We start from the raw sequence: 72,089 nt of genomic DNA, 5'->3' as shown, positions 1-72,089 counted from the left end.
TAGATTTTAAATGATTTTTTTAGGTTGTAAATGGAAATTACAAACTATTTAATTTTTGGATTTTGGAACTTTTATAAACTGTTAGATGAATGTTTGAATGCTTAAATTGTGAAGGCGTGTTAACTTGTATGTTTGATTGTTTGACTAACAGGTAAATATAGTTGGAAGAGCTCGCTAGACATTGAGGTAAGTCCCAAATTGTTTAAGTATGTTTGAAATAGTCTGATGCTTGATATGCATGAGAGATAAGCTTTGACTTGTTGCATAAAATTGTTAAAGCCTGCGAACTATCTAATTGATGAATGAATGAGTAGGCAAAAACATGCTAGGGGTTGGAAGTGTAAGGGCTTCGTAAAATGGTAAAAGGGTGTAATATAGAAACATTAAATAAGTTGTAAAGTAAAAATGAAATATGCGAGGGATAGAGTTCGCCAGTATAGGGTTCACATGAGATGGTTTGTCGATAGACTGTATGCGAGACAATCTACCAATTATATGTTCAATGGAATGTTTGTTAAAGAGGGGTTCACATGTTTTCTTCCTAGTGGGTGTTCGCAAAGTAGACTTCTAAAGGGTTCACCAAATGCCATCTACGAAGTGGCAGGGGAGAAGCTAGAGTTCGCAAGGTGCGAACCTTGTCAACCTCTGAGCCTAAAAATGTTAGACTTTAGGAGCTTGCAGGAACTAAATTGTTTTATGTTACGTGTATTTCACTTTTTCTGTTGCATTATGTGTGGGTTGACTCTACAAAGAGTTGAGCAAAATCGATTGTTGCATGCGAAGTATGTCTATGAAAATATTATACGTCTGAAGGATGTCTGTTTAATATGTGATAATTTTAATTAGAGAAGTATGATTTTAAGAATTTTTTTATATAATGATTAATTAATTGTGAGGTGTGATTGATTGGTTGGTGTGTTTGGGGATTGTTGATTAGAAAGTCACTTCGATAGCTAATGTGACGTTTGAAATTTGGGTTGAATTGTCTCGACCAAGTTTAAGGTGCCACATTCTCCCCTTGAAAATTTACAACCAATATCCCACTAAAATAGTCTCATGAAAAGGCTTTACAAATATCCTAATAGAGTCTAAAATAAATCTAAGATCTTCAAGATAAGTCTTAGTCCTGATTCAATCTCCATATTTTATTAGATTTGATTACTTGATCCGATCTTATTGAATCTTCAAGGATTTTTTCTTCACAAGATGAATCTTCAAATATGAGCCATGACACGTCCACAAGATAATTTAAGTCACTACCCAATTGATTGGTAGAAAATATTTCCAACTCCAAGTAAGGCAAGTTATATTAACTATCGATGTGCTAGTGGAATGGCCACTTTCATTAGCACATCAACAACCAGTTAAAAAATATTTGCCTTAACAATAAAACCTCTATCAAGGTTGAGCATGCCTTCTATATTTAGAACATGAATCCATCTTGATCTGCCCAAATCTCATCAAATAAATTATGTTTAATATAAGGATACAAAAGATAAAAAAAATTGCTCATATCTTCGTGGATTGCATATCTCAATATATAATCAATTGTCCTTAGTTTAAGGATACAAAAGATCATAATGTCAACTCCCCACATAAGAATCCTTGAAAAATAATCTTGTTTGATTCAATCTATTCTCCAATGATAAACACAAGATTGGCTGCACAAGATCCTTAAAAAGGTGCAAGTACATCATAAAAATATCTTGGTCAAACATGCCAACAAATAAGACAAGAAGATTGGCTGCACATGATTCTTAAAAAGGTGCAAGCAAATAACCAAAATATCTTGGTCAAACATGCCAACAAATAAGACAAGTTATGTGCTTGGCATAGTGACAGTAAAAGTGGCCACTTTCCTGAGCACATATACTATCACTTCAAAAACTCGGGTCAAAAAATTTCAACATGTGTGTATGCCATAGATGGGTATTGTCATGTTCTTCCTAGTTTCATACGATTCTTTCTGGTTCTTCATTTGTTGTGTTTTCTATTGATTCAATTATATGTTGTAGTTATTAGGCATATATATGTACTTATGAGTGTATTTATAATTGTATTAGTGAAACACTAAAAAAAGATATTCTTACACTTTGGAAGTGTAACACCCCAAACTCGGCCACAGACGTTATGGCCGAATCTGAAGTGCCACATTGGAGTTGAAAACCCACGTTCCGTTTTAGTGTTTTAAAAACCATATATTTTGTTGAGTTAACAAAGTGTATGGAAGCTGGGCACCAGGTAGGTATTCGAGACAGAGGAGGTGAGCCATGAAGGCTGCTTAAGTACTAAGCTCCTTGATTGGATCCAATCCTAGACATGCCCACAACCATAGCCACACTTTGTTATATCGAGTTTAAATTTGTTTAAGTGGACGTCTTTGATAAATCGATTAATCGTGGCGTTGAGCTATTTTGAAAACAAGTATCATTTTGAAAACACGTCCTAAGTCTAGCCCATTTGAATAATTATCAACCAGGTTTAAAGTTATTAAAATTAAAATAATCCCAAAAAGAAATAAAAGGAAAGTTAAAATGGCCTTATTACAACCCAAAAATAAATAATAATTAAAGAATATTTAATGAAAACCAACGCTTATTTAAAAGTCCAAAGGCGATCACCGTGGCTACTCTGAATCCCCTCCGGCCCAAGTCCCCACATCAAGGCTCACCTGCAAGGTTAAGGAAAGGGGGTGAGTTTGGAAACTCAGTGTGCAACAAGCTCCTTTCAGAGCCCAAAACAAACACCCTGTTGGGCCTAAGCCCAAATCCAATCTCAACATGTACTGGGCTATAGCCTTTTTCATACTTCATATTTCATAACACTGGGCCGAAGCCTTTTCATATTTCATATTACTGGGCCGAAGCCTTTACTGTAAACGGTATGGCCCATAGGCCATTTCAATATCACATATCATGTCAATGAGAGAATGCAAGCCCATTTGGGGAGACTACTCAACCCATCATCCGCTACTCCCCACCCGTACCAACCAACACACCATGTGAGGATTAACTCGACCCACCCCGCCATAACTCTCCACTGGCAGCATAGCTGCTTTATCATATAACTGGAGGCCTAGCCTCTTTTAATAACTGGGGCAAAGCCCTTTTAATAACTGGGGCATAAGCCCTTTTAATAACTGGGGCATAAGCCCTTTATCATAACTGGGGCATAAGCCCTTTACACTTCCTCCATCCATATAAAAACCCAACCCAATGCATTTCTGAATACATCATGTGCATATCATACATATCATGTGCATATCATACATGTCATGTGCATATCATACATACCATGTTTATCAAAATCCCATGTATTAAATTCATATTTAAACCCTAGGGGTATAATGGTCATTTTTACCTAGGGCAAAACGGTCATTTTCATATTATAAGGGTAATTCTGTAATTTTACCGAAAATTAGGGTTTCCATGTTCATTAACGGTTACTAACAATTCATGTGTGCAAACAGTGAGTCTGGCCTATTTTTAGCGAAATTGAGTTATTGGGCCTAAAACCCTTAGTGGGCCCTACTTAGCCGATTTCGTCATCTAGGCCCATTTAGCCTATATTCCATGACGGTTTTATCAGTCTCGATGGACAATTTAACCAGTTTTCATATTCTACCAATTTTACCCCAAATGGGCCCGAAAGCCCAATGGGCCCCACTACGGCCCCTCGAGGCCTAACTTACCGAGAATGCCAAAAATCACATTCTCACCTTTTCCATTGTTCCCGATCATCATCTCATCGATTCTAACTAACTAGTGGGCGTTCGCTTGCTCACAAGTCCTCAAAATGCTAGAATTTCGACATTTCGGCTTTTCGGCATTTATCGCTTTAAGCTATGAAAAAGGGTTCGTTACACACCTGTTTGGCAATATTCCTCGACGAGATCTCCTACACAATTTCTCCTATATTCCACCGTTAATAAATCAGCTTCCATTAATTGACCCAAAACAAGAACCATCTTATATTAGTACTTACACATTCGGCCACCATCCAAAATGGCCTTAAGAACCTTACCTTGCCGATATTGATTGACTAAATCTAGCCACTCCGGAGATCCAAACTGATTCAAGTTGACACTACGCCTTGCTGCTCCTCCACTATAGAAATCATAAAAATATTAAAAGAAAAACCCCAAAAACCTATACCCATATTCGGCCACCTCCCTAAATTATAGGGTTTCGACTTTTGCCATCAGTTACTCTAGGAGTCATTCAGAGTTTGAGCACTTACCACAGTCTTTCTTCTCTTGAACCTGTACGCCTAAAAGGTAAAGGAATTGAACGCCAACAATTGAAAAGGAAAGAAAAGGTTGCTGGTCTCAAAGAATCAGCACCCCCTATCTTCACTGATTTCGGCTTTTGCGATATTTCGGCAGAAGTAGAGATAAGGGAAAGAAACAATGGTGAATGGAGGGAAATAGTGGGCTAGTTTGAAAGAAGGAGAAGGAAGAAAAGATGGAAGAAGAGATGGTAGATTCGGCTACAAAAGAAAAAGAGAGAAAAAGACTAATCCTCCAGGGAGAAAACGGCACAAAAATACCTAAGTGCCGAAAATCCCTAACTAAACCTCTCTGCCGAAATTCCCCCCTCCAATCTCCCTTATTCGGCCAACTATATCTTCATATCAAATCCCTAAAATCTCTCCCCTTATCCCTCCTTAATCCATGCATTTGACTGATTCAAATTCTCCTCTAAAGAGTTCCATTCAGCTACAACTCTTGTATGCACAAAGCATAAAAATTAGCATTATTTTTGCCATCACAGGGAATCGATCCCAGGTCTTCCCCTATGCTCCACACGCCACCTTTTCAGGAGCTTAGTGGCGTCACCCTTGCCACTTTACTAACGCTCTTTTTTTGATACATTTTACCCACAACTTTATATAAGGGCACCTAGCAGAACCCCTAACTCCTAAGTCCAAAATTTAAAAATTCCCTCCGGGTTTTGGCCATCTAATGGGCCTTCCATAAGCCCATTTACATACCCAAATTATGAATTCCATAATTACATACCAAATTTTAAAAACTTACTTAAAATATCAAGAATCGCGAATAACTCGAAAATCAGGATGTTACAGGAAGTGTTGTTGTGAATGTAATTTTTCATTTATTTCAACTACTCTTTTTTATTTATTAGAATTAAGTTGGCATTCCGTAATTCAAAATTGTTTACAATAGGTTAACGAGATCTAAGGGAGGAAACTAGTTAAATTCAAGGCTTTAACCACCCATTCAATTGCAATACTACAATTACAATGAATAAAAGATGAGTTCATATAAAAAGATAATTATGTCCAAATGTTGTGGATGATAGAATCATTCTCCCATTAGCTTCCATTCGTACGTTTTAATGCATTAACAATCCCAAGGTTGTAAGATTCAATGATAATCTTGGACCATCCATTTATTTTAATGAGCATACTCCTAATTGAATTGCTTATACCTCTATGACTAAGATGTTAGATGTTGAGATCTTCAAGTTATTACCATCAACCATTTGTTCATGGTTTCTAACCATTATAGCAATTCTCACTTCTCTAGTTTAGCTATTAAAGTTGCATTATAGTTAATCTTCAGAAAAGATGGGGTGGAGGAGACTAGGGTCTAAAGGTCTTAGCTCAGTTCTTGTTTTGCTAAAAGGGAAACTGTAGGCTATTATATTCATTGAAACTATCATTCACTTAAAACCATACTTGGATTGGTTCAATATTATTTCTGTTAATAATATTTTCATTTGATGCCTTTAATATTTCCCTAGAACCAAGCTTAAATGATGAACTTTGTTGTCATCATTTATCACATGAATAATGTGGGCCCACAAATCGGGACCAGAGCCAAAGCTAATAGGGGATGAGACATACCCAAATTTTGAATAACGACGTATCAATCAGATAAGGAAATAGCATGTGCTTAATAGATTCAACTATTGTATTATATCTATGGAATTTATCACTGTATGATCTATGACTACTCAAAAAGTTTTGTTTTGATGCTGAAATAAATTGGTTTGTAACAATTTAAGACAGTTTCATTCTATCTTATGCTGGAATAAAGAACAGAATAAAGAAACTTATGAACAAAGTAAGTGAAATGCGAACCAACTAAAAAAAATGTGTAAGCAGTCTTTGTTAACGCAATTTGGAAACAACGATCCTACATCTACCGAGCCTTGCTTAAAAAGTGATCTTATTCAATAATCCAATCAAATCAACTATTGTCTAAAGCCCAGACTATCGTTTACAAGAATGGATATTTGTAGCCCCAACAATTACTCAAATTATTACAAATCATTTTCCCCAACATTCCTCACTTACAAGCAATTCTATTACTCCAATAACACCTAAATAGAGTGCCAAATAAGCCAAATAGAAGTAGCACTAACAAGGAATAAGACACTTAAAGATCATCATACAATACCACCAAAAGGTTGTTAATATATAGGCCAATTTCATCAAATCAACAACAACAAGATAAATATTTATCACTTTTTTAAATCACTGACATTATATACACTTAATCTCAAGAGTTACTCCAATCTTCAAGTTGAATAAATGTCTTTATCCAAAGAAATAAGGATAAGCTTGGAAAAACTATAACTCTGTAAATCTTCAACATTCACAACCCTGCTATATAAACATCAGTGAATTAGGCTCCAAAAGTGCCTATGAATTTGTTGGTTTGTTAAAAAAGAACCATGGCCCATTAATTTCAAACATGTCAAACAAAAAAACTTTGATTGGGCCCTTATCATTATTCCAAAACTTGTTCAAACATATCATGTAATACTAAAAGTTTCCAACAATCTCGCCCTTTGGTGTTATGACTAAACAAAATAAGCAAATGCAACAATTCTTCCAAAAAAAATACTCCCTTTTACTTTAAGCATAGTGAACAAAATAGCAACAACAATACCACCATTTTTTAGAAAAACAAAATTGGAATTTGTTTATTAACCCAATAACAATAACAATGATTCAAGAAATAAAATAAGTTCTCCTAAACAAGAATCAAAATAAAAACAACTAGACAGGGTAGAAAAAGAAACTAAACTAAGAAAAATAACCAACCAACAATAATTAATAACAACAACCATCAACAAGCATAAACAACCAAACATCAAGCATTTGCATCTCTAACCCCTTTTTTTCCAAAATGCCAAGCACCTTTCTTCCTATCACCAAGATTTTTTTTCCAAATCCCAAACCAAATTAACCAATCTTGCCTTGCAAGCATTTACAGCAAAACTCTAATGAGCAACTGCTTCTTTCTCTATAGAAACAAAATATGGTACAAGAGCAATCAACACAAGATCATTCACTTAACTTTTCCTTGAATATCTTAATTGTGATCTTGAAATCTTGTGAATCTTCAATCAGTACATCATCTTTAACTTGAAGTTGAGTCACTGTAAAACAAAGTTAATATATCAAAGGAGAGAATGGAAGAAACTACAATATAAACGAATATAATTGCCAAAGATTAACTAAATTTTCATCCCCACCTTATACATCGAACAAGAGATTTATGAAAAGGTGACTTATGAGGCCTAAAAATAAGAAAATGGGGTGAATTGGTATTTTAAAAATCTTTACAAAATTTTCTAAAATAAAATGAAAGAAGGAGAAAAGCTTGCAGAAGCTATTTGTAGTGGTTCAACCACCATTGTCTACCTCTACTACCTTAGCTTTCCACCATTAAGATTTCCCAATTCACTACTAAATTGATACCTTCCAAAGAGAGTAAATAACATTTACAACATTATATTTTTAACAAGGCTTAGATAAAACATTTCCCCTAGTTTTTATGGTTAAACTAGATCCCTTCTGAGTCAACTAAAACTCTCATAATTTAAAATTGGTGATAAGAAAGTGAGAGACCTCTACAAGGTGTGTGTTTACAAAAATTAAGCTCTTAAAGAAATGAAATGAAAGTAATAGAAGATCAAACAATAAGTTGCTAGAGATTATTTGCAAGAGAAATAAAATAATGAATATTTGAAAACCTTTCTCTTGTGCTTGATGCTTGGATATATCTCTTTTAAGTCTTGAAGTGTTCTTGAAGTTTATTTATACCAAGGAACAAGTTTGTGGATGTTTGTGGTTTTTGGGGATGAAATAGAGCCATTGGAAGCATTAATTTTAGGTTGAAAAAGTGTCTATGTAGTCCAAGTCTCAAGACTTGGCAAGATGTCTCAAGACATGGTTGAAGTATAGCTATTATATAGCCATTGTTAGGCTATGTCTCGAGAAAAACAGACATATGTCTTGAGACTTATGGTCCTATGTATAGAGACTTACCTACCAAAGTGCCTTAAAACATTTTAAACACCTTAGAACAATTTCGTAATGACTCAAAAACTTTTGGATAAATTAAAACACATTTAAAACATGTTTTTAAATATATTGCAAGTATTTAAAAATGCTTTGAAAATGTTTGATAAAATTTTCAACCATATTTTCACCAAATGACTTGGGAAATATATATAAGTTTTATCTTAAATTTTGTTACATCAAAAGCTTGGACATCAAAACTAATAATCTCTCCCTTTTGATAACAAAAATTTAACCAGAGCATTAAATTTCAACAAGAGATATGCCAAATAAGCATACATAAAATTCAACAAGAGATATGTCCAAGACTTTATAAAAGTCGTGCATTTAGACAATGTATCAATAAGCATACATGCATGAACATTAATTCACTTGCATAAGAATATAGAACATAAAAGTATGTAAAACTATACAAATACAAATTTCATCTTTTCTTCTCTTTTTTGGTATACCAAAAAGAAATTAAAGCATTTAAAGAATGATACTGATTTTAATGACATTTAGAAAATTAAAGCTTAAGGGCAATAAAGATTGATGCAAGAACACGAGTCATAATATATTAATGTAAAGGTCATGTAAATTGTATTCTCACAAGTAAACAATGAACTTAAGAAATAATGATATGACAAAGGAGCACACTTGAAACCCATTTATAAAGAATATTTTATTGAAAATTCTAAGGACCATACAAATAAGTATTAACTGCATAAAATTTCACCTAACTTCATGCCCAATGAAATATGCCAATTGATACTTAAACAAAGATACCAATTGTTAAAATGAATTGTGAACAACACATGAATTCAGAATTAAAGAATTGCATGCTAAAGATAATTCAATAAAGTCACAAGTAATTCCTATTTCTAGTACCCCTTTACTAGACATATATCTTAATGATTTTCTCCCCTTTTCTAAATACAAAATTTTATTAAACAAAATGAGACATGGAAAGCATAACGATACCAAAAATGTGGATATCAAAAGCTCATAAAAGCTACAATGATACTAATTATGAAGAGCATAATAAGGTGAAAAACATACAAGGAATACATTATTGAAAGAACAAAGCTTATAGACAAGCAATAAGCATTTTACTCAATAAGAGTACTAACCATTACAACCTATAACCATGTTTAACATAAAATGAAAGTTCTCTAAAGCATAAATCGATTCAATAATATAACAATGTAATCATACCATGGATACCATGTAAGTGTGGTGTGACGAAGATGATCTTGACATAATAGCAAAAAACAAATTTCAAATAAAACAAAAAAAATATGTCATGGCAAAGGTATCTAAATGATTATCAAGTTTGTAGCAATATACCAATGCAAAGAGTTTTAAGTCCTAAGTCTTAATCCTAAGACTAAACCTAATTCTAAGTTCTTAACTTAAGTCTAATCCTAAGTTCCAAACTTAAGCTAAGTTCTATGTTCTAATATTAGTTTTATGTCTAATCCTAGACCTAATTTTAAGACTAGTTCCTAAGTTTAATCTAATCGTAAGTCTAGTTCTAAAACTAGTTCTAAAAGTTAATTCTAAGGCTAATTCTAAGCCTATAGGATAATTCTAATCCTACTTATAACCTTAAAAAACTAAATGAATAATTAAAGACAAACACCTTATACACAACTTAAGGTAATAAGGTAATCAGAGGTCAAGAAAAAAGTTTAATGACTTTAATACTTTATAAAATGGCCATCAAATGTTCAAAATAGTAAAAGCATTTGTTATCATATTGAACATTTTCAACAAAGTTTAATAGGTAAGGCAAAGTTGTTCAAATGATCTTATGGCCTTAATTTCAAGAAATTAAAATATATATGTATCTTTAATGCTCATATTTTCTTGAAAAGTCTAATGATTTTTAATAAGGATCATTAAGGTACATAGTATATTTTTTAATTTTATTAGAAAATTCAAGCTAAGATACTCCCCTTAAGTAAATGCATAAGTATGACTTGACCACACACCCTTATATGCTCTTAGGAATTAGAAAAATTTGCCTAGAAACTGTCCAAAGCTAGATGTCTCATGACATTATTGTAAAAATGTAGAAAAATGCAATTTAAACATGTCAAAACTCATATACAAGTATCCCAAATACATATACAAAGTATTCTAACAAGTGTATAGTCTTAAATCTTGTACAAATAATCAAGCATAATAATAAAAACATGCTTGAAAAAAAAATTCACTGAGTGACTTATTTTTATGAGAAAAAATCATTTTAAACCAAAATACTAAGTGATCTAAATATTTCAAATTAGGTATACACTTGGTACAAGGAATATTAGCCACACTTCTCACATATTTCAAAACTACTTGCATACAAATGCACATATATACAACCTATATGAACCTAGATCTCTCTATTGACATCAAATATACTAAAATGTACACTATATACATGGATCAAACAAAGCTTAGCTTTAAATTCTTACAACTCATCTTTTGCTTTGAAAATGACCATTAAGGAAGTCAAAACTTAAACCTTTCAAACAACGTTTAAACAATGGAACAAATTTGTTCAAATGACCAAATTGCCTAATTAACAAGGAAGTATAAAAATCAAATTTTGGAAGCCCAATTTCTTGAATTTGGACTAAAAATGGACAATTTCAAAGCTTTTTAAAACTATTTAGTGAAGTCTTATAACCCATCTAATTTGTGTCTAAATGGTTTCCATGTCCATAAATAATTAAAATCAAATTTTGATAATTTAAGCTTTAAGAGTCCTACAAACTTGCATTCAAAATATTAAAACTAAAACTATAACAAGTTTGTCAAATTTCTGTCACAGCAAGCTCAAAACCAAATTCTCAAAATGTTCTGATCATTTTCTTAAAACTCACGTGTTTAATCAATTTTTTTAAAAAATATATATTTTTTTCAAAAATGATTTTCCAATAACAATTTATTAAGCTTTGTATACTTTTTCTAGGATGTGAACATAGATATGGCATATCCTAAATAGCATGCATCTTAAGGATATCTCTAAGCATGTTTTCATTAATATCATATCATTAACCAATCCAAAAATCATGCTTATGGTAGAATCGTCAAAGATAGGCAACCAGTAACATATTTTCAATAAAATTTAAGCTTACTTGGATTTTGGTGCCCAAATTGTTGTGTTTTACTCTTCAATGCTCCAACACACCTACAAATGACACTTGGATTTTGGTACCCAAGTTGCTTTGTGTCTTTGGAGGTTAGTTACCATGTCTCTAGTTCCTTTTGGAATCCATAATTGTCTAATTCTATATTGAACTCTTTTCTTCATTTGACAGGTATGAGTTGTATGGTCATGGAAATGACAATGTTCACACTTTGCCATTTTTAATGAGTTTTCTAATAAAAAAATCTTTATTCCTTACCCAAGCTTTCAAGTTTCATTTTCAAATCAAGATTTTCTTTTTCAAATGTTGCACATTTAGTTTTTAAAGACTCAAAATCATTTTCACTTTCAAAATAATTTTTTAAAAGAAAATAATTTTCTACTTTAAGTTTGGAAATCATTTTCTTATGTTTGGAATTCATGGTCCCAAATTCCAAAGATAACTCATCAAATGCATCTTTTAACTTACTAAAAGTATAATAATTAAAATAATATGAGTTAGAAGATACCTTTTGCTCTTCAAGGGCCATGAAGCAAAGGTTGCAAAAGCCCTCATCATTAGAATCATCATCACTGGAAGTGTCACATCCATCCAAGTGGTCACCATGACTTACTTCTTTCCCTTTGCTTCTTCCTCAAAAGACAATCATATTTTTTGTGCCCTAACTTCGTGCAAATGTAGCAAATTATTTTCCTTTCTTGAAACCTCTTGCCTTTGTCCATTTTCACGAACCTTTTGAACTTTTTGGCAAGTATGATTACTTCTTCATTATCCTCCTCCTCCTTATCATCATTACTTTCTTCTTGGATGGAGGAATTTAAAGCAACTCCTACTTGTCTTGGTTTTTCTTTTCCATGCTCTAGCTTCATCTCACAGGCAAGAAGTGAACCCATAAACTTATCTAAGGAAAGCTCATCCAAATTTTTGGATTCTTCAATAGTTGTTACTTTATCTTCCCAATATTTTGATAGGTTATTGATCAATTTCTTCACAATTTATTTATTGGAGTAAGCCTTCCCAAGTGCCTTAAACCCATTGACGATGTTGGTGAATTTATCGAACATTTTTTTAATGCTCTCCCAACTTCATCTTAAATAGCATATAATCAACTATGAGTTGTCTGATCTTGGATTCATTGAATTAGCTTGTTCCTTCATAAGTAGTGGTAAGCTAATAACTCTTGAAAAGAGTTATATTTCATGCCTTTAGACCTAGCTAATTGCTTGTATTTGAGTATATTTAGTGACATTTTAGGACATTTTATTAGTATTTTTATCATTTTTGTTAGGAGCTTGGACTGTGTTTACATGCTAGATACTTTTAATTGTATGTAGAAGGGTTGTGGTTAGTGGTTTTGTAGGTGTAGCATGTGGAGAAAGAAATAAAAGAATGAAGGTTTGCAGGGGAAAAAGGTTGGATAGTTTGCCAACATGAATACCATGGTAATTTTAAGAATATGACCGAGTCAACACTCAATGCATACCAATTACAGTCCAACTCTACTTATACTAGAAAAACATGCCTAGAAAAAAGGAGAATATATCATGGGCTGTTGGAGTTACCCTAGGAAGAAAAGTTTATAAAAATCCAAAAGAGGAAGCCCTAAGTATGGAGACCTAGAGGCAACAATAGAGGATGGTAGCTGAGTAGAGACGAATAGAGGAAATCGAAGGCAGTCCCTCTCAGCCACCATATGACATTGTGTTGTTGGATTGTAGATTGGGTTGGCGACAACCATCTTCCTAAGTTTTTTTGTTATTTCTTAATATGTTCTCCTATGAGTTAATCTGATTGAAACGATGTTCAGTGATATTTTAGATTCAAATTTTAATTACCAACCCATGAGTTAAATATTAGAGTGTTGGGATTACATGATGAAACTTTAATTTTCTTTGATAGTTGAAGCTATATTTGATTTAATCTACTATCTCATTCAATTGTTTTTATTTTCGAATTGTATGCGTAAATTCCTTAGACATAGATGAGTGTGTAGAATGCCCCATAAACTGAATCTAATTCAGAAAAGGTTAGGTTAGTTAGACTGAAATTGAATGATACAAATAGGCATTCGATTGAATACTTGCAGTAGACTCTAGATACAGAGCAACGTTTGTATAGAATGAAGACAAAACAGTGCAGGGTACCGTGCTAAGTCTTATAGACATAGGCCAGGTAACTTGAGAACTTGCTCTCGAAAGAAGCAAGTCATTCTAGGTCTCTTCTAAGTAGTAGATTGAGTATAATTTTGCTGAGGTATTATTGAAAGTAAAGATAGATTCTCAGTAATCCCAACCTTTTAAATCAACATCGTAGACGTAGACCTTCTATCCTTTGTCATAGTATCTTTGTCATAGCATTCCTAGTTATTTACTTATTCGCTCGCTTTTTAATCATATAATTATTCTCGTAATTGTCGATGCATTTTTACTCTTGCTTTACCTTAGCAGTTTCCAGTATTAGTCAGTATTCAGTTCACACACATCCTTACTACTTCAATCTGCCACTGTGTAATTAACTAAGTTTTGCCATAACAGTTATCGTAAATAGTTATAATGACTTGACCACTCTTATACCTAATCCAATCCTTGTGGAGAAAATATCACTTATCACTTTATTACTTGATTCGACATGTATACTTGCACAATTCACATATCATACTCACAAGCGACATAAGCTTGTCCCAAATTTTCTTGGCATTTTGACATTGGGCCACTTTATTAGGCCCTAATACACAAAAGTGGGTGTGCAAGGCATCGACATTAAGTTGAGCTTTCTTCTTACTTCTTTCCATTCATCTTCATTCTTGGGCACCATCAAATCTCCACATGTGATTATCCTCTAAACATAATAATCACTTGCTTGAATAAAGAGTTTCATCCTTATCTTCCAATAAGAGTAGCTCTTTCCGTTGAAGAATGGTGACCTTATAGTTGATTGGCCATCACCCAAGCTAATTGAGGTAAAATCTTGTACCATCTTTGAACTTGGTATTTTTCCTTGGATTGCCTCTCCCATTGGTGAAACCTTTGATGGACAACTAGCTTTGATACCAATTGTTAAGCCCAAAAATACCAAGAGGATGTGAATTGATATTTTAAAAATTTCTACAAACTTTTTTAAAACAAAATGAAATAAGGAGAAAAATTTGCATAAGTGATTTATAATGGTTCAGGCCCAATTGTGTACCTTCAATACCTTAGCTTTCCACCACTAAAGATTTTCCAATTCATTATTAGAATTGTTACCTTTCCAAGAGGTATAACCTTTACAACATATATTTATAAAATTGCTTAGATATAACCTTTCCCCTAACTTTTATGGCTAAACCAGAACCCTTCTTAGTTTTTGTGACTTAACTAAAACCCTTCCAATTTATAATTGGTAATATGAAATAGCGTAAACAAAGAGACCTCTAAAATGCGTGTTTATAAAAATTAAGCTATCAAAGAAATGAAATAAGAGTAATAAAATATAGAACAATAACTTGCTAGAGAATATTTACTAGAGAAATGACAGAATGAAGATTTGAATAGTTTCCTCTTGTGTTTAATGCTTGGATATCTCTCTCTTGGGTTTTAAAGTGTTCTAGAAGTGTATTTATACCAAAGAACGAGTTTGTGGATGTTTATGACTACTGGGGATGGAAGCATTAATTTTGGGCTAAAAAAATGTCTCTGCAGTCTAGGTCTCGAGACTTGACAAGTTGTCTTGAGACATGATTGGAAAATAATTGTTATATAGCCATTGGCAAGCTATGTCTTGAGACATATGTAGTCTTTGAAGTAGACTTTTACATTTGAACTTTCATGTCTTGAGACATATGGTCCTAGGGCTCGATACTTGACTACCAAAGTGCCTTAAAAACATTTTAAACACTTTAGAAAACTTTGGTACTAACTCAAAAACATTTGGATAAATTAAAACACATTTTAAAACATGTTTTTGAGTAAATTGCAAGTATTTGAAAATGCTTGATAAAATTTCCGACCATATTTTCACCAAATGAATTAGGAAATATAATATATATATAGTTTATCTTAAATGTTTTTGTATCAAAAGTTTGGGACATCAAAGCTAACATGACTTATGTACAGATGGCAACCAGTTGTGAACAGTAATCTTGTGTAGCACACAAGATTACATAGTCAAACAACATGGAAAATTTTATTAGTAATAGGCTATGATCATAGAACACCACCTGTTATCACATTCACAATCTTATTGTAATCTTTGGTGAACCCTTCTTTAATTCTTAGATTATCCAAGAATTGATTAATTAAATCGAGACTAAAAAATATATTGCCTCTAAATATGACATGTAAATAACTTGATGGCCCCTCAATATCAATCTCCCGTCGTAGGTTGGAATAGAACGCTTGAACAATTTCTTTTTCATACGACTTGACATAAGTGATTGACTTCAATAAATTCGAGACTTCAAAAATATGCATTGACTAATACTTTTCAAAATGAGTAATCAAAATATTTCTTTCATGAACACACTTTTGTTTAGAAACCTTTTCCAATTTTTTTAGCCAAAATATTGATAAAATCTAAAGAGGTTACCTAAACAAAATCTTCATCATCCTTTGATCAAACCTTTCTCCCTTTTTTTTTTTGGTCATGGGCCCGAAGTTTTAAAAATATATTAAATAGTTCACCAAATATAGAACTAATATAGCCAAAAATGTGCCCTAAAAAAACAAATTAGATACAATAGAGTCTAAGAGAATTCCTCAAGTTCTCAAATCTCTTGGCATCTAAAATATTTGTAAAAATGCCAACAATTTGATTTCCAGTATGTAAGTGTATGATGATGATTCACTAAACTAACTAAAATCACGACAAAGGCAAGCGCACCTATCGAATAATAGTATAGCTGGTGAGTCGGTAATATTGCATCCACGAGGACTAAAAGTACTAGTGCTTACTATCTTTCTATTATCTAGCCTATAAATTGAAGGGTTATTTTTAATCTAAAATTAAACTAATTACTAAAGACTCGACAGAGAATGAATTGGGAAAATATTCGAAGAAAACCAATGATAAAGATAATACCCAGGAAAGAATCCACCTAGACTTCACTTATTATTCTGAATCTAAGTTAAATGATTTATTCACTTGCTTTGATCCATAGAAATCCCTAAATAATATTAATATCTCTTCTGAGAGTAAAAATAGCTGACTCTAGGTTGATTAATTGAAATCTCTTTCTAATTAAAACCCCTACTGTCGCATTAACTCGATCTATGGATTCCCCTATTAGATTTGACTCTAATCCTGTAGATTTATGTCGTCCTATTTCTAGGATTGCATGCAACTCTACTCAATTATGCCAGATCTACTCTTAAATGAGGACTTTTGCTCCACTGAAATAAGCACATCAATCATGAATTAATATCCTGAAAACATTAACACTGGAGTAAGTACACATAATTGAGATCAAGAACAAATACTTATCATGTAACTCAGAAAAGTCAAATAAAAATATTCATCATATGTTTCATCTTCCCTAGGTATCTAGGGAATTTATTTTATAATTTGGGAAGAAAACATCTCAAAGCTAGGAAAACAACAATACATGAAGAACCCAAAAAAAAAACTTTTAGAGAAATTGAATGAAGATCTTCAATTTTGAAAGAGATCCTACTTCTGAGTTGATTCTGATGGCGTTCTTCAAGTAATTTCTTTGTTCTACTCTGCATGCCTCCTCAGGTCTTCTTCTAGTGTGCATTTATAGACTTTAGAATGCTCAGAAACCCTAAAAATTGGCCTTTTCTACTTTTTTTTGTAAACATGGAGCGATATCGACAGAGGTTGGCACACGGACGTGTGCTCAGCCCGTGTGGGAATGGCCAGGCCGTGTGGATCTTGAAAGTGGCTCGTTTTGTCTGATTTTGGCCCTTTTTCTGCTCCTTTTGCTCCCCTATGCTCTCCTAAGTATAGAAACATGAAATTAAAGGATTAGAAGCATCAAACTAAATTATATAATAAATCATCCAAAAACGCATCAAGAATGGGATTAAAACATGTTACTTTTATGACTTATCAAATATCCCCACACTTAAGTGTTTGCTTGTCCTCAAGCAAAATCCTCAACTCACAATTAAAATTAAACTTTCTCAATTTATAATTCTCATAAATAATGTTTTATCATAATTCATAAATAATCATACATTGATAATTCAACTAAAAGAGCACTAAAGATTCAAACAATCCAAGTCACACATTTTTAAAGCATGAAAATATAGGTATTTCCCCTTATCTAAGTAATTACCTTTAATTCAAAACCGAAAAGAATTGACATCCTCACTAAGGATTCACTCAAATCACTAAAGGTGTTTAAAGTTCAAAAATAAGCACTCAAAAGTCAAATATGAAAAGTCATTACCATAGGATTGCATGAAAATCAAATCTCCACCACTATAGTCTTTAAAGGGTCGTAATGGTTTTTGGGTTAAAGGTGTGGATAAAGGCTGAAAAAGAGGGTCAGAATCGAGATTGAATTGATAAATTACCTAACTAGCAAAATAAACTAATACTGAATGTCAATTGAAATTATTAATAATAACACGAGCTTCTTCTAAAAATTTGAAATTAACCATTTAAACTCAAATGTCATAGAACTAATAATAATCAAAATAAATATACATTTGTTTTCACTTTTTTTTTGATTTATTGGATAATAAGAGATAATTTAACAACTGAAACAAAACAACATAGTTAGGCAACTGACAAAATCAAATCTCAACCAAAAAGGGAGTCAATAAAATAGGGAAAATTCTCAATGAATCAAAAAGAATGAGTTATGAATTAATATTAAGGGTAGATCAAGAAACGATTTATTAGGCTCAAAGGGGTTCACTAGGGGTTAATTATGAAAGTAGGCTTTTTTGGGATAAGTGGGTTAAAACCTATCTGCCTTTATCATTTCTGTAACACCCGTAACCTGTATCCGTCGCCAGACTAGGGTTAAAGGCATTACTAGACAAATCGAAACATTTTACAAACAATTCAATAACATCATCCACAAAATAGTAAAACCTCATTATAAAGTCCCCTTTATAGGTCATAGACACCTTAATCATGCTTTAGAAAGGGGTCGGAACTAAACCGAGCTCATACAAAATTTTTCAAAATTTAAACATTTTTCAAAGTTGTACATGTCACACGCTCGTGTGAACAGGCCGTGTGCCTCGCACGGTTTTAGACACGCCCGTGTGTCTAGGCCATGTCAAAACAGGGCATACATACTGATTTGTCCACACGGCCACAAGACACACCCATGTGTCAGGCCGTGTGAAAATTAGAGAGGATACTGACTTGGGTGACACGGCCAGTCACACGCTCGTGTGTCTAGCCCGTGATCAAAACTAACTTGGCCACATAGCCTAGCATACGCCCGTGTGTACGACCGTGTGGTCTACCTAGGCTCATTTTGAAATGGCCCTCGAGCAACACGGCCAAGACACACGCCCGTGTCCCTACCCATGTGGGCAAAAATAGGCCATTTGCAAGGCCAAATTGCCACCCCAAAAGGGTCCTCCCTACAAACATCAAAACCACATCATTTTATACCAAATCTCTACCATTCACAAACAAAATATACACCATTTATACCAATTCATTATCAACATATTTCATGCTTGAAACACATACCAAATCATATCATTCCATAAGCCAAATACATACCAAAACATATGATTTATAACCTTAATATCTGTCATTCAATCTCATGCTATAATCTTACCTTTTCTCCAAATAAGCACAATTCAAAAACTTATCAATATGACCAATTTCTTTGGCCATTCATGAACACACCAAACATACCACTATTGCATCACATATCATATACCAAAATCAAACCATAAGTTTAACCATAATTAAGCCATATCACATGGATAAATATACACTTCACCAAACATATTCAACTACCTTTAGCTTATACATGCCATACTTCAATATATACATTTTCAAAAGGTACCAAAATATGGTTCGATAGTGTGGTGACGATCCTCGATGATCCCTGAGCTCTTGATAGCTACGATGTCTATAAAACAATGCAAACACACGCAAAATAAGCTTTCAAAAGCTTAGTAAGCCATATACAAATAAACTTAACAATATAAACATATAAGAATTGTAATATACATATAATCTTTAACCACATGCTATCACAAAACATATAGCTCAAATACATTTCACATATTCTTCATTCATTTGCACATAATATATATTTTCTTATACTTTTGCCACCTATACTCACTTGATCATAAAGATACATATACTTACCTTTCAACATCAAATATGATATACAACTTCAAATGTACCTAAATCGAATACACATTTCATATTATCATTCATTTCTCGAAATGACCATTGAACCGTTCGGAATCATAAGGATACGCAGATAACGAGGAAAGCTCGTACAATGCCAACGTCCCAGACGTGTTCTTACATGTAATCAAATATCGATGCCATTGTCCCAGACAGGGTCTTACACGAAATCAAGTACGATGCAATTGTCCCAGACGTGGTCTTACACGATAACACATATCGGATCCTATGTCATGACATATGTATCCTAACTATTCCTAAGGTTCATACGGGGCTTTTCGGATGTCGAAACTTTATCGATACTTTCTCGGATATCTCATTCTCAACACATATAATCATTCAAAATTTTTCAAAAGTATATAACCAATAATAATTCAATTCAAAATACATTTATTTGTATATCGACTTACCTCGTACGAATTCGAATAAACAAAATCAGCTACTCGACGACTTTCGACTTTCCCCGATCTAATTTTGTTTTCTTTAGTTCTTGATCTATATCAATTCAAATTTAACTTATTCACTTTCACATTCATTCAAATCAATCCAAAAACACATATTTAGGGCACTTTACAAACTAGCCCTCACATTTTCACATTTTGACACTTTAGTCCCTATTTCACAAAATCACAAAATACACATAATTTCTTTATACACATGTCTAGCTGAATTTTCATATAGCTCATACAAGCCCACATATTTCATTTATTTCACATTTTAGTCCCTCAATTTACAAATTTCTCAATTTAATCCAAATTACTCAAATTCATCAAAAATTCAAAGACAAAATATACTAACGCAACACATATCTTTAATTTACTAACATCAAACTTCTTAAAGCTCATAGTTTCATCAATAGCTAAACTCAAAATCATCAACAACATCAGAAATTGAGACATGGGCTTGATAGTATACTAAGCAACGATCATAAAAACATAGAAATTATAAAAAAAGAGCAATTACATACCTTGATCAAGCAAAATGAGTACTGAACCCTTAAACCATATTTTTCTCTTCTTTTTCTCTTAACATTCGGCTATATGGATGATTATAACACCAAATTTTGATTTTTGTTTTATTAATAATACATAAATAATCCATTTACCATTTTACCCTTATTTAATTAACATTTAAACCATTAATATACAAGGTCATTAATGTCCACTCAAGCTTAGAATGGTCAAATATCAACATAAGGACCTTTCATTTACAAAGACATATCAAATAGGCACTTTAACAATTAGAATGCCACTTTTACAATTTTTGCGATTGGGTCCTTTTATCAAATTGAGCACAGAAACGATTAAATTTTCATACGAAACTTTCACATATGCTAATTCACATATCATAAGCACAAAAAATAATATTAAAATATTTTTCTAACTCAGATTTCTGGTCTCGAAATCACTATTTCGACTGGGGTCTAAACCGGACGTTACAATTTCAGTATATCAAATCAAATGCGTGGTCTTGACATGTATAATCGAAGCAAGTTCTAGAATAACCAATCAGTATTGACACATTCATAACCAATAATAAATTGGGCAGGAAAAGTGTATGCTCTAAAGGCTCAAAACCTCACAAAAAATTATGGTTTTTAATATTAATCTTGCAAATCTCAAACTTCAAAATAATACCTCAATTTAGGAAAACAATCTAGCAATTTTTAATTTTGAAAATAGACTCATCATGCTTGGTTCTCTAATGTCTTAAAGTTTAAATAATTAATTCACAATTATCTATGAATTTAATCTAAAACATATGAATAAAAATCATAAATCGATAAGAATTCATTTTAATAGTAACATGAGAAAATTATTTGAACGCAAAACATAATTCAGGGATTTTCTAATAATTATATAAATAACCTCCCCACACTTAATATGTACATTGTCCTCAATGTACAAAACTAGATAATTACAGTAGAAACAAAATATCATAAGAGAGGGAGAGAATTGGAACTGCCCTGAATATTGGATGAAATGCCCAAAATTGTGAAAAGCGGAATTATAGATAAATGTAGATGTAGTGCATGATTCTGAGCAACTAATAAGAAAATAAACACAATGTCGAAGAAGATTGAAGGGTTACTCGATTAGAAACAACCATAATAATTAAGAAAAATATAGCTCAAAATATAAAAATAAAAGGAAGTCTAAAAACATAACAATAAAAAATAAAAACTAAAAATAAAATAAAAAACAATAAAAATAAATGATAAATGGACTCAATGGTCCTCTTCATCAGACGCATCAGCATCGTAAGTCGATGGCGCTAGAGGAGCAATATGAAAATGCTGACAAATCTGCTACGATGTTGCATCAATACTGTCGAACCTCTGAACACAGTACTGACGGAAGTTAGTGAACTCCTCGGTAGATATTCCTTAGAAGCTAGCAACAGAAGGAACAAGTCGGTGACTCGAGTGTGGAGGCTGTGGTGGGTCCTCGTCATAGGAAGGAACATCATCAGTGAAGTCCTCGGGTTCATTCTGAGTGTTAGAATAAAACAATCTATACTGAGGAGGATCTACTCTACGGTGCGTCTAGGACATCGAAGTGTCGAGTGAGGTGAGTCATGTAAGGGCCTAAACAGATAGGGCCCTTCCTGTGGCGGTTAGTCTGATGGCGGAAGGCTAGAGTGATGAAGTATGCGAAATCAAATATATGTCCATGTGCCATGCTCCATAAGAAATAATCGTCATGAGTGCTCACGGCTCTGGTGCTCTCTCTTCAACCTATCAAAGTGTGAGCTAAAAGGGCGTGAATATACCGTAAGGCCGGAGAGAGAGAAGTCGCCTTTGAGGGACTCGAGTTATATGGTGTCTGGCTCCTTATAAGCTCGATCCAACATCATGATGGCGAGTGGTGGATGTGCCTATGAAGTCTATGGAAGTCCTCGACACTCATAAATTCATCTGTGTAGAGTCCCATAGTCACACCGAACTTAGGAATGCTCATGTGGCGTACCAAGCCATCGAGTTGAAAACTAATGGTACCTGGCTCATCATGAATTTTCATAACCTACTGTACCATAAACGTCGAGAAAATCTCCAACTTCAGCTCCATGTAGGTGAGCTCGATAATGGTGAAGAATTGATCCCACGGAGTTATGGTGATTATGGCGGGAACGTCATCAGTGAGGTGAACCTATTATAATGCGACCCAATCGATACAGCGGCATAGTCCGAGCGGTCGTGCTTGAAGGAGCTGATATATATCCTCCTGGTGGCCTGCCGTAAATCGAAGGTAAGGGTGGCGAGCCTCGGCAGATGCGATCAAGGAGGAGGTTGCTCCGAGCCCCTTCTGTATTTTTGAAGCGGGGACAGCGGTCTTAGTCTTACCGTGTGTGTTCATCATGGTATAAAAGGAAATAATCCAACTTAGAAAAGCAATAGAAGAATAAAACAGTAAGGAAAAAATAAACATGTTGATAAATTAGTATAGAATATTGAACTAGCAATTCGCCGGTCAAAATTGAATTTTCATAAATGGAAAATGTACTCTAAAAATAATAAAGGAATAATACCAACGTAGACAAAATTAATGAATTCAACTATGATAAAAACAAATAGGCAAACAATAATAATAAAAAGCAATAAGTCAATAATAACGAAAATCCTAATATTATCGACCATTAATCAAATCCCTAAAAGTTGTTAAAGGAACTATAATAAGTGATTAATTGAACGAATAACAAGAATCAACAAAGAAAAATAAAGAATCAATCATAATTCAAACATGTTCCTAATAATGGTAGATGAATAGTAATAACAAGAAGTAGAGTCATACTAATGAATAAATCTAAAACTAAAAATAGTCAATAAAACATGAAAAAAACTCAAAACAATTAGTAAATCAATAAACTAAGATAAAATGAAATAAAATACTAATAAACTAAAGAAAATAAAGAACATGCGAAACTGACTATAATGGTTGTGTGTACGGCGGTTGGGTGGTCAATTGCGCGACGGTGGGGTGGGGTGGAAATGGTCGGAAGCTCGATGACTTGGGTAAGGGGGAAGAAGAGGGGGGACGTGTGCGCAAGGGGAAGGCAATGAGAGGGTCGGTAGTTTTTGGTGCGAAAAAGGGGAAGGGAAGAAGGGAAGGGTGAGGGGTTGTTTGGTATTGCGTTACGGTAGAGGGACGAGGGAGAGGAGATGGCGAGGGAAGGATGTCCGACATGGTGTGGGCTAGGTTGTTTGGTTGTGGTGGGATATAACGGAGGAGCAGGGATGAGGGAAGGTTGGGTGAGGGATAGTAGGGTTCGGCAAAGAACTAAGGAAAAAATCGAGGGATAGGAGAAGGAATAAAAGTGGAAGGGTGGCTGGTCGGGGTTGGACCGGAATGGGATTGATTGGTGGCTGAATGGTGAGCAAGGGGAGGGAGCAGTTGTGCCTAGGGACTGTTGGGAAAGTTGGGGAAAAAGAAAAAATTGATGAAAAGAAAGGGAATTAGAGTTTGAGGGTTAAAAAGGGACATGGTCGTGTGAGGCCCGAGTTGGGCCACATAGCTCTGTCCCATGCCCGTGTGGTCTCCTTGTTCAGCCTATGTCGATTAAAAAAATGAAAGCCTAGTCTTTACACGGTCGTGTCGCACGACCGTATGTAATCTCCTTCGCTTCTTCCATTCCCATGTGACCTCCCAAACACCCGTATGTGTTAAAAATGCAAGCCTAGTTTTCATATGACCTTGGACACGCTTGTGTATCCAGGCTATGTGCAATTTTGTTTGCTTTTTCCACGCCCGTGTGACCTTTCATAAGTGTGTGTGGCCTTTTACACAGTCGTGTAACTTACTCGTGTAACTCTCTGACTTGTTTTAAATTTGAAAAATTAAGCTCCAGGTTTCACACGGCCCAAGACATGCCCGTGTGTCCAGGCCGTATGGTCTACACGGCCGTGTCACACGTCTGTGTGGAATATTTTAGGCCGTGTCTCTGTCAAATTGTGGAAAATTTTAGTCCCAGGCTCCACATGGCCAAGGATAAGCCCATGTGTCCAGGCCGCGTGGGTTACACGGCCGTGTAACTCACTGTCAATTTTTTCAAAATTTAAAACTAAGTCAAAAGATCCATACGGCCTAGGACACACCCATGTGTCCAGGCCGTGTGGGTTTTAAAAACCATTTTTTTAACTTAATTAATTTTAAAAATATCATGATATAAAATTAGTAAATTAGGAATGTTAACCCTTGGGTTGCCTCCCGAGAAACGCTTATTTAAAGTCTAAGCTCGACTTACCTCGTATTCGTACAGTCACAGTGGTTCGCAGAGTCGAGACCCCTCTTTCTCATTGTCAATTCTTTTATTAAAATAATGTTTAAGTCAAATAATACTTACCTTAAAAGTGCTGAATTCAGAATGATTTACCTCGACTGCACCATATGGGAAGACATTGAGTATTGTAAAAGGAGTCGACTCCATTTGTAATAAGCTCTGAATTAGCAATTTGAGGATATATTTCATCAAGCAGTACCTTGTCCCCAACCTTTATTTGGTGTGTTCCATCCTCATGCTTGTCATGGCGTCGCTTGGGTTTTGTATCGTGTATTCTTGGTTTCTCCTTGACATGTAACCGCCATTCATCTAGGTCATCGATCTGTAGTCTTCATTCCTCATGATTCATTCTATTTTTGTCACATAGACTAGAATGTGGCTCCATCACATTCTTCCTAGAGGTTTCCTATAAAGAAGTTTGAGCCACAATGTTATTCATATTAACAGAACTCATATAATTATTTTGATCACTATTTATCTTAGCAGACTCACGACCTTGGAGTTTAATCATGTTATCACCTATACGAAGAATTAACTTACCTATACCAACATCAATTATGGTTCTAGCAGTTACTAAAAAGGGTTGTCCTAAAATCAAAGGTACGTCACTATCCTCATCAATGTCTAGTACAACAAAATCGACTGGGAATATGAATTTATCAATTTTAACAAGAACGTCTTCAACAATACCCCTAGGAAATCTAATGGTTCTATCTGCCAATTGAATGCTCATCCTAGTTTGTTTAGGTTTCCTAAGACCTAGTTGTTTAAAAATTTTATAGGGCATGAAATTTATACTCGTCCCTAGATAAGCTAAAGCATTATTAACACTTAAACTACCAATTAAGCAAGGAATAGTAAAACTCCTTGGATCTTTCAATTTGTTAGGTAGTTTATTCTGTAAGATAGCTGAGCAAATTGCATTTAGCTCTGCGTGCGATGAATCATCTAACTTCTTCTTGTTTGCTAAGAGCTCCTTTAAAAATTTTACAGAATTTGGCATCTGCGAAAAAGCTTCAAGATACAGTAAGTTAATATGTAACTTTTTCAAAAGTTTAAGGAATTTTTGTTTGTGTGGTATTTTCTTGTCTCATCTGGATATGGTACACGAGGTTTATACTCCTTACTTACTGATTTTTGTTCGTTGTGGCTTACCTCAACCTTACCATTGCTTACCACAGTTTCTTGCCTCGGTTCAGATTCAGATTCAGCTAACCCTCCTTCATGTCGAACAGTAATTGCATGAAGCTGCTCTCTTGGGTTAGTTTCGGTGTTGCTTGGCAAGCTACCTTATGGTCGTTCTGAAATCATTTTTGCCAATTGACCAATTTGATTCTCGAGCCTTTGAATCGATGTTTTTTGATTTTTGAGTGTTGTTTCAGTGTTTTGGAAGTGAGTTTTTGACACCGAAATAAACTTCATCAAAATTTCAAGGTTCGGCTTCTTCTCTTGCGGGTAATGTTGTTGTTGGAAGGCTGGAAGGGATTATGGTCTCTGATTTCCTTGACCACCCCAAGAGAGTTTGGGATGGTTCCTCCAACCTGTATTATAAGTGTTACTATAGGGATTATTCTGAAGTCTAGAATTGTTACCTATATAGTTAACTTGTTCATTCTCTTTACTAGGGTTGTAGGATAAACATTATAGATTGTTCATCCCTCCTCCATTTGTATCGCACTGCATCACCGGGTGTACCTATGTATAACCATATAAACCATCAATCTTTTTATTTAAAAGTTCTACTTGATTCAATAACATGATGACCGCATCAACGTTAAAGACACCGGCTGCTTTTATCGGCTTTTTCCTTATGATTTGCCACTGATAATTATTCAATGACATCCCTCTATAAACTCATAAGCTACTTCAGGTGTTTTATTATTCAAAGTACCACCAGCGGCTGCATCAATCAGTTGCCTTGTAAAGGGTTCAAACCATTGTAAAAAGTTTGAACCTATAGCCATAGAGATAACCCATGGTGAGGGAACCTTCTCAATAAGTTCTTATACCTCTCCCATACATCGTATAGGGTCTATAAATCCATTTGTATGAAGGAAGAGATATCATTCCTCAGCTTGGCTATCTTAACCGGTGGAAAATAATTTAATAAAAACTTTTCGGTCATTTGCTCCCATGTAGTGATAGAACCTCGTGGTAGGGAGTTCAACCACTGTTTAGCTTTATTCCTTAATGAGAAGGGAAACAACCAAAGGGAAATGGAGTCTTTAGAAAAGCCATTTATCTTAAAAATGTCGCAGAATTCTAGGAAATTAGCCAAATGAGTATTTGGGTCTTTGTCCTACAAACCATCAAACTAAACAAACTGTTGAATCATTTAAATAGTGTTAGGTTTCAGTTCAAAATTATTTGCAGCAATAACAAGTCTAACAATACTCGATTCAGCCCCAGTTAAATTGGGCTTGGCATAATCTTACATAGTACAAGGAGCAGGATTTGCTGCAACTACAGGAGGCAGCTGATTATTCTGATTTTCAGCCATCTCATCAGTAATAACAATAACTTCCTTTTGCTCTTCTACTATACTCTGTCGACTCTGCCTTGCTTCTCTACAGTTTCTGCTAGCTGTACTTTCAATCTCACTATCAAATACGAGAGGTCCTGATGGATTTCTTCTAGTCATATACTAAAGGAACCTGCTAAAAGCAAACAAAAAGAATAATTAGTAAACAGAATTAAACTAAAAACAAAAATAAAATGCAATAAAATAAAAATGGCTAAAGTAATAAAAATTAAGTGTTCTTAATATCTTAGTTCCCAGCAATGGCACCAAAAACTTGATGATGATTCACTTAACTAACTAAAATCACGACAAAGGCAAGTGCACCTATCAAATAATAGTATAGCTGGTGAGTCAGGAATATCGTATCCACAAGGACTAAAAGTATTAGTACTTACTATATTTCTATTATCTAGCCTATAAATTGAAGGGTTGTTTTTAATCTAAAATTAAACTAACTACTAAAGACTCGACAGAGAATGAATTGGGAAAATATTCGAAGAAAACCAATGATAAAGACGATACCCAGGAAAGAATCCACCTAGACTTCACTTATTAATCTGAATCTAAGTTAAATGATTTATTCACTTGCCCTTATTTTTAGAAATCCCTAAAATTATATTAATTTATCTTTCGAGAGTAAAAATAACTGACTCTAGTTTGATTAATTGAAATCTCTTTCTAATTAAAACCCCTACTATCGTATTAGCTCGATCTATGGATTCCACTATTAGATTTGCCTCTAATCTGGTAGATTTATGTCATCCTATTTCTAGGATTGCATGCAACTCCACTCAATTATGCCAAATCTACTCTTAAATAGGGACTTTTGCTCCACTGAAATAAGCACATCAATCATGAATTAATATCCTGAAAACATTAATACATGAAGCAAGTACACATAATTGAGATCAAAAACAAATATTTATCATGTAACTCAGAAAAATCAAATAATAATATTCATCATAGGTATCTTCCCTAGTTATCCAAGGAATTTAATTCAAAATTTGGGAACAAAACATTTCAAATTTAGGAAAACAACAAGACATGAAGAACCCAAAAAAACTTCTAGAGAAATTGAATAGAGATCTTCAATCTTGAAGGAGATCTTGCTTTTAAGTTGATTCCGACAGAGTTCGTCAAGTAATTTCTTCGTTTTACTCTGCGTGCCTCCTCAGGTCTTCTTCTAGTGTGCATTTATAGACTTTAGAATGCTTAGAAATCCTAAAAATTGGCTTTTTCTACGTATTTTGGAAACAGGGAGCGATATCGACATAGGCTGGCACATGGGCATGTGGCCAGCCTGTCTGGCTCATACGGGCATGTTCTCAGCCCATGTGGGAATGGCCAGGCCATGTGGATCCTGAAAGTGGCTTTTTTTTTGTCCAATTTTGACCCGTTTTCTACTCCTTTTGGTCCCCTATGCTCTCTCTAAATAAAATTAAAGGATTAGGAGCATCAAATTCACTAAATTATATAATAAATCACCCAAAAATGCATCAAGAATGGGATTAAAACATGTTACTTTTATGACTTATCAGTATAACACTGGATTGCACTAGAATTGTCACAATGTACTATTAGAACATCAGTTGGAACAATGTAATATGATGTCTGTTTCATCCATGATAATTGTGTACAACAACTCCCTGCTACAATATGCTCAGTTTTGGTCGTCGATAAGGATATGAAAACTTTATTTCTTGTTGTGCCAAGAAAACAAACTATTCCCCCTAAAAGAAACACCTGTTAGAATTGTTTTATGACCATTAACGTTTTTACCTAATTCACATCGTTATAGCTAACATAAGCCACATTAGTATCCTTAAAGAATTATAAAACGTAATCAAAAGTACTTTTCACATATTTAATAATTTATTTTGTTGCCTTGAGATGAGACTCATTTGGATGGACTTGATAACGAGCACAAATGGCAACACTTAGGCAAATGTCAAGTTTACTAGAAGTCAAATAAAGAAGACTCTCAACGATGCTTCTACATGTAGAATTGTCAGTAAGAATTCATTGGTGTACTAGCATTTTCGGCTTTTCACTGGAGCTCATAGGTGATCTAGCTTTTTTGGCTTGTTCAAGATTGAACCTTTTCACCATATTCAACACATTTTTTTTAAAATATGAAAATTCCCTCTTCAAGTTGTCTTATTTGCAATCTAAGGAAAGAGGTGAGTTCACCAACCATTTTCATTTCGAACTCAGATTTCATGAGTTAAACTCATCTTTTTTTTTATTTTGAAGTGGAAAAAAATAATGTCATCGACATAGGTTTGAACAACACTAACGCTCCCTTTGTTTTCTTCTCAAATAAGGACTTGTTCACATTTGCTCAGTCATAACTTTGTTACAACTAGAATTAGGACAAACATTCGTACCAAGTCCTTGGAGCTTTTTTGAGTTTGTACAAGGCCTTGGACTATTTATACAAATAATTCGAATAGTAGGGATCATTAAATCCTTTTGGTTTCTCAACATAAACCTCTTCATTAATAAATCCATTTAAGAAAGCACTCTTAACATCCATTTGAAAAATTTTGGCATTAAGATGACGTACAATGATAAGTAATAGTCAAATGGATTCTAACCTGGCTACCAGAGTGAAGGTCTCATTAAAGTCCACACCTTCGAATGGCGTAAAACCTTATGCAACCAACTGAGCCTTATTTCTAATGACATTCTCGTGTTCATCAGTGTTGTCTTTCAAAATGCATTTAGTTCCTATAATACTTCATCCTTGAAGACGAGGAACAAGTGTCCAAACATAATTTAAGATGAATTGTTGCAGCTCTTCTTGCATTGCATTCAACCAATGTTCATCTTGCAATGCTTCCTCAACATTTATAGATTCAAGGGTGGAGACATGCCAATCTAGCTTGATCATTTCTCGAATGTTGATCTTTTTAGCTTTGGTTCTTGCATTAGTAAGGTTGCCAATAATATTCTTAGAAGGATGATTTTTTTTGAATTCTAGCTAAGAATGTAAGCTTTAACTTTGTTTTGACATCCTCTTCTACATTTGTTTCAATTGTCATCCCATCTATTATTTTAATAGAAACTAGAACATGTGCATTATCTTCTTCTAGACAAATTACCTTTGTGGAGGGAGAATCGTCAATGAAAACATTTAATGAGCCAACCATTGAAATTATCGATATAATTGTACTTTTCGTGCATGTAATCTTTTAGACTGATTTGATATCTTTATCATATTAATATAAAAAGTGTATATATTAATATTTATTGAGCAATTGAATTTTTTTTCCTAAAAAATAGTTAAAAATTTTTAATTTACGTTAAATTTGGCATACATGATCTAAATAAATAGAATATGAAGGGGAGGGATCTACTTACATTGATGTAAAACTAAAGTAGTTTACAACCTTATTGTTTATTTTTTGTACGACTAAGAATTTAAGGATTCAACCATTGAATTTATCGATATAATTGTACTTTTCATGCATGTAAATTTTGAAACTGATCCAATATCTCTATCATATTGATCTAAAAAATATATATATTAATATTTTTTGAACGATTGAATTTTTTTACATAAAACAAATAGGTAAAATTTTTTAATTTACATCGAATTTGGTATGCTTGATCTGTATAAAATGAAATATGATATATGACGGTTGGATCGTTAAAATACTAATCATACAAATATATATGAAAGAGTGCAAAACTAAAAATTTAACAAAAATAATTTAACAATCCAACAATTAAATTTATCGATATAATTGTACTTTTCATGCATGTAAAATTTCAAACAAACTGACATCTTATCATACCGATTTAAAAAGTGTAAATATTGATATTTATTGAACGATTGAAATTTGCTTACATAAAAAAATAGCTGAAAAATTTTAATGTACGTCAAGTTTGACATGCATGTCTATGTAAATGGAATATGAAATATTGGAGTTGGATCATTAAAATACTAGTCAGATAAGAATATATAGAAGAGCGTAAAACTAATTCCTCTCCTTTTAAAAATGATATATTAATCAATTAGTTTAAGTCCTATACAATTCAATACTTGTAATGATTGATTCTGATTAAAATCATTGATATAATTATAACTTGAAATAAATATTTCATATAAATTTTAAGAAATAATATATTTTAAAGAGAGGATACTTTTTTTTCTAATGATAAAAACTTAGTCTAATTTAGAAGTAATGCTCTATTTGGGGCCTGAACTTGACAATTGTTCTCACATTGAGGCTTGAATTTCTTTTGTCCAAGTTAATCCCTAAACTTCGCAATTGTTCTCAATTGGGGTTTGAATTTTTTTCTTTGTCCAAGTTAGCCCCTTATATTTCCTTAAAAAAAACTTGGGCAAAAAAAAGTTCAAGCACCAATGTAAAAACAGTTACCTAGTTTAGGCCCTAATGTGAGAACAATAGCCAAGTTCAGGCGTAAATAATGAATTAACCCATTAATTTATGTATATAATAAAGAAGAGGCTAGTTTAATTAATAAGGTTAAATTCTAAGGATAATCCTTACACTTATTGATTTGTGTGAATTTAATCTCTCTACTTTTGTTTATCAAAATCAGTCTATCGATTTTTCAAATTACTCATATTCAGTGCTTCCATTATTTTTTTGTTATCTCTATTTAAAAAGTAGATATAACCACAAATTTAACTCCTAAATTTTACAACCTTTATTAGTTTAGTCCCTAAATTTTTTTAAAAATATTTTATACTTTTACATTTTTTTCTTGGGATAAGTCACATTGTTAGACGTGATGACATGAAATTTTAAGATAAGGTCATGTTGAGAAGGGATTGTATGACACTGTGATACCATATCATCCCTATCTCTTTCCAATAAGAGAATGACAAATAAGATTTTTCCTCTTGATTTTTAGCTTTTTCTTCCTGAAAAAATTCAAATCCAACTAAAAATGCTAAAAAAATCGAGAGGAAAAATCTGATTTGTCGCTCTTCTATTGGAAAGGGATAAGAATGACGTGGAATCACGGTTTCATACAATCCTTTCTCAGGTCATGTTATAATCTAAAAATTTTAAAAAAATAAAATTTGTAAAAATTCTGAAAAGCCAAAATATATAATCTATAAAAAATAAAAAAAATTAAAATTTATAAAAAATATTAGAAACATAAAACATATATAAATATAATAAATATATATATACAGAATTGTTATGAATATCTTATTAAACTGGATGTCCATCATGATCAAGATAAAGTTTTAATGTACTTTAAATTCTAGTAGTTATTAGAATTAGATCTCTACTTGTTTTATTCTTCTTATGCCTATAAATAGAGACTCTGATGAAGCATTGTGATCATCCCTTTTGATCAATAAAGTTCATTCTTTGCTGCTTTCATATTTTCTTTGTTCTTTATTCTCTCCATCTCTCTTTATTTTAGAACACGTTATCAGTACGATGATTCTCTATTTTTTCAAAATCTTTCGAAGTCATCCCACAAATCAATCTTTAGGATGTTGAAAGATTCAATCTCATAATGGATGCTCGAGATAATAGTCAAGGTGATGACAATGATGTTAAAGATCTTCAGGTATATTTTACTATGTTTAATTTATTATATCATATTTATTATAATTGGAAAATAATCATCACAATATGAATGGATAGATTATATTAATAAATAAGAGAACAATGAGAGTTCTGAAGATAACTCTTCAAAAGGGTAAAGATAACTTATGTTATCAATGTGATATGAAATATTATTGGTTACATATGTGGTGTATGCCCAAATATTTTGTCTCTGTTAATATTCTTTTAGGATATGAGAATGTAGTAATGAATTTTACCATTATAGATAGAAAATATTTATCTTATTTGGTACTAAAATAAATAAATATATTCCAATATTTAATAGTACAAAATTAGTTGAAAGCTCCAGAAGAGCTAATATATCAATATCTAAAAAGCACAAAGTTTGTGATGGTTAATGTATTAGTTTTAAAATATATATTTATAATGGATCTCATATTGAGATTGTGAATAAGGAAAAGATTATATTTCATATGAATCAAAAGAGGATTGGGTTATTTATATTTTGAATCGAACTCGGGACCTCTTGCACTCTAAGCGAGAATCATACTTCTAGACCAAATGCCTTATATTTGAATATTTTAACATATTCCCTAAAGCGAATATTAATATAATTGTTTAAAAATTATGTTTATTTATTGACTTAGCGGTATTATAGACTTCATATTGATTTAGACATTTCCAGTAGTAAATGTCACAATAGTATTTATATGTGGATACAAAATAAAAAAATGACAATTAAATTGTCAACTGTCAAAATTTATATTTACATTATTAGCATAATTGAAAAACATGTTAAAGTAAATCAGAAGTTTACTAATACAAATACATTTACTATTTAGCGTGACCAGTTAGAACATCCTGGATCATATATGATGAGAAAATTAATTGAGAATTTATATAGACATTCATTAAAGAACCAAAAGATTCTTTAATTTAAAAAATTCTCATTTATTGTTTGTTTTTAATTTAAAAAAATTCTCATTTTTTGTTTGTTCTCAATGAAAATTGATTCTTAGAAACTCACTAGTTAAAGTTGAGATTTAATGTTTTACATTTTTGAAATGAATATGGGCCCATTTATCTACCATGTGGATGGTTTTTTATATTATATGATTTTAGTAGATGCATCTATAAAATAATCACATACATTATCAACTTGCAACTTGTTGTTTGCGAGATTTCTTGTTTAAATGATTAATTTCAGATTATGCAATTAAAACAATTCATCTTGCTAATGTTAGTGAGTTTATGTCACAAGCTTTCAATGATTATTGCATGTCAATTGGGATAAACGTTGAACATCCTATAACTCATGTTCACACACAAAATAGTTTAGTTGAATCGTTTATCAGACACCTCCAACCAATAGCTAAATCATTATTTATAAGAACAAAACTTTTTATTTTAGCATGAGATTTGCATGTTGTACGCATGAAGCTAATAAATTATAAATATTCCCCATTATAATTGATTTTTGGTTAAGAGCTAAATATTTCCCATCTTATAATTTTTGGATATATGGTACATGTTCCAACTGCTCCACCACAACGCACAAAAATGGTTCATAATAAGATATTGGGAATGTATATTTATATGAGTCTCATTATAATATTTTTGAGCTATTAATTCGAGATTTAATTATGACATGAGTTGTCAGTTTTCCTAACATTAGGGCAAGAGAATAAAAAGTTGAATTAATAAAGTACTTGAAATTTTCAAACTCTAAGATCCTCGTACAAAGCAATGTGAACTAGAAGTTCAACAGATGATTTATTTTATAAATCAACTGCCAGATTCATTAAATCCCACATACTAGCTGAAAATGCTTCAATACGAATTGATGTCCTAATAGGGCAAATTGTTAGTGCAAAAGAAAAGTAATTCATGCCTAAAGCATGGAAGGCCAGTTAGTTCCAAATATAAAAATCCTCGTAAAAGTAAAGGAACAAACGTTCAAGATGGTCATATAATGGAGGCGGGGGTTTTTGAAGAGACCCATGACATAACTAATAAGTAAAACTCCAGAAGAGGTTCAGATACCTGAAACTAAATTTTAAAATAATGAAAATAAGATATCTTGATAAGTTATGTCAATTTGAGAAAACGTGGAATCGAATAATAAAAATGGTCAACAATGATTTTGCATGCAATATTATTATTGAAATAATGAAATAAAAGGAGGATCTTGAATTAATCTATTGAGAAATATAGATATGGAATAAATTGATCAAAATAGAAAGACGCACTCAAGTTCAATTAAATTCGTGGAGTTTTAGACCAGTAGTCCAAATATCTAAAGGTATAAAGCCAGTGAGGGTGCAATTGAAGTAGTTTTGCAAAAACAGAATAAAAATATGAAGTTTTTCACTAAGTCCTGGCATTGATTATGAAAAGATATAATATTCTTTTGTGGTGGATGCAATAACCTTTAGATATATTATTAAATTGAAAATTTATAAAAGATTAAACTTGCGTCTAATGGTTATTGTTACAACCTTTTTTGAATCACTATATAGTAAAGTTTATATTAAAATCCTTGAAGGCTTTAGGATGCTAGAAGCATATTGAAATTCTCAAGAAATTATTCATTTATATGAATTGAAATAATTTGAACATATGTGGTAAATTTGACTTAGTGAATAGTAGTTGAAGGAGGATTATAAAATGATCCAAAATACCTATTTGTATTTTTATAGAAGGGTCATGATTAAATTTTTATATGATTATTGTTGAAACTTCTGAAGAGATCAAAATATATCTCCCAAAAATTTTCCCTCACTCATGATTTTCAAAAGAATGGTAATATAAATGCTTAGCAAATACATTCAAATAGTCATTTGAAAAACTAGTATTCAAGATTGAATACGTAGAATATGAGAATATATGTGATATTTTCATGAGGGGAGGAAATACGCGTTGCACTCTTTTTCCCTTAATCGAGGTTTTGTCCTATTGGGTTTTCCTGGTAAGGTTTTTAATGAAGCATCATATTATGCGTATTATAGATTGTGTACTATTTTTTCTTCATTAGGTTTTTATCCCACAGGGTTTTTCCTAATAAGGTTTTCACGAGGCACATTATCTATCTACCAATGGACATCCAAAGGGGAGTGTTATGAATATCTTATTAAGTGGATATCCATCATGATCAAGATAAAGTTTTAATGTACTTTAAATTTTAATAGTTATTAGAATTAGATCTATACTTGTTTTATACTTCTTATGCCTATATAAATACTTTGTTGAAGCATTGTAATTATTCCTTTTGATCTACAAAGTCCATTGTAACGCCCTAAATTTCTGTAATTTCGGCTTTTGTGATTGTTGAGCATGGAAGTATCGAAACTTTTTTTTTTATTCTTTTTAGTATATATATATGTGGGTTAAGAGGTTATATACTTTAGGGTGTGTTTGGGAGGTCCCAAGTTCAAGTTTTAACTTGGTCCAAATTTTGGTTTTATTTGAGTAAAGCCTGACTTTAGGTCAGTGGGCTTATAAGGGATTGATGGTAAAAACCTAACAGAATGGGCCTGCTGGTCTAGTGGTTAAGAGGTGTGTGTTGGTGTGTTAGAGGTCTGGAGTTTGATTCCCTGTAGTAGAGATGAGATTATTTTTGCTGCAAGTTTCAGTAACGTGTTGGGTTTTATTAAAATTCTGATTGAGGGTTTTAGGAAAAAATTAGGGGTTTTTTATTTCATTTTTTTTGGCAAAATATTTTTCTTTTCCGTTCTTCCTTTTCCAAACCTTAGCTGCCGAACTTCTCTTCTTCTTTTTTTTTCTTTTCCCTTCTTCTCCATTTTTCTTCTCCTTCATTTTCTCCTTTTCAATTAGTAGTCACGTGTTGCTAGTGATTTCATTGGTTCGGTAAGTTTGGTTTTCAATAAAAGTTAAGGGATTTCCTTGGATATTGTTTAAAAGGGATTTTGGTTACTGTTTAGGGAATATTCTTGGGTCTGTGGATCATTAATTGAGCTCTTAACAGTGAGGAATCACCGCTATTCGCTGAAGGTAAATAGATCTCTCGTTTTGGGATTTGCCTATTCTTAATAATCTGACTTAAGAGACTGATTTTGGGCTCTGTATTGTCGATTTTAGGCTTTAGAGTGTTCGTGGTTGGATTAGCAACAAAAACGAACCAGGTGTGTACTCCAATTATGCAGAAAACGAGTTTCAGTGAAAATAAAAAAGTGGCCTGTCGACACCACATGGGCGTGTGGTCTACCCGTGTGCTAGCCTGCGTCACGAGACAGGGGTGTGTCATTGACGAGCCAGGCAGTGCGCGTGCCACACAGGCGCAACGGACATAGGCGTGTGATGGCTTGTAGGCCGTGTGCGAGGAACGGGCTCAGAGAAATGGGTCGTGTGTGCCACACGGGCGTGAGGGCCTATACGAGTGAACCACACAGGAGTTTGGAAATCTGGGCCAGGTCGTGTGATCCATACGGACAAGGCCAATTTGAGTCGTGTGACCTATACGGGCGCGTAGGCCCACACGGGCGTGTGAGCCCCTTTAATCTAAAATATTCTGTAAGGTTGCACGGGTCGCCCAAGTCGACTGTGACCTGTAGAAGGGTCGGTAAGCCTGATCTAGACTTTTAATTCTGTGATGTATGTGTTCGCATGATATACTTAGCATTATTATCTGATCTGTTCTGTAAATAAATGCATGATCTGTTTGTTTGCATTACAGCATGTCATATTTGTATGATTCATTGCATCGGGGTGGGTCTGACGAAGTGAAGGGAGTATTTGAAGGGCTTCATAAGCCCGTTCTCTGGCAGCTAAGCTGCATACTTATGATATATCCTACGATGCGGTACTTTATGGTGTGTAGGGTTGGATGGGTCGATTATACCGCCATATACGGTGTGCAGGGTTGGTGGGTATGATATTTCTGATACCTGATCTGTTATGCATATGATATCTGTATGGCTAAGGCCAAAATATCTGTATTATGTTATCTATTTGTATGCATGCTGTCGTGGGGATGTACACATTGAGTTTACGAAAACTCACCCCTTTTATTTATTTATTTCTTCAGGTAATCCCCAGCAGTAGATGGATCAGTGTGATAGAGGGCTTGATGGTGACCACTGGTAGACATTTACGGATTTTTGAGTAACACTTTATTTTGTCTTCTTTATTTAAATATTTATTTTAGGTTTATTTTGGGAATTTTAATTTGTTAAATTATTGATTTATGAATTAATGATGTTTTAGCTTCTGTGTTAATGAAATGTTTTCACTTAATATCTGGAATAAAGATTTCTCGAATTAAGTAAAGATAACAAATAGGACGACTTTTAACTTGTTAAGGTTTTTCTAAAAAGCACTCAGATGTGACGCCGCCAGATTCGGCCATAGCGTCTAGGGTGGGTTTGGGGGTGTTACATTTAGTGGTACCAGAGCTAAGTTTAAAACTCGGCTATGAATTTTGGGTTCCAAAATTGGTTTTAGAGAAACACTTTCAATTATTTTCAAATACTCTGATTAAGTATGTGGTTCACCGAGTCTCCAACGCCGATCCTGTAAGTTTCTGAAACTTTGTATGAAATTTTTTGAAAGCATGCTTAGAATATACTGAATTCCTGTTTGGAAATACTAATGTTTTCTGTGAAACTACTGTAGATAGTATGCTTATTGAAACACTCTAGGTAGTGTGAATTAAAAATCGTAGTAAACTACGATTTGCGATAACAGACTCTGAGTACTCTAATAACTCTTCTACATAAAATACCCGATAACAACCATTGAAATTGAAAATTGATTTGCATGAAATTCTTTAATACAGATTAACTCGATAATTACGATAAGCACACGTGGTACTCATGAATGGGGTACTAGAGGCCGAGGTAGAGGCAGTAGAGGGATTCGAGTTGAGTCATTTGCATCTAATACGATCCCTAATCTGGACACTAGCGAGACGCCGGTGTCACCTGTTACTGAGACTGGTGCTGAGTCTCAAGACCGTGCAGCTGGAGACGACGCATTGTCCCAGGCCATACTGCGAATTCTGGAGAGGGTCGTTGGGGCTAATGCTGGATTTGGAAGCCGTGGGTCGGTTACGGAATGACTCCAATCCAATGGGGCTGAGGTATTTAAGGGCATCGCTGGAGTTGCTCCTAATGTGGCTGAGTACTGGATGGAAGCCACGAAGCGTATTATGGATAATCTGGATTTTACTGCCGAACAGAAGCTCAATGGGGCTGTTTCGTTGCTTCGCGATGAAGCATATCAGTAGTGGCTGACGGTTAGGGATGGCACTTAGCCTGACAGTCTGACGTGGGATTTGTTTAAGATAGCTTTCCAGAGCAAGTATGTGGGGGCCAGTTATATCGACACTAGGAGGCATGAGTTTCTGAATCTTACTCAGTGAGATCGTTCAGTGGCCGAGTATGAGCGTTGTGTTTATTTTGATGACAACCTTAGGGATAACTTGAGGGTCCTGATAGTTGCGCAGAGGGAGCGTGAGTTTACCGTGTTGGTTGAGAAGGCCAAGATTGCGAAAGAGGTTAAACACGCTGAGTGCCAGAACCGTGACAGAGGGAAGTCTAAGAGGGATCTAGAGTCTTCGAATGCTGGAGTGAGGCCTAGGAAAAAGGCCAGATCTGATGGCCCCCTGAGAATTGGGCCTACTGTTGCACCTCCTGGGGTGGCGATTTGTCAACTTTGTAATAGATGCCATCCGGGCGAGTGTTGGAGGTCTACTGGAGCTTGTCTTAGATGTGGATCATCTGAGCATCGTGTTAAGGACTGTCCATTGAGGACTAATCAAATGCAAGCTCTGGCTACTGAGACTGCATAGCCACCTAGGGGAGTTCAGCAACCACCTAGGGGTCGAGGTCAGACTGGGGGTGGTAACGGTATGGACTGAGGACAGAGAGCACCGAGCGGAGGTACTGGGCTGACTGAGGTGAGGTAGCCTACGCTTATGTATGCTGTATGTCATCGTGAGGATAGAGATGCTCTGGACGTCATCACGGGTATGTTTTTAATCCTTACTGTAACTTATGTTGCACTGATAGACATAGGCTCTACACATACCTACGTTGCATGTTCTGTGTCTGAGACTTTTGAAATACAGTATGAGAGCACTTCTACTGAGATTTTAGTGGTATGTCTGTTGGGGCAGTCTATTAGGGTTAGTAAATTGTTCAAGGACCTTCCGTTGGAAGTCCAAGAGGCGATATTTTTGGCTGATCTGATAGAACTTCCGTTTGGGGAGTTCGACTTGATTTTGGGTATAGACTAGCTGGTGAAGCATCATGTAAGTCCAGATTGTGCTGAAAAGTGGGTGGTTCTAAGGACCGATGAGGATAATGAGATAGTCGTGGTTGGAGAATGACGAAATTATCTGAGTAATGTGATATCTACATTAGTGGCAGTGAAGCTGGTGAGGAAAGGATGTGAGGCGTTTTTGGCCTACATCAATGCTTCGGATTCTGTGGACTTATCAGTTAAGGACATCCGTGCTGTGAAGGACTTTTTAGATTTTTTCAAAGGAATTACCAGGATTGCCTCCGAGCCGTGAGGTAGAATTTGGGATTGATTTGATTCCTGGTACAGCTTCAGTGTCTATCGACCCTTTTCGAATGACACCGAAGGAGCTGGCGAAATTGAAAGCTCAAATTCAGGAGCTGTAGGATCGTGGGTTTATTTGTCCCACTGTGTCTCTGTAGGTATCATCTGTTCTATTCGTAAAGAAGAAGGACGGTACAATGAGGATGTGTATCGACTACCGTCAATTGAACAAGTTTATGATTAAGAATAAGTGCCTACTTCCGAGGATTGACGACCTATTCGATCAGTTCAAAGGGGCTTCAGTGTTTTCTAAAATCGATCTACAATCAGGTTATCATCAGTTGAGGGTAAAGGAGGCGATGTGCATAAAACAGCATTTAAGACTAGTTATGGGCATTACGAGTTTCTAGTCATGCCTTTTGGGTTGACTAATGCACTAGCAGCATTCATGGACTTGATGAACCGTGTGTTTCAGCCCTACTTGGATCAATTTGTGGTGGTGTTCATCGATGATAATTTGGTGTATTCTAAGTCTGAGGACGAGCACGATAAGCATTTAATAGTGGTTCTGCAGATCTTTCGTGAGAAATAGTTGTATGCGAAGTTCAACAAATGTGAGTTCTGCCTTCAGGAAGTGACATTTCTGGGTCATGTAATTTCTACGAAGGGGATTCGAGTGGATCCTCGTAAGATTGAGGCAGTGTTGGATTGGAAACAGCCAAAGAATGTGTCAAAAATTCATAGTGTTTTGGGACTGGCAGGGTATTACTGATATTTTGTAGAGGAGTTTTCGTTGATCGCAGCGTCGTTGACTAAGTTGTTGCGAAAAGGTGTTCCTTTCGTTTGGACTGACGCCCAGTAAGAGAGCTTCGTGAAGCTCAAGACAGTTTTGACTCAGGCTCCAGTTCTGATATAGCCTGAGCCTGGTAGAGACTTCGTGGTTTACAGTGATGTGTCATATGTGGATTTGGGTTGTGTCTTGATGCAAGACGATAAGGTAGTTGCCTATGCGTCTCGACAGCTTAAGACTCACGAGGCTAGTTATCTGACACATAACTTAGAGCTGGCTGCATTGGTCTTTGCATTGAAGATTTGGAGACATTATCTGTATGGAGAGAAGTGTACCATCTACACTGATCACAAGAGGCTCAAGTATCTTCTCACTTAGAAGGATTTAAACCTTAGGCAGCATCAATGGGTTAAGCTGCTCAAAGATTACGACTGCAGTGTTGAGTATCACCCTGGAAAGGCCAATGTGGTGGCTGATGCACTAAACCGTAGGGCTGTGACTGATCTGAGAGTAATGTTCACTCGATTGAGTCTTTATGGCGACGGAAGTCTTCTGGCAAAGCTACAAGTGAAGCCGACATAGGTTGAACAGATTAGAGCTAAGCAGTTAGAGGTATTGAGTCTACTACAGATTTTGGGCTGAATAATGATGGGGTATTGTGCTTCCGAGGTAGGATCTGTGTACCTAATAATGAGGATTTGAGGCTATCGATTATGAGGGAAGCACATAGTAGTCCTTACGTTATGCATCCTGGTTGGAATAGGATGTATCGAGATCTTCGAGAGTTGTACTAGTGGCCAGGGTTGAAGCCTGATGTGACCGATTTCGTTGCTTGTTGTCTGACGTATCAACAGGTTAAAGCCGAGCATCAGTTACCTTCAGGGTTGCTGCAGTCGGTTAAGATACCGATATGGAAATTGGAGCGAGTAACGATGGACTTCGTTAGTGGGTTGCCCCTAACACCCACTAAGAAGGACTCTGTTTGGGTCATTGTGGACCGATTGACCAAGACCGCACATTTCATTCCTATTAGGACAGACTTCTCTCTATAAAAGTTGGCCAAGCTTTACATTTTTGAGATAGTGAGGCTGCATAGGTACCTATCTCGATCATTTCTGATAGGGATCCTCGTTTTACCTCTCGATTCTAGGGAAAGCTTCATAAGGCTTTAGGTTCGAGGCTAGACTTCAGTACCGCTTTCCATCCTCAAACAGATGGTCAGTCAGAGAGGGTGATCCAGATACTAAAGGATATGTTGAGGGGTTGTAATATTGATTTTTGAGACAGTTGGGAAGAGTACTTGCCTCTAGCAAGGTTTGCTTACAACAACAGTTACCAATCTAGTATACAGATGGCACCGTATGAGGCACTTTATGGTCGTAAGTATCACACACCTTTGTGCTGAACTGAGTTGGGTGAGCGACATGTTCTGGGTCTAGAATTGGGTCTAGAACATCTGAAAGCGACTTCTGATAGACAGAAGTCCTATGCTGATCTAAAGAGGAAGGACATCGAGTATTCGGTGGGGGACATGGTTTTCCTTAGAGTCTCTCCATGGAAAAAGGTTCTGAGGTTCGGTCGTAAGGGCAACCTGAGCCCTCGGTTTATTGGGCCGTACTGGATTCTGAAGGGAGTAGGGCCAGTCGCATATCAATTAGAGCTACCTCCAGAGTTAGACCGCATACATGATGTGTTCCATGTCTCGATGTTAAGACGCTACTGGTCTAATCCTAGGCATATTGTGCCCGTGAAGGAGATTCAAATTAGATAGGATCTGATGTTCGAGGAGAAGCCTGTTCAGATTCTAGATTGCGACGTTAAGGTCTTACGTAGGAAGTTTATTCCCTTAGTGAAAATGTTGTGGCGGAATCATAGCACTGAGGAGGCTACTTGGGAGCCAGAGGATTCGATGCGACTACAGTATCCTCACCTTTTCATATCAGGTCAAATTCGAGGATGAATTTTCTTTTAGGGGGTAGAGTTGTAATGCCTCAAATTTCTGTAATTTCGGCTTTTGTGATTGCTGAGCATGGAAGTATTCAAACTTTTGTTTCAATTATTTTTGGTATATATATATGTGGGCTAAGAGGTTATGTGCTTTGAAGTGTGTTTGGGAGGTCCTAAGTTCAAGTTTTAACTTAGGCCAAATTTTGGTTTTATTTGAGTAAAGCTTGACTTTAGGTTAGTGGGCTTATAAGGGATTGATGGTAAAAACCTAACAAAATAGGCTTGCTAGTCTAGTGGTTAAGATTTGTGTGTTGGTGTGTTGGAAGTCTGGAGTTCGATTCCCTATAATAAAGATGGGATTATTTTTGCTGCAAGTTTCAGTAACGTGTTGGGTTTTATTAAAATTTTGAGTTGAGAGTTTTAGGAAAAAATTAGGGGTTTTCTTATTTCCTTTTTTTTTGCAAAATATTTTTCTCTGCTGTTCTTCCTCTTCCAAACCTTAGCTGTCGAACTTCTCTTCTTCTTTTTTTCTTTTCCTTTCTTCTCAATTTTTCTTCTCCTTCGTTTTCTTTTTTCGATTAGTAGTGGCGTGTTGCTAGTGATTTCGTCAGTTTGATAAGTTTGGTTATTAATAAAAGTTAAGGGATTTCCTTAGAAATTGTTTAAGATGGATTTTGGTTACTGTTTAGGAAATATTCTAGGGTCTGTGGATCATTAATCAAGCTCTTAACAGTGAGGAATCACCGTTATTCACTGAAGGTAAGTAGATCTCTCATTTCGGGGTTTGTCTATTATTAAATCTGATTTAAGAGACTGATTTTGGGCTCGGTATTGTCGATTTTAGGCTTTGGAGTGCTCGTGGTTGGATTAGCAGCGAAAACGAACAAGGTGTGTACTCCGATTACGCAGAAAATGAGTTTCAGAAAAAGTCAAAAAGTGGCCTGTCAACACCACACGGGCGTGTGGTCTGCTCGTGTGGTAGCCTGCGTCACGAGACACGGGCGTGTCGCTGATGAGCCAGGCCATGCGTATGCCACACGAGTACGACGGACACAGGCGTGTGATGGCTTGTAAGCCTTGTGCAAGGCACGGGGTCAACAAATAGGCCATATAGGCCACACGAGCGTATGGGCCCACACGGGTGAACCACACGGGCATGTCGGAATCTGGTCTCACACGGGTAAGGCACACAGGCTTGTAAGCCCCTTTAATCTGAAATGTTCTATAAGGTTGCACGGGTCGCCCAAGTCGACTGTGACATGTAGTAGGGTCGATAAGCCTTATCTAGACTCTTAATTTTGTGATGTATGTGTTCGCATGATATACTTAGCATGATTATCTGATATGTTTTGTAAATAAATGTATGATCTGTTTGTCTGCATTACAGCATTCCATATTTGTATGATGCATTGCATCGAGATGGGTCTGACGAATTGAATAGAGTATTTGAAGGGTTTCATAAGCCCGTTATCTGGCAGCTAAGCTGCATACTTATGATATGTGCTGCGATACGGTGCTTTATGGTGTGTAGGGTTGGATGGGTCGATTATATCCCCATATACGGTGTGCAGGGATGGGTGGGTCGATTTTATCCCCACATGGTGTGTTGGTTGGTCGGAGATGGTGTGAAGGGTTGGTGGGCATGATATTTTTTATATCTGATCTGTTATGAATATGATATCTGTATGGCTAAGGCTGAAATATCTATATTATGTTATCTGTTTGTATGCATGTTGTTGTGGGGATGTATATTTTGCAAAAACTCACCCCTTTATTTATTTATCTCTTCAAGTAATCCCCAACAGTAGATGGATTGGTGTGACGGAGGGCTCGATGCTGACCACTTGTAGACATTTACGGATTTTTGAGTAACATTTTATTTTTTCTGCTTTATTTAAATATTTATTTTGGATTTATTTTGGGGATTTTAATTTGTTAAATTATTGATTTATGAATTAATGATGTTTTATCTCCGTGTTAATGAAATTTTTTCACTTAATATTTGGAATAATGATTTCTCGACTTATGTAAAGATAGCAAATTGGACGACTTTTAACTTGTTAAGGTTTTTCTAAAAAGCACTCACATGTGATGCCGTCAGATTTGGCCATAGCATCTAGGCCAGGTTTGGGGGCGTTACATCCATTCTCTGTTGCTTTCATATTTTCTTTGTGTTTTATTCTCTCTATCTTTCTTTATTTTATAATAGAAATAAAATATATCTACTTAGTTTAAAATTTAGTTTAACAGAAAAATCATTTTGAAAAAAATCATAAAACTTTAAAGTATCTTGTTCGAAGAAAACCAATGCTCTAACAAATAATCCAATTTCTTGAGGGTAGTGTTGAAGTTACTACTGAAGCATAAATTCAAACATCAAGAGAACTTCATTTATCAATTGTATTTTTTAATGCGTGAACGCTGAACATATTTAAAGGAATCGTCTAACCAATCTCTAACTATTTAACAATTTTCCTTAACAGAAGTAACAGGTTAACCGTAACAACTGTTATTCTAACATTCTCCTGGTTTTGTCAGTGGTTGAACTTTTATAGATGTTGTGGTTGGTGTAGCACTTGAAGAGCTTGTCGGAATGACTCAAATTGTTTTGGTGAAATGGGTTTGGTAAGTACATCAGCAGTCTGTTTCGAGGACGAGACATAATTGACATGCAGTATACCATGGAGGACTTTTTCTCGAAGAAAGTGATGATCGATCTCGACGTACTTTACTTTGGCATGATGTGTAGGGTTTGCAGCTATTGACACTGTCGAAGGGTTATCACACCAAACCACTGGTGGTTGAGATATTGATATTCCAACCTCATCTAGTAGCTGTTTGATCCATAGAAGCTCAGCAATGCAGATGGCTAGACTACAATATTCTGCTTCAGACGATTACCTGGATACGACAGCCTGCATTTTGGAGCACTATGCAATAGGATTTGGGCCAAGGTATACAACATACCCCGTTGTGGACTGGCGATATTCAACTGATGAGGCACAATTTGCATCCGAGTAACAAACAATATCACACCGGCCCTTCGACAAGTGCAACCCATGATCAAGTGTTCCAATGAGATATCGAAGCACTCGTTTCTCTGCTTTCCAGTGTGCTTCACTTGCTAGGTTCATATACTGACTTAATTTTTTTACACATAAAGATAAGTCTAGACGTGTGATACACGTATACTATAGCATGCCAATGACACTACGATAAAGTTGAATATCTACAAAGGGTGAGCTTCCATCCGAGGCAGTTATCTTGGGGGTGCTCACCATAGGTGTGGGTGTAGCAGCTGCTCATTGCATCCCTGATTTTTGAAGTATTTCTGATACGTATTTCCTCTAGCTTAGAATCAGTCCTTGCGGTGTGTGTAGGACTTCTATGCCTAAGAAAAAACTCAGTCTACCCATGTCTTTGAGGGCGAATTTGCTATTAAACCGAGTTACAACATCATAAATAGCTTTACTAGAGCTTCCTGTTATAACTACGTCATCGACATAAGCCATAAGTATCAGTATATTGTTAAAAGACCCTCAGATGAAGAATGAGGAATCAACTTTGGAGGCATGGAAACCGAGTTGAGTAACCAAGTATTGTTTGAGAGTGTGGAACCATGCTCGAGGGGCTTGGTGTAGGCTATATAGAGCTTTGTTGAGTTTGCAAACCAGTTTCTGTCCATTATTGCCTGAAACTTCAAACCCAGGTGGTTGGTTCATATATATTTCTTCTGTTAATAAGCCATTAAGAAAAACATTATTAACATCTATTTGTCTAAGTGTCCATCCTTTTATGACTGCAAGAGAAAGAACAGTGCGGATAGTTGTTGCACGAACAACCGGGCTATATGTCTCATGAAAATCAACCTCTACATGCTGCGAGAACCTTTTGGCTACCAATCTAGCTTTGTGTCTATCCATTGTCCCATCAGCCTTCCTTTTGACTTTGAATAGCCACTTGCATCCAATAGCCCTTCGACCATCGGGCAGGAAGCATAGACTCCACGTGTTATTATGGAGCAGAGCCTGCAGCTCATTATGTACTGCAGCTTTCCACTCTTCACTGCGTATTGCTTCATGTATATCAACAGAAGCTTCATTTGAACAACATGTGGCTTTGCTTAGGTAAGCTTTGGGTTTAAATATGTCAGCTTTGCTACGTGTAATCATAGCGTTAGTGTTTTATGGTACTGAGGGTTAATGTGGTAGTGGCTCTAGTAGGGAGGATCTAGATGATGGTCTGGTAAGAGGTGGACTTACACTAAGAGAGTTGTCAGTTATAGGTACAGTGGACACGGTGTTGGAGGAGGTATTGTTCGTGTGCATGTTAGATGAGTGATCTAAAAGTAAGACGAGCAACTTGGAGCTAGTTTGATGGGTGGAAATTAGTTGACTAGGCTTGGAATGTTTGTTTTGAAAGGGAAACACTAACTCGTGAAATGTAGCATAGGGTGTTATGCAAACACGACCACTGGTATCTTGGCATTTATATCGTTTGTGTTGGGAAGAATATCCTAGGAAAGTACATAAAGAAGACCTAAACTGGAGTTTGTGTTTGTTATATGTTTAAGGTTTGGGAAGCATAGGCAGCCAAAGACTCAGAGAAGACTGTAATCAGGTGGTTTCTGAAATAATTTTTCATGTGGAGACATGTTACCTAACGGGAATGAGGGAAGCCTGTTGATCAAATAAACTGCACTGCTGAAGGCATCATTCCAGTAAGCTAAAGGCATTGGTGCATGTGCTAGTATAGAGAGACCAACTTCAACAATCTGCCTATGTTTGCGTTCAACCAGACCATTCTGCACAGAGTTGTAAGGACATGTGACATGATGCATGATGCCTTGTTGAGCCAAGAACCATCTTAACACCTGCAATTCCCTACCCCCGTCTATTTGTAATGTAAGAAGCTTACAACCAAGTAGTCGTTTAGCTAGTCTATGAAACACTGGAAAAATACTGAAAACTTCAGATTTCTTCTTCAAAAAATACAGCCAGGTATATCTAGAATATGCATTAGTAAAAGCTACATAATAGCAAAAACCATTTGCCAGAATCGGGGCTGGTCCCCAGACATCAGCAACAACCAGTTGAAGAGGCTTGTCATATTCAGTCAGAGATCTAGAAACTGAAAGCTTGTGTTCTTTTCCTAGATAACAAGCAGTGCAACTAAAAGAAGCTTTATCTTTGTCAAATTTTATATTACAATGACGTAAAGCTGTTGTAAGTGTGGCTTTACATGGATGGCCCATTCTAGAGTGCCATGTACTCAAGGGTACTGTAGTAGAAACAGCAAAGCACTGAGCTGAAGCACCGGTCGAGTTACATTGAGTTGAGCCAGGTAAGACGAGATTGTACAGTCCATCATGTATCAAACTACGCAGAAGAACCTCCCTGGTTTGTAGATCACATACCTGGCACTGTTTAGGGAAGAATTCAAACATCACCAGATTGTTCTGTGTAAATTTGGACACAAACAGGAATTTTTGGTTATACCAGGTACTAATAAAAGTAATTTCATGAACAACAGCCTTGATCAAGTAAGAAGTGATGAATGACCAGTAGACATGACAGGTAGGGCAGAACCATTACCCATGTATACTTTACCTGGCCCTTTGTAGGATGTGCTGCCACTTATAGATGTGGCTGATTTTGTGAGATGATGAGTGGCACTCGAATCAGGGTACCATGCATTATCACTAACTGTGTTAGGGGTTGCTATGTAGGCCTGAGAAGATGGAGCTGCTGAGATAGGTGTAGGCACATGTTGTGAAGGTGGAGCAGCAAAGGGATTATTCCAGACAGGAACTTGTGTAGGAGGAAAGAACCAACCGGGTTGTATACTTGTAGGTGGAACAGGCATCGACATTGCCGGCCAGGACGAAGCGAAAGTTGTGCTACCAAACATGCATACATTTGCTTGTGGTGTAGGTGGAGGCCTGTAACCTGTGCTTTTGTAGGTCGTATCAAACCGATAATAGTAGCGATCAATTAGATGACCTAATTTCCCACATAACTGGCACTGAACGCAATAACTCGAGAAACAGCCACGCCCACGGCTTCGACCAGTTGAAGGGGGTCGATATGACGGAGTGGTAGTATCGTTGTTGTCAGACACTATTGGTTGGCTGGAGACCATGTTGGCTGAGCTAGGGATTTCCAATATAGCTAGCCGTTAACATGCCTCTGCATTAAGCAACATTGTCGTGACCCCTTAGATGCTGTAGGGAACCTGACTCGTAGTGATGATTGTAATAACTGACTCATAATCAGGTGAAAGACCGTTGAGAATAGCAGTGACATGCTCGTGCTCACTGATAACCTCTCCACAGCTAGCAAAACTGTCACAAAACCATTTGATTTTCATAAAAACTTCTTTATAGACAGGTCAGCTTTGCGTTGGAAATGCAAGGCTCTTCTATAAAACATTAATCTAGATGTGGTTTTGTTTCCATATAAATTGAAAAAAGCAGTCCAAATCTGTGCACTTGTGTCTAAGCCAATAAGATGAGGGAGAACAGCAGAACTCACTGAGGAAAGCAACCAAGAAGCAAGAGCACTATCTTGTTGTTTAAACCTGGAGAACGCATGATTTTCTTGTAACTCGCCAACGTCATCAAGCAGTTGTTGCAGTGGGGAAACCGTTCGAGGATCAAGAAAATGTTGAAATTTGTACATTTTGACAGCTAAGAGAACTTGTTGATGCCACAACAAATAGTTATTATCATTAAAAACCACATTGATTTTCTTGGTAGTAAGAAAACGACTGTCAACCATTCCATCAACAAAATTTGACGCCATTACTGGTGAAATGGACTAGACAGCAGAGAGGCTAAAAAATCTATCCATGAATAGGCAACGGATCAAGTAGAGAACTCCAGGACTACAGAAACCTCCGGTACCATGTTGAAGTTACTACTGAAGCATAAAATTAAACATCAAGAGAACTTCATTTATCAATTGTATTTTTAATGCATGAACGCTGAACATATTTAAAGGAATTGTCTAACCAATCCCTAACTGCTTAACAGTTTTCCTTAACAGAAGTAACATATTAACTGTAACAACTGTTATTCTAACAGGTAGGGGGCTTGTATCAGGATTGTTTTGCCTTGGTTGTATATGACATCTACCCTCTTGCTTGGATTGATTTCACCATGGAACCATTTTCCTGCCTTTGGGAATTTATCAAAGTCTCTGCTACTTCTGGGGTGTAGAGCCAAGCAAGATTTCGCCTTTATTTTTTATCGTCTTTTTTCTCTTAAATTCTAAGGATAAATCTCATGTTTTTTCACTTTTTTTCTTTTATTTTATTATAGACAAAATTATTTTTTTGGTCAAGAAATTTAATAAATAAATTTGATCAATTTTATTGGATTTGGAAACTGATGCTTTAAACAATTAGAAAATAGTCAGATTAAGAAAGAAAAAAAGGGAGGGGGGCTAGCAATGTGAGATTGGTTTTTGGTCAAACCGAAACATAATTGAAGAACTTAAGAAGAAATGTGGCTTATCTTATAAAAAAATATTAAAAATAAAATATAAGACTAAATTAACAAAAATGGTAAGGATTGAGGGTTAAATATGTGATGAAATCTAATTTTCAAATAAAAATAATGGGAAATTAATTGAAGGACCAAGATGAGAAATATAAAAATTGGAGAGACCAATTTTGATTAAATAAAAGTAGAGGGATTAAAGCTACACAAATTCTTTTTAACTAAATATAATCCTACTTTCTAATTAAATAAAATAGTATAAGGGAGGAATTCACTTACAATAGTTTTTCACGGTACTATAACATTTTATATAATTAATATTTTCACAATTCAGTCATAATATTTCATACTTCATTCATATAAATTATACATGCTTAAAGTTTCAAAAGAGTGTTACACGGTACAAGTAAACTCCTCCTTAATAATATAATATACTAAATAATTTTATATTTTGATAATTTTATTATTATTTTTGTAGAAATGATGCTTAAAATTAGATATAATCCGTTTTTAATTATTAAATAAAAAAATAAACGTGTTTCAACGTAATTAAATTTATATATTTATATATTAATAAAAATATTATTATTAATCTAATCAAAACCATAATAAAGTAAAATAAACACATGTTAAAAGAATTGATAATGAATAGAATTCAATACAAGGAAATAGAAAAGGCAGAAAGCACGCGCGCGAAAACTCGGAAAAAAGGCAATAAAAAGAAGGGTGATGTTATAGTGTAGGGCTGTGCCCTCAAAGCAAATGGGTCCATTTTTCAATTCATCTTTTCAGTTATTAAATCTTTCGTTTTCAAGTTAGCACGGGCCACCATATAACCGCCCAAAACCAATAAATTTAACAAAAGAAACACTGACCGAAGAGGTCCAAAACCAATGTCCTTTTTTACATATAACAATGTATTTTTTTATTTGACTGATTGATTGATTAGACGGTGGCTTTCACTTGCGGCATTTCAAGTCCCACTCTTTCTTCAAACATGCCATATGAATAGATCTTCTTATTCCTTGTGGATAATCTATCCCAGTTTTTCTCAAGCAGAATTAAGATTACCGTCGAATGAAATCTCAAAAGGGATGTTGCTTAGATGGCGTTTGAGAAAGGGTTTGATAATTGAATTTGAATATAAGGGTGAGTTTGAATAGGTGATGTATTTGTTTGTGTTTAGTATAAAAATAGTAGTAGCGGTGAGATTAAATATTGTAGTGATACTGTAATGTGAGATAAAAATAAGCTAAACACATCACACCACATCCTACCGCCTATCCCAACTCACTCTAATTATTTGTAATTATATAAGAGTAATAAGTTTGGAGAATTATTAAAATTAGTAAATTGAGTATTACACCTTTCAAGTCTTCGGGAAAGGTGAGAATTAAAGTAATTACATGAGTAATTATACCTAAATCTAATAGTTTTATGGTTTTTCAAACAATCATACATGATTTAACTTTTAAAAAAAAGTATTTTTAAACAATTTTAAGTCATAAAAATTATATCATAAGCATGAATTAATACGTATAAGTGTTTGGGATGATAATAACAAAAAAAATTCTAAAGTTATATTATAAAACCTAAAACAATATATTATAAAAAATTATATGCATTTTATAAAGTTATAACAAAAATTATATTAATTAAATCCTAAAAATTATAAAATTATGGTCACAAAGTGTCACCTCCCAAAAATAAGCCTAGATGAAATAGGAGTAATATTTTTATTATTATTATTTTTTTAGCATAAGGTAAAAAACACTTACAATCCTTTAAAAATCATTTTTATTGAAAGATTAATAAGAATAAGTTTATTGGTTCAGTAGTAAGGTCTTAACTTACTTTTAAGTCCCAAGTCTGAAACCTTTAGTAAGCATTAGCCAAAACATTTTATTTTTACATTTTCACACCATGAAAACATCAAATTTACAAAAATAACCCAATCTAAAATTATTTTTTTCAAATTAACCCCTAATTGAAATTAAACCCTATTTTTAAAACAACTCCTAATCCAATTACAATTAGGGAAAAGAGTTTATTAATAATCAAGTTTTTCAAACCCTATTATTTTCATTTAAAAAATTTCAAGAACAATTCCAAAGTTCTTTTTTTTTTCTCCAATAAATACCAAAATCAAATTTCAAAGCAAAAGAATTCAAGCTTTCAAAATCACCCCTCTCTCTTTAGTGGATCTTTAACCTCTTCTCCCAAACTAAGGTTTTTGTGTTTTCTCAAATAAAGTGTGAGATCTAAATCTAAATCTTTGTGTATAATTGATAGATACTAGGGATTAAAGAACTAGTATAGGCAAACCCAAGAGAAATCTAGTATGTGTGAACCCATGTGCGAGCACATGAGCGAGCCTGCGTACATGAGCCCTTGTGTAACCTCTTAGTGTGAACCCCTAAGAGAACCCATTGATATGTGAATCCCCCTAATATGTGAACGCCTTTGCATGTAAACCCCCTACTACAACCCCACATGCATAAACATATAGGATTACTTATGCGAACTCTTAGTAAATCTATATGAACCCTATACGAAAAACATGCAAACCCCTAGGTAATTATGTGCATACTCTAAACTGTTGTACATGCAAGTCAATATATGTGAATTAGTATATGTGAGTCAACATCTGCAAGTCAATACATGCGAGTCAATGTATGCGAATCAATACTTGCGAGTCATAAATCACATACAAACCACTGGTTGCACGGATCAAATTTATGTTATTACATGCGAGTCACAATATTACATACAAGCAACTTGTATGATTATTACATACGAACCTTTAGATGCAACTTTTTCTCGTGCGAACCCCCTTAAGTACGTGCCCTACCTATGTGAACCACTAAGTGTGCAAACCTATATATTATGCAAACCCTAAGGTTGTGCGAGCCTACATGTTATGCAAACCCTAAGTCTATGCGAGCCTATATGTTATGTGAACCCTAGATGCGAACCCTTACTTGCAAGCCTTGAACGCAAACCTGTATATGTGCTAGATAACTAAGCCTATTAAAATCACATGAAAATTCTATACTTGTGATACTGTTTTCTTTTAATTGGACAAATTATATGTGTATATGTGAAATTTATATGCATGAACACATGCTATTACATGCTAGTATGAAATACTGAATGTAACATCTATTGATGATAAAAAGCATTACATGCTCAGTATATATGCATAATTACATGAAAACGGGTAAGGAGGACGAAGGAGTTTCGTAGGAGATAGTGGCAATTTAAGTCCACAACGAAATTCAGTACTACATGAAATAGGCGGCAATGTCATAAAAATGGATAAACCGAGATGATGGTTTAAAAAATCATAAAAAATTGAGCAACAGGATGGTAAGTTATTGTAGTAAAAGTCATCGTCACATATGACAAGTGAACAACCATCAAAACAGAAATCAAATTCGAGATGGTCAGTTACTGTTATGTGTTTTAGAGTACTGAGCTATGCTCGAGGGTGGATAGGATGGACGGGTGGGATCCTAATCCATAAATTGCATTGCATCACATATAAATTGATTATACATTTATTATATGTACCATGAAAGATGCTTAGTTCATTACTGTGCTATAAATTGTATGCTTTACTGTTTATAATTATATATAATAATTTATAATTTAGACTCACACTGAGCCATTATAAGCTCACTCCCCCTTTCTTTAACCTTTTAGGTAACACAAAAAATTAGGACTCGGGGTGGCATAGAAAGACCTTTGGACTAGTAAGCTCATTTTTATTATTATCATTATTTTAAAGTTTTGTTAAAGTTTCCTCTATTCATTTTATGATCGGGTTGTAATTATTAATTATTCCTTGTATTAGATCTTAGGTTGAAGTAGTTTGGCTTATTTATTCTAAAGCATGATACTTAATTAATACTATGATATTTTCATGTTATTTGATTTAGGAAACCGTTATTCTTAAAATTGTCTTCGTTGCTTAATAAATTCTTAGAATTTTTGGAAAAGTCTTTTAAAACCTTAATTGTTTTTTCAAAACTTCACATTGATAATATGGTAATCGAATTTCTAAGTAAAGTCGGTTTAAAAAAATGAACATTTTTATTAAAAGTAAAAGAGTGAGTTTTCACAAAATTCAACATAAGAAAAAGAATAGCTTTACAGGATCACTTCGGTGATCAAATGTAATGCCTTCGACTTAGCCAAAACTCTTAGATCGGGTCGAGGTGTTACATTAAGTGGATCAGAGCATAACTTTTCTAAACTCAGTTTTAAACTTTTGAGTATGCATGGATATAAACTATGATGTAGTAAGTTTTTGAAAAACTAAAGTCTGAGGGAGTCTGATGCCAGATATTGTAGAAAACTTTCTAAGTAGTAGAAAAAACTTAGATATAAAGGCAGCATAAATTGAAAACTCGAATTAAATACTAATTGCTTGAAATTGTAGAATGACCAATATGAACACTCAAGGCAGACGTGGTAGCGGTAGACCTTGTAGGGTTATACCTATGGAACTACCCACAATTTAAGGAGAAAACCCAACCCAGGAATATGTAAAAAACTCTTTCGCTAATAATGATGGAGGTCCTAAGAACGAAGATATGGGGATGGGAAATCAGAACAATGGAACCCTGTGAGACAATGCCATAACTCGAGCTATGTTGAGAGCTCTCTAAAGAGTTGTGGATCGGGTAATGAAGATAGGAATGGAAACATGACCGCCAAAAAGCTCAAATCAAACAGGGTTGGATTGTTCAAAGGTGTCACTGGAACAACTTCTACCATAGCAGAATATTGGATGGAGATGACAAAAATAATTCTTGAAGACCTTGAATGCACCCTTGAGCAAAACTGGAAGGAGTTGTGTCCTATTAAAAGACGATGCTTATAGATGGTGGCAAGCAATTATTAGGAGAACATCAGTAGAATGGTTAACTTGGAATTATTTCTAAGAGGCTTTTCAAAAAAAAGTACGTGGTTCCTTGTTATGTCGAAGCTTGCAGACACGAATCCATCTAACTTAAACAAGGAGATATGTTGGTTTCGGAGTATGAAGCTGAATATCTGAGGTTGAGTTGCTACACTCCCAAATTTGTAGTAGCAAAAGAGGATAAAAGTGCGAGGTTTGAGGAAGGGTTAAGATATGACTTAAAAGTTCAAGTGGCAGTTCATCAGGAAAAGAAACTTCAAAAATTTGGTTGAAAAGGCCAAATCCTAGAGGAGATGAAACATACAGAACGAGAAAAGAGGCAGAAATTTCCTAACAAAAAGGATTCGGGTTCAAACAACTTCAACCATAGGCTTGCAAAAAAGGGCCAAGCCACAACCCAAGCCCAATGATGAACGAACTCCTAAATACCAGTATTATGAGAAACACCACATAGGAGAATACTGGAAGAAAATTAGTGTTTGTCTTAAGTGTGGGTCAAAAGATCATTAAATAAAATATTATCCTTGTTGGAATAAGCTCTCTCAAATGCAAAATCAAGGAAAAAACGTGGCCCAAACTCAAGGTTGTGGACTGAATCAAAATAACAGAAACTGAAGCCAAAGAGCTCCGACACAAGGTGTAAACTAGGTGGAAGCAAGGCAACCAACCTTAGTTTATGCGACAAGAGGACAAGAGGATAAGAATGTCGCCAATGTTATCACAAGTACATTCCTTATCCATTCTGTGACTTTCTTTGCGTTAATTGATGTGGGATCTACTCATTCATATCTAGATGTAAATATGGTTGGAAAATTGAAAGAAAAAGTGGAAAACAAATAATATCATGACAGTAATAAACCTATTAGGACAAACAATTAGGGTAGATAGAATTTATAAAAGATGTCTGTTAGAGTTGTAAGAAAAAAAATTTCCCCCTAAACCCATGGAATTATCATTTAGAGAGTTCGATCTAATTTTGGAGATAGATTGATTGGTGAAGCACCAAGTGAACTTATATTATGCCTTGAAAAGGCAACATTGAAAACTAAGGATGACAAATAAATTGATATGGTCAAAAACAGAAGCAATTATTTGCTAAAAGTAATCTCAGCTATGGTCGCAAAAAAATTGGTCCGCAAAGGTTGTGAAATGTTTCTAGCCTATGTCAAAGATGTTAAAGTCATTGAACTTAGTGTAAGCGACATTCGAATAGTTAGTGACTTTCCCAATGTTTTTCCCGAAGAGTTGCTATGGTTAACACCAGATCACAAGGTAGAGTTTGGAATCGAGGTGATTCCAAAAACAACATTAGTGTCGATAGCTTGTTATCTAATGGCACCAAAGGAGTTAAAGGAATTAAAAATCCAACTTCAAGAGTTACTTGATCATGGATTCATTAGACCCAATATTTCTTTGTTGGGAGCACTGGTTGTGTTTGTGATAAAGAATGATAGATCACTCATACTTTACATTGATTATCGGCAATTAAACAAGTTAACCGTGAAAAATAAATGTCCATTACCAAGCATAGATGACTTACTTGATCAATTTTGAGGTGTCACTATGTTTTCCAAAATCAACCTAAGGTCGAGGTATTATCAATTGAAGGTGAAAGAGGTAGATGTTCATAAAACAACTTTCAGAACTCGTTATGGACACTACGTATTTTTAGACATGCCATTCGGATTAACAAACACCCCAAAAAAATTCATGGACCTCATGAGTTGTGTGTTTCAACCTTTACTTGATTAATTTTTTGTAGTTTTTATTGATGATATTTTGGGTACTTAAAATCTGAAGCAGAATATAATGAACACTTAATAATAGTTTTGCAAATTTTACGGGAAAAGAGACTTTTTGTAAAGTTCAGTAAGTGTGAATTTGGATCAAAGAAGTTATGTTCTTAGGTAACATCGTTTCTACTGAAGGAATTCAAGTAGATCCAAAGAAGATAGAAGCAATCTTAGAATGGAAGCAACCAATGAATGTCTAGGAAATTTGGAGTTTCCTAGGATCAGCGGGATATTACCGAAAGTTTGTTGAGGGATTTTCCTGAGTAGCTGCCCCCTGGACTAAGTTGCTAAGGAAAGACATGCCTTTTAAGATGGAAAATTGACCGCTTTTAGTTCAAGGCAACTAAAAACACATAAGTGCAATTATCCTACACACAGCCTAGAGTTACTCGCGGTTGTTTTTGCGTTTAAAATTTGGGGACATTATCTTTATAGAGAAAATTGCATGATTTTCACAGATCACAAAAGCTTGAAATATCTCCTAACACAAAAAAAAGAAACTCAACCTAAGGCAAAGGAGGTGGATTGAGTTACTCAAAGACTATGATTGCACAATCGAATACCATCCAAGGAAAGCAAACATTGTAACAAATGCCTTAAGTAGGAAAGAAAAATGGAACTAAGGGAAATGTTCGTGAGTTTAAGCCTTTAGAATGTTGGGGACTTCCTAGCCGGATTACAAGTCAAACCAACCTTAGAGGAGGAAATAAGAATCAAACAACCCTTAGACATAAAGTTATTTTCGCAGAAAAAAATGGTAGAGGATGAATTGATAGAAGACTTCTAAATTAAAGAAAAAGGAGTTTTTTTTTGTCTCAGAAAAAGATTGTGTGTCCCAAATGATCCAAAGCTAAAACAAAAGATACTTGGTGAAGCTCATAATAGTCTATACTCCATGTATCCCGGAAGTAATAAAGTGTACCAAAAGTTAAAAGAATTATATTGGTGACCAGGATTAAAAAGAGATGTGATGGATTTTGTGGCAATTTGCTTAATGTTCCAACAAATAAAAGCAGAACATCAAGTTTCACCAAGGTTACTTCAACCAATTACAATTCTACAATGGAAGTGAGAGAGAATGACAATGGACTTCATAAGTGGGTTACTGCTAACCCTCTCTAGAAAGGACTAATTGTAGGTGATAGTTGATCGACTCACTAAATCAACCCACTTCATTCATGTTTGAACCGATTATTCCTTAGCAAAATTAGAAAAGTTGTACATTATAAAGATTGTTAAATTACATGGAGTATTACTTTTGATCATATCGAACTGAGATCTTTGTTTCACTTCAAGGTTTTGGAAAAAATCTACAGGAAGCTTTAGGAACAAGATTTGACTTTAGCAAAGCATTCCATCCATAAATCGACATGCAATTCGAAAGAAAAATTAAAATTTTAGAAGATATGTTGTGAAGTTGTGTCATTGACTTTCGAATCAGTTGCTGGGAATTTTTACCACTTGTTGAGTTTTCTTACAACAATAGTTTCCAAGAAAGCATTAAGATGGCACCATACGAGTCATTTTATGGAAGGAAATGTCGTACATCTCTGTGCTGGATAGAATTGAAAGAAAGAAAAATAATGGGTCTTGATTTGTTCGAGAAACTAAAGACAAAATCCAATTAATTCAAGAAATAATATAAACATCCTTAGAACGACAAAAGTCTTATGTCGACCTAAAAAGAAAAGATATTAAATTTCATGTCAATAAACAAGCCCTCTTAAAAGTCTTGCTATGGAAAAAAGTTCTAAAGTTTGGTAAAAAAGGAAAATTAAGTCATCGTTTCATCGGTTCTTACAGAGTGCAGAAGCGAATCGACCTAGTAGCATATCAGCTTAAGCTACTTCCTGAGTTAGATCAAATCCATAATGTGGTCCATGTGTCAGTGTTACGACGCTATTGTTCTGATCCTTTCCATATCGTCTCCATCAAAGAGATTGAGCTCTAACCAAACTTATCTTGTAACTCCCCATACTTGATCCAGTCACTAAATTCGAGCTACAAGATGCTATAACATTTTCATTTGCAATTTACTCAATAATATTCATTAATTCAATATATATAAGTTAAGTCTATGTCAAACATACATTACAAACAAAACCGAGTCTCAATCAGGCTCACGAAAGCCCTTAAACAAGCTCGGAACTAAATTGGGACCATTTTAAAACATTTACAAAAAGATAGGTAAAATAGTAAAATAAAGGTTACACGGCTGTGTCGCTAAGCCATGTAACTCATTGTGGTTGTGTGAACCAAAAACCACCCTTAACGTGTTGAACACACAGTCATGTGCAACAAAAATAACCTATTTGAGCAAGCTTTTGTACCATTCTCTTAAATGACCTATAATGTCATTTCATGCTATTCAAACCAACACCAAAGCATGTATATTTCAAATCCAAAATACCAATTCACCTATTCATTTTAACATACAACCAATATGCCCTCATTGGAACCAAAAATTCATTTATTCAAAACTTCGTAAAAGAACTCATATGCCTAACCTAGCCAATAATCAATGGTATAAAACCACCTTTTATTCATGACATTTCCCGATAAAACTTCGTAAAAGAACTTTGTACACATGTGAAAGTAATAGTGCCTGGTCACCCATAGGGTTGAACCTACACAAATCAATTGTCTGGCCAGGGCTTAATATTGATATATTCTCGAGTCTCCAACATATGCCAGAGCTCAGAAACTAAACCTATATTTTTGAGTTTGCAACACATGCAGGAGCTCGAAACTTGTTCCTGTATTCTTGAGTCTGCAACATATGCAGGAGCTTAGAACCTATTCCTATATTCTTGAGCCCGGAACATATGCAAGAGCTCGGAACCTGGGCAAAAATCATAACCTCATATACAAGACTTGTACTAATTTCATCGGGATTTAATCTCAAATCATATCATTTCGCAATAATCCATTTCAATTAGATTCAATTCTCAACATGTATACTAGTTCATAACCAAATTCAAGCTTTCAATAAACACAATTACACATTTAAAACATAATTCAACAACAATTTAAACTTATTTATGTTGTATGAACTTACCTGATAAAACAATATTGCTTTAGCTAACATGGACTATTGGACAGTTTTCCCTTTTTTGCCCAAGTCAACAACTTGATCTATATAATAGTTAAAACTCAAAATATCAATACCAATCTCATAATAATACTCAAATTCATGCTGATAATCTTTTAATTTTATTTTACATAATTTCCCTAAACTTTTACATTTTATTCAATTTAGTCCATAAAATTGAAACAAATATAGCTTTCACAATTGAGTTTCGTTTTTCATTCCAATTTCACTTATGCCTTTCTATAGCCCTCAAAAATCTAATTTTACAGAAATTTAATGCCAATTTTGACATATTCACAATTTAGTCCCTAAATGCAAAAATTAACAAAATTTATTTTATCAAATAGTCCTTAAATGTTTCATAGCTTCCAAATCTACCAATTTCTATAAAAAAAATCTAAGATTCATTAATGGCAAATTTTAAAATCTTTAACAGTTTTGAAAATAGAGATATGGGTTAACTAAACCTAATTGCAACGATTTCAAAAACATAAAAATTATAAGAAACGAGATTGAAAAACCTACCATGGAAGAGAAACAAAAATGCCCCTTGGAGCTACAAAAAATGAAAATGATGATAATGAGATTTTAATGTTTATCCTTTTAAAATAATAATTTAACATGTATATTATTATTTTATTTCTAATTTTAATATAAAAAGTCGTGTATAATTTAGCATTCATCGTCCTCTCATAATAGGGAAGGTTAAATTGCCTTTAAGATCCTAATAATTCATTAATAATGTATTTAAGCTAAAAAAATCAATATTGATTAGCTTTTATGATTTTTATGATTTAATTCATATTCCTTAATTAACCATTCAATTATTAAAATTTTCGAACCAAACCTCAATCCACTTATAACATAGCTTTGTAAATATTCAATAATAATATTTATGAGCTCAATTTACAGAAACGAAATCCCAATATCTCATTTTCCAAAACCACTTAACTTTAGGGAGAAACCACTGTACATAACTAATAAATAATTAAATGAAATTATCAAATTAAAATTCACTATATCATAATACTTGTCGTAAATATTAAATAGTAGTATTTACAGACTCATTCGTCAGAATGGTAGCCCCCAAAACTACTGTTTCCGATACCATTGAAAAAAAATGGTTGTTACATATCTTGAGGAAGAACCAATTAGTATTATAGATAGAGAGGTTAAAACCCTTAGAAATAAGCAAATTCCTTTAGTTAAGTTTTTGTGCCAAAACCATGGAACTAAAGAAGCGATGTGGGAACCCAAGGAGTTGATTCGCCAAAAATATCCTCACTTGTTCGATCTAGGTAAGTAAAATTCAATGACGAATTTTTTTAAGGGGGGAGATTTGTCACATCCAAAAAATAGGCCTAGATGAAATAGGAGTGAAATTATATTTTTGTTTATTTTTTTAGCATAAGGTAATAAACACTTAGAATGCTTTCAAATTTATTTTTGCTGAAGGATTCACAAGAATGAGCTTGTTGGTTTAGTGGTAAAGCCTTAGTCTACCTTTAAATCTTGAATTGAAAAACCTTAGTAAACATTTAGCAAAAATATTTAATTTTTAAAATTTTACCCCATAATAGTGTCAAATTTACAAAGTAGCCCAACCTAAAACTATTTTTTTTCAAATTAGTCCTTAATTCAAATCAAACCGTAATTTTAAAATAACTCCTAATCCTATTACAGTTAGGGAAAAAGAGTTTATAAATAACCAAGTTGTTCAAACCCTAGAATTTTCATTTAACAAAATTTTCAAGAACAATAACAAAGATCTTTTTTTTTCTCCACCAAATACCAAAATCAAATGTCAAAGAAAAATGATTCAAGCTTTCAAAATCACCCATTTCCCTCATGTGGATATTCAACCTCCTCTCCCAAACTAAGGTTTTTGTGTTTTTTCAAACTAGGTGTGGGATCTAACCCTAAATCTTTGTGTATAATTCATATATACTAGAGCTTAGAGAACTAGTATAGGTGAACCTAGGAGAAACCTAGTATGTGCGAACCCATGTGCGAGGCCATGAGCAAACCTATGTACACGAGCCCTTGTGCGACTCCTTAGTGTGAACCCCTAGGAGAACCCACTGACATGTGAACCCCTTGTATGCGAATCCCCTTGTATACGAACCCCTACTACGACCCCACATGCATAAAAATATAGGATTACTTCTGCGAACTATTAGTAAATCCATGCAAACCCTCTATGAAAAACATGCGAACCCCTACGTTATTATATGCGTACCCTAAACTGTTGTACATGTGAGTCAATATATGCAAATCATTATACGCTAGTCAATATATGCAAGTAACTATATGTGATTCAATATATATCCAAGTCAAAATATGCGGGTTAACACTTGTGAGTTAATACATGCAAATTAATACTTGAGAGTCAATACATGTAAGTCATAAATCACATGCGAACCACTGGTTGGGTGGGTCAAATTTATGTTCTTACATGCAAGCCAACTTGAATGATTTTTACATGCTAACCCCTAGATGCAACCCTTGCTTGTTCGAACCAATGTGCAAACCTTTAGATGTGTGCCCTACCTATGTGAACCCCTAAGTGTGTGAACCTATGTATTATGCGAACCAAAAGTCTATGTGAGCTTACATGTTATGTGAACCCTAGGTCTATGAGAGCCTATATGTTATGCGAACCCTCACTTTGCAAGCCCTGCACGCAAACTTGTATATGTGCTAGATAACTAGGCTTGTTAAAATCACATGAAAATCTTGTACTTGTGATGTTGTTTTCTTTTAATCGCACAAATTATATGTGTATATGTGAAATTAGTATGCATGTACACATGTCATTACATGCTAGTATGAAATATTGAATGTAACATCGATTGATGATAAAAAAAACATTACATGCTAAGTATATGTGCATAATTACATGAAAACTGGTAAGGAGACAGAGGAGTTTCATAGAAGATAGTGGCAATTTAAGTCCACACTGAAAGACATTACTGCATGAAGTAGGCGGCAATGTCAACAAAACTAGATAAATTGGGATGATAGTTTAAAAAGCCATAAAAATTTGAGCAATCGGGATGGTAAGTTATTGTAGTAAAAGTTATCGTCACAGATGACAAGTGAACGACCATCAAACCGGAAATCAAATCTGGGATGGTCAGTTATTGTTATGTGTTTTGGAATGTCAAGCTATGTTCGAGGGTGGATAGGATGGGTAGGTGGGATCTTAATCCATAAATTTCATTGCATCACATATAAATTGATTGTACCTCTATTATATGTACCATGAAGAATGATTAGTTCATTACAATGTTGTAAATTGTATACTTTACCATTTTACAATTACTCACACTGAGCCGTTGTAAGCTCACTCCCTCTTTCTTTAACCTTTCAGGTAACACAAAAAACAAGGACTTGGGATGGCATCAGAGGACTCTCGGACTAGCAAGCTCGTTTTCGCTATTATCATTATTTTAAAGTTGTATTAAAGTTTCTTCTATTCATTGTATTATCGAGTTGTAATTATTAATTATTCCTCGTCTTAGATCTTAGGTTGAAGTAGTTTAGCTTATTTATTCTAAAGCATGATACTTAGTTAATACTCTGATATTTGCATACTATTCGGTTCAGGAAATCATTATTCTTAAAATTGTTTCCGTTGCTTAATTAATTCTTAGAAGTTTTGGAAAGGTTTTTTTAAACCTTAACCGTTTTCTCAAAACTTCACATTGATAATATGGTAATCTAATTGCTAAGAAAAACCGATTTAAATAGATGAACGTTTTTCTTAGAAATGAAAGAGTGATTTTCAAAAAATTCAACACAAGTAAAAGAATGGCTTTACATGATCACTTTGATGATCAAATGTAACGCCTTTGAATTAGCCGAAACTCCAAGACTGAGTCGAGGGTGTTGCACGAAGTATATTATAAAAATTAATTTACTTTTTTTTATAAAAGTGTTATAAAATACACTTTTATAAAAAGTTATGACCAAAAAATATGAACATAACTTATTTACGTGTTCATGATATATATTATAAAAATAATATACTTATTTATAAAAATATTTTATTTTTTTCCGTAACTTATTTATAAAAAATAACTTTTTAAAGTTATGAGAAAAAAAATATTAACGAAAGTTATTGGACACTTTATAGAACCTTTTTTTTTTTACAAATGTTATATATGACAAGTTTTATATTATTTTAAACTTGTTTTACGAATTATAAAAAGGGTTATAACTTAGTATAAGTCTTTTTCCATATTTAATTTTTTATGTTTTTGTAATAAAAGCTATAGACTTTTTACACTGTAAACCCAAATATTATGTGGTAAACATTAGTTATTCAAATACAAAAGTTTTTTTTTTGCACCATATCATGGGGTTATGATATCATTTAAGATAATACAGCCAGATATAAACACTAGAGACAACTAGTGAACTCTTTAATTTGATATATTTAAAAATTTAAAATGTGGTTAAGAGGGCATTCATTATTCTATAAATAATTCTCATATTAACAACATTTTCTCAGTATAGCATCAAAAAAAAAGAAGAAGGTTGAATCGTACTTGCATGTTGCATACTTCGTAACTTTACTTCTGGGTGGAATTGGGATATCCATACTTTAAAGAGCACATGGAAGAATGAGATCTTGATAATTTTAATGATACAAATTTAGATGATGAACTTGGTTAAAGACCCAAAGTTGATGATAAGGAGTATATGTTAAATCTTAAAGATGGAATAACCTAACAAAATATAATAAAATTGAATGTGATGTATTATCGATTACCTTCTTGAATTAATATATTGCATATAATGAATTAATTTTACTTTTTGAAAAATAAAATAAAGAACACACAAATTTTACGTGGAAACCCTTTCGGGAAAAAACTACGGGCAGAAGAGAAGAAAATTCACTATGTCGAAAATTTTAATCAATACAAGAGGAATAGACTATGTCTATTTATAGGCTTGTAAAGCCATATTCTAGTAGGATTGAAACACCTTATCCTAATCAATATAAAATAGATGGAATTTAGTAAGGTTTAAAAAAACCTTATTCTAAAATAAAATAAAAGAAGTCTAGTTCTATATGGATTTTACTTTTATTTTATTTTCCATCGTATTTTATTTAAATAAGAATTCGGGTCACTTAATTCTAACAATCTCCACCTTGACACAAATTCTCAATGAACAAGTTCTTCATAGTGAACTTTCAATGAACAAGTTCTCCACCTCTTCCATAAAACCCCTTAAGGGTTTAACTTCAACAATGAACACCAACCAAGTCTAAGCAATGCTCAAACTTGGTTATAGGAAGTGACTTAGTCATCATATCTGCAGGGTTTTCATGAGTACTAATTTTGCTCATAACAATATCACCACGAGCAATACTATCACAAACAAAATGATACCGAACATCAATATGTTTTGTTCTCTCATGAAACATTTGATCTTTTGTAAGGAAGATGGCACTCTGACTGTCACAAAATACTGTATTGATTTGAAGGTCTTCATTGAGTTCACTAAATAGTCCCTTCAACCAAATAGCTTCTTTACAAGCCTTAGTAATCGCCACGTACTCAGCTTCAGTGGTAGACAAAGTGACAGTAGTTTGCAAAGTGGCTTTCCAACTAATTGCACAACCTCCGATTGTAAAGACGTAACCTGTGAGAGATCTTCTTCTATCAAGGTCTCCAGCAAAATCAGCATCAACATACCCTATGACTCCATCTTTAGTTCTTCCAAACTGTAAGAAAACATCATTATTACCTCGTAAGTATCTTAAAATCCACTGAACTGCTTTCCAATATTCTTTACCGGGATTTGCCATGTATCTGTTAATTACACTGACTGCATATGATAGATCTGGACGTGAACAAACCATAGCATACATGAAAGATCCCACTGTACTAGAGTATGGAACGTGTGACATGTACTCAATCTCATCATCTAATTGTAGAGACAAAGCCGATGAAAGTCTGAAATGGGCTGCTAAAGGAGTACTAACAAGCTTAGCACTCTGCATATTGAACCTGCAAAGAACTTTCTCAATGTACCCCTTCTGACTTAGGTACAATTTACTTGTTTTTCTATCTCTGAGAATCTCCATACCAAGTATCTTCTTTGCTGGTCCTAAATCTTTCATCTCAAATTCTTCACTTAGTTGGGCTTTGACCTTTCTTATCTCTCCTTTATCTTTTGCTACTATTAACATGTCATCAACATAAAGAAGTAGATACACAAAAGAACCATCACTGTTTTTCTTAAAGTAAACATAACTGTCTAAACTACTTCTTTTGAAATCATGAGAAGTCATAAAGGAATCAAACCTCTTGTACCACTGTCTTGGTGACTGTTTCAAACCGTAAAGGACTTTCTCAGCAAGCAAACATAGTCCTCTTTTTCTGAGACTATAAAACCCTCTGGTTGTTGCATGTAAATATCCTCCTCAAGTTCTCCATGCAGAAATGCAGTTTTTACATCTAACTGCTCAAGCTCCAAATCATGCATGGCCACAATACCAAGCAAAGCTCGAATTGAACTATGCTTAACAACTGGAGAGAACACATTTGTGAAGTCCACTCCTGGAATTTGACTGTAACACTTTGCAATAAGCCTTGCTTTATATCTGGGTTCTTCAACTCCTGGAGTCCCTTCTTTTTTTTTAAACACCCATTTACAACGAACAGTCTTTTTACCTTTAGGAAGTTTCATAAGGTCCCATGTTTTATTTTTGTGGAGTGATTCAATCTCTTCTTGCATAGCAAACATTCACTTTTCTGAGTCTTCACAGCTAACCACCTCAGAATAATTAGATGGCTCTTGATTCGCATCTATATCTTCAGCCACATTTAAAGCATAAGCAACTAGATCAGCCTCGGCATGCTTCTTTGGAGGTTTAATTTCTCTTCTAGTTCTATTTTTGGTGATAGAGTATTGTGGTGAAGAAGCAACTCTATTCTCAATTTTTGTTTTGGCTTGAGGAGTTGACTCTGTATTAATCTGATGCTCCATCTGCTTTTGATTTTCTTTATTGGAAGAGTCTTTAAGAGATAAGTTAGGTAGCATAGCAATTTCATCAAAAACAACATCTCTGCTAATCATAACTTTTTTCTTTTCAGGACACCATAACTTATACCCTTTTACACCAGCTTTATAACCAAGAAAAACGCATTTAATGGATATTGGTTCCAATTTTCCATTATCAACATGAGTATACGCAGGACATTAAAAAATTTTTAAATCAGAATAATTAGCAGGATTACCAGACCATACCTCTTGTGGAGTCTTTTTCTCAATGGAAACGGATGGAGATCGGTTAATCAAAAAACATGCAGTAAAGGCTACTTCTGCCCAAAATGACTTCGGTAAGTTGGCATTTGACAACATACATCGAACCTTCTCCATGTTCATTCGTTCTGCAATGCCGTTTTGTTGTGGAATATGACGAACTGTCAAGTGTCTCATGATCCCTTCTGATTTGCATAATCTATTAAACTCATCAGAATAGAATTCTAAGCCATTGTCTGTACGGAGGTATTTTATTTGTTTTCCCGTCTGTTTTTCAATCATAATTTTCCAAGACTTAAATGCAGAAAACACATCACTTTTCTGCTTCAGAAAGAATGCCCAAACTTTTCTGGAAAAATCATCAATAAAAGTTAGCATATAATTAGCTTCACCTCTCGAAGGCACTCAGGATGGCCCCCATAGATCAGAATGAATATACTCCAACGTTCCCTTCGTGTTATGGATTCCTCTAGTGAATCGAACTCTCTTTTGCTTCCCAAAAACACAGCGCTCACAGAAATTCAGTTTACAAATTCCTTACCCATCAAGAAGTCCACTTTTGCTCAATTTTACCATGCCATTCTCACTCATATGCCCTAGGCGCATATGCCAAAGTTTAGTAATATCATCATCTGACAAGGAAGAGGAAGCAACAGCTGCATCACCAGTAACAGTAGAACCCTACAAAACATATAACTTGGCAATCTTTCTCTGCCCTTTCATCACAATAAGGGACCCTTTGGAAATCTTTAAAATCCCACTTTCTGTTGTGTATCTGTACCCTTTTGAATCAAGAGTACTCAACAAAATTAAATTTCTTTTCAATTCTGGAACATGTCATACGTCACTAAGTGTTCTGACAACTTCATCAAACATCTTAACTTTAATTGTTCCGACACCTACAATTTTACACGAAGCATTATTTCCCATCAAAACAACACATTCAGACATTGTTTCGTAAGTTGTAAACCAATCCCGATTGGGACTCAAGTGGAAGGTGCAGCCTGAATCAAGTATCCACCCCTCGCTTACTTTAGAATCATTAACAGAAGCGACTAAAAGTTCACCATCGCTGTAGTCTTCTACAACATCAACTTCATCGGAATTTTCTGGTTGTTTTCCCTTTTGATTCGCAACCTCCTTTTTAATCTTATTTTGTAGCTTATAGCACTCAGATTTAATGTGCCCTTTCTTCTTGCAAAAGTTACAAGTTTTACCTCTGTTTGAAGACTTTGATCTACCCTTAGATTTACCGCGAGGATTTCGTTCCTGTGTCCTTCCATGATCATCATCAGCATTCTGATCTTATCTCCCACGAACAATGAGACCCTCTCCCTGAGAGTCGGGTTTAGCCACAAGATGCTTCATCTTATTATACGAGGTTAAAGAATCATAGACCTCATCAACTGTGAGAGACTCGTGGCTATATAAAATCGTGTCTCTAAAGGTTTAATAAGACGGAGGCAACGAACAAAGTAGAATCAACCCTAGATCTTCCTTAGCATACTGAACCTCCATGGCCTCCAAGTTTGAGAGAATTTCTTTAAACACTGTTAAGTGTTCGTGTACAGACACCTTCCTCCAAACGATGAGCATAAAAACGCTGCTTCATATGCAACTTGCTTGTTAGAATTTTCGACATACATATTTGTTCTAGTCTCTTCCATAATGTAGCGGCAGTCTTCTCTTTCATCACATCCTACAAAATTTCGTTGGAAAAATGCAGATGTAATTGTGTTAATGCCTTTCGATCCTTACGCTTCTTCTCTTCATCTGTTAATGTTGAAGGCATCTTATCTATCCCTAGCAGGGCATCCTCCAGATCCATCTGCACAAGAACTGCTTGCATCTTAATCTGTCACAATGCAAATCTGGTGTTGCGATCTAATAGCGAAATTTCATACTTCAAAGACGCCATTACTGTGATTGAAATGAACAACCCGAAAGCTCTGATACAAATTTTTGAAAAATAAAATAAAATAAAAATAAAATAAAGAACACACAAATTTTACGTGGAAACCCTTTCTGGAAAAAACCACAGGCAGAGGAGAAGAAAATTCACTATGTCGAAAATTTTAATCAATATAAGAGGATTAGACTATGTCTATTTATAGGCTTGTAAAGCCATATTCTAGTAGGATTGAAACACATTATCCTAATCAATATAAAATAGATGGAATTTAATAAGGTTTAAAAAACCTTATTCTAAAATAAAATAAAAGAAGTCTAGTTCTATATGGATTTTACTTTTATTTTATTTTTCATCGTATTTTATTTAAATAAAAATTCGGGTAACTTAATTCTAACATACTTTTTGTTACTTGTTTATAAATTTTTTAGCGCATTGATAATTTATTATAATTATTATTATTTTAAAAAATATAAATTATGTAATTATGTAATTACAGTTTGTATTAACAAACATGACATTGTGAATTACAATGTAATTACATTCTATCAGCGAAACACGTCTAGGGAATTACAATTCATTGTAATTGTAGGAGTGTAATTACTACCATAGTAATTACATTTTCATCCAAGTATTATGTGTTGTCCTAACAGACCCTTAGGTAGTATTTATTAGTAATTGGATTTAGGTGTAATTATTTGTAATTACACAAGAGTGACATGCTTGGATAGCCATTTTAGTTTGTGGGTCTTATTGAATTAGGTGTAATAAGAGCACCCCAAATACACTTTCCGATTCTTAAAGGAGAGGGTGAGAATATGAGTAAATACACCAAAAACCAATTATCTTATGGCTTTCCAAACACTTACACATGATTTAACTTTAAAAATTATTTTTTACACAAGTTTAAGTCATAAAAAATTGTATTTTAACGATAAACATGTATGAGTGTTCGAGATGGTTATGATAAAAAAATATTAAGAAATTATATTGTAAAAATAGGTTTAATGGTACTATAATCCCTCAAAAATTAAAAAAAAAAATTAAGCCCCTTAGAATTTTTTGCACCTAATTAAGCCCTAAACTAACAAAAGTTGGCCAAATAGGCCCTTCGACTGGCATTGACTGTTAGTATTTAATGACAACACTGACATGACCATTAACAGATGTCATGTCAATAAAAAATAAAAATAAAAATTATTTTAAAAATAAATACACAATGAATCTTGTCACCCATTTATCCCTCTGCATTATGAAATTATAAAAAAGAACATAAAAAAATTTATAAATAATCATTAAAATTTTAAATTTTAATTTATTAGAAATTAAATAAAAATCATAAAATTTTATAAATTCTTTTTATATTTTTTCCTCCCATTTTTAAATATACGCAAGTTATATTAGTCAAACCATTTAATCAAAATGTGGAAAATAAATTTTATAAAAATAATTTACTTTTTTGATTAAAATTTATATTTTTAATTAATTTCTAATAATTTTTTATAAATTATTTTTTCTAATTATTTTTATTTTTTAAATAAATTTGAAAAAAATTTATGATTTTTAATTAATTTCTAATAAGGTTTATAAATTTTAACAAAATTTAATGATTTTTATAATTTTTTTATGTTTTCTATAATTCTAAAACGAACCTAAAGATATGAGTGTCTAAATTCATTGTGTACTTATTTTAAATATAAATTTTAAATATTTTTTATTTTTTAAATTTTTTGTTGACATGACACTGTCACATCAGCAATCAACGTTGATGTGGCGTCTACTAATGGTCACGTCAATGCTACCATTAAATACTAGTGATCAATGTTAGTTAATGGGCCTATTTTATATGTTCTATTAATTTATAAATCAATTGGGTGCAAAAAGTTCAAAGGTGCTTAATTGATTTTTTTTAAAAAAAAATTTTTGAGCTTATTTTACCAATAAGCCGAAACAAAATTTATGTGTACTTTATAAAATTATAACAAATCAATTTATTATTTAAATCTTAAAAAATTTCTAACTTATGATCAAAAAAGTATATTATAAAAAATAATTTATGTATTATAAAAGTATTATAATATACTTACTATAAAAAGTCATGACAAAAAAAATTTTGACAACTTATTTATGTGTATATGTTATATATTACAAAAAAATATATAAATATT

General features: G+C 34.1%; 1 non-coding gene across 1 annotated transcript; it reads left to right on the top strand.

The window, feature by feature from the left end:
• The first annotated feature begins 27,046 nt into the window (after positions 1–27,046).
• LOC121207469 (small nucleolar RNA R71) lies at positions 27,047–27,153 on the top strand. The gene has a single exon (XR_005902559.1). It is a non-coding gene; the product is annotated as a small nucleolar RNA R71 (small nucleolar RNA).
• The last annotated feature ends 44,936 nt before the right edge of the window (positions 27,154–72,089 follow it).

This window comes from Gossypium hirsutum, chromosome A09 (genome assembly GCF_007990345.1).
Source record: "Gossypium hirsutum isolate 1008001.06 chromosome A09, Gossypium_hirsutum_v2.1, whole genome shotgun sequence".
In the NCBI taxonomy this organism is placed as follows: domain Eukaryota; kingdom Viridiplantae; phylum Streptophyta; class Magnoliopsida; order Malvales; family Malvaceae; genus Gossypium; species Gossypium hirsutum.
Note: the sequence above shows the minus strand (reverse complement) of the source record. Positions and strands in the feature narration are given on the sequence as shown.